The sequence below is a fragment of the Ceratotherium simum genome, chromosome 28 (genome assembly GCF_057802395.1).
Source record: "Ceratotherium simum simum isolate JZ-2026a chromosome 28, ASM5780239v1, whole genome shotgun sequence".
Classification (NCBI taxonomy): domain Eukaryota; kingdom Metazoa; phylum Chordata; class Mammalia; order Perissodactyla; family Rhinocerotidae; genus Ceratotherium; species Ceratotherium simum.
The window spans coordinates 46,590-118,678 of NC_141927.1; the positions used below are offsets into that span (position 1 = coordinate 46,590).

Consider the following 72,089-nt stretch of genomic DNA (forward strand, 5'->3'; position numbering starts at 1 on the left):
GTGTGAGCTATTTTAAAAACTCCTACTATTACACATTTAGGTTTCTTCCAACTTTAAAAAGCAATATGGAATAAAACCCACCCCATGTGGATGGAATGCAACTTTAATTTTCACTGTTATTAGTTTCTGAATTCTCCATTTTATTCCAAATCATATTTTATTAATTCACACTGATTCCCTTTGTTAAGGTTGGAAAGCATTATAAAGTCAGGTAGATCAAGTTTTCCATTATCAATCTTCTTTTCCTGTATTTTCCAGCTATTCCTGCACATTAATAAATAACTTATCTGTGCTGTTTCTTTAATCCTTATCCATAGAGAATTAACAATGTATCCAGATGTGGTCCCTATGAAATCCCTCCTGCCTTACCTCATTGGAACCATAGTGTTCACTCCCCAACTTCAAGCCATGTCTGAACATGAAGTCCTTACCATGATTATTGCCCAAACAAAGCCACTTCACAAGTTTCATGTCAGTGGTTCATGGTGAGATGGAATCTATCTAGAGATGGAAGAGAGCTCAGGGAAGGCCATGAGTGACTGTGAGCAAATGTGTTAGGTAGGATACATGCGAGTTAGAGATTAGCAGGTCCTGAAATGCTTTCCTGAAAAAAAAAATTTCAGGAAAGAGGACATAACAATAGAGAATATGATTTTTCTTCCTAAGAGTTATTCTGGACTCCTACTCATCTTCCTTCTCATGTGAGCTTCTTTCTGAGGCAAGATCAGTCTTAAGAAGTCACTCCTGACTGTCAAGAATATGCCTTTGAGGACCTGGAATCAACTTACCCCTTTTCTGTGCCACAACCATGCACATAGGGAGGAATTCACCATGTGAATATAATAGTCCTCTGCTGTCCACTGAAACATTGGGAATTCAGGTTCAATAAACTTCGACAAGGAGACCCACAGTTTGGTTTCTCTGTTCCTTTCTTCTGAAAGTCCTCCTATCCTAGTGAAACCCACATGTTACTTGACAGCAGAGAGGGACTGACCTTCCTTTGAAGTCAGAGATACTGAAGACACTTCTAGTACCTGCTGAGCATAGGATCTTGAGGTGAGGATGGGCAGAGATTTTCATTTCTCCTATTTCTGAGCTTCCCAATCCCCCACCCATTCCTGGTTCCTTAATCCCCTACAGCATTCTTCTTTTCCTTCTCCAAGCTCACTGCACACAGCCAAGTGCCCCCTCTACATGGGAGAGACACTTATGTTCCATGCTTAGTTTAAAAAGTCCTGGTCCTCCCCTACCCAGCTGCCTTGGAACTCTGTTCATGTGTATTGGGACAGGCAAGGTCAGGAGGAGAAGCCAGCAGAATGCACCCACCACTAGCCTCACAGGAATAACATAGCCTGAATGGGAGAGGGGCAGGGTTCCCCTTTCACTCCTATGTCTAAAGATTACAGACCATATTTCATACCCGTGAGCAAGAGCAACTTCTCTTTCATGGATTTCATAATGATCTCTAGTATTTAATTTCTCTTTTCTGGAACATCACATTAAACTATCAGAAAATACGAAATTAAGAACTAATTACTAGAACTGGAAATCATGAGAAAGCCAGCTATGTAAATAGCTCTGTGCAGCGTATTCATCCTGAACGGATGGACTTGAACAAAATACAGGTACAATTCAGCCCATCCTTGAACATTTGGAAAGAAAGGATAATGGGAGCATATGCTTAGTTGGAAACTTTAGTTCTCAGCCCACTAAGTTAAAAGATCCCATAAGGGAATAAGGGGAATTCTTTATTATTAGACAAACTGGTTAAACAAGATTTTGACTGTTAATATATTAAAAAATTGTCAATATCCTTACCAAGTGCACACTGAAATAATGTAAAATCATTTACTAACCTCCAAAGAATATGAAATACATTTAAAAGAGAAAAAAACTAATGAATTTGAAATTTATCCTTGTTTCACTCTTCCTATCGTTAGTCAAAACCCCCCCTTCCTATTCTGTCATACTGCATCTCTCTCCTGATACGCTTTCTGTCCTTCATTTAACCCACTGCTTCCTGCCCAAGTCACTCTTTCACTTTTCTTGTGTCTTTCCAAGTTCAGCAGACCAGCCTGCTCCTCCATCTTCTATGCTACCCTGTCGTTTTCTCCCTCACTCTGTCGGCCTGGCTCTCGCTCTCCTTCTTTCCTACTCATCTCCCCTCCCCACCTCCACATTCACAGGATGGAATAAAGATGCCCTTGTGGAGGAAGAGTTCATCGGGACCGTGGACGCCCGGCAGGACAGCGGCAGGCGGGATCTGGGGCAGAGAACGGGGCGTCGCAGGGCGGGGCGGGCACCCCCAGCCCAGCCCGGGGCTCAGACCCTCCCTGAGGCGGTGACCGCGAGGGGAGCCCCGGGAGCCGCAGGGGGACGTGGACCGGGAGGGTCTCCGGAGAGGGCCGGGTCTGCAGAGTCCAGGGCCGGGGGAGGGCGCGGCGTCCCGGGCTGCCCCGAGGCCGAGGGGGCGACGGGGCGAGAACGCACGTCCCGGGGGGACGGGACACGGCGCGGGGCGGGACGCGGCCGAGAGAGCGGCGCAGACAGGCGGGCGGGGCGGCCGCGGAGCGACTTCAACCGGAAACGGCCGCGGCAGCGGCGCGACCGGCCCCGGGCGTCTCCGGGCGACGCGGTGACCCCGCGGGCGGGGCCTGGGACGTCCGCTGGGGCCCGGGCCGGGCGTGGAGGACGGGGCGGGAGGGGACGCGACGAGCGCGCTTGAGCCACGACGACCGCAGCACGTTCACCGAGCAAGAGTTGCGCCACAGTATTTCCGCTTCCGGGTCGGCAGGCAGCTGCGTGGGCGGGGCCGACGTCCGGGCAGTTCCCGGACTTCCTTCCGCCAGCCCCGGGGCGTTTCCGAGGCTTTTTTCCTCCCACGGAACTTGGGTCTACGCTTTGCATCCACGTAGATGTGTGTCCAGTGGAGCCTGGCTGCTTCCGTTCTACTTCACGTTGAATGTTGCAGACACTTGAAGGTAAAAGCTGAGCGTTTTGAGAACACACAATGAATGCTGAGATGTTTCCTTCTCAACCACTTGAAAATGGTGTATGTCAAAATACCTTTCCTGTGAACATTTTCTGAGTGTCCATCCGGGGACCTGGGTTGTGGCAGCCCGGACCTCGGTGCGGGTCGATGTGGGCCGCGGTTGGATCTGGAACTTGTGAGGCTCCGGCAATTAGAACGGGTGCTTTACGATGAAAGCTAGAATGTGAACCGCCAAACTGCCTGTGCAATTTCACACCAGGGCCGAAGAATGTCATTTCCATTTCTACTCCACGTTCACGTAGGAGGCGGTGACAAGCCCTGGGCTCAGTTCCCGATACTTCACGTGTCCAGAACCTGGACTATGATGAAGGGCTGAGAAGTTGCATTAAAAAGGATGAAATTATATACATATTTATTCCTTTCTCCTTTGCATTTAATTTGTTCTATTTCAAACTTCTTGAGATGATTTATAAATTCAGATACCTTTGAGATAGAAAAGAATGGTATTCCATAATTGTCATTTTCTGAATAAATTTTAATTTCACTTTTTTCATTATTTTTGTTCCCGTTGTGTAGGGCATGGGCCCTTGGTTGCTCAGGAAGAGCCTACAAGCCCATTGCAACTATGTGTCCTTCTGGCTCCCTTGTAGGCAGGATGCCCAGCTGCTGGGATTTGTAGCACTCCAGGGCCTGGCCAGCCTGATCTTACCTTATCTCACTGAGGAACATCACGTCTTAAAGGGACACAGAGCCCCTCCCCGTGGGCTCCTGTTCCTGGGAATGCGGGTGGTACCAGGGCCAGCCCCTCTTGGCCAGCATATAGCCTTTGTATCCCCTGCCTATATAAGCAACCCTGTCCCTGCCCACGGTAGCAGGTGCACATTGCTGTCCAGCTGGACGCCACTGGACATCCCTGTAAGTAACTCCCAATAAACCCATATGTCTTGTTCGCTGTGTCCGGGTCTTTTCTTAGGTCTCGCTGAAACCTATCCTGCATTTCTCACCCAACTTTGCGTGTGGCCAGACACACTGCAATCTGAAAGAGCATTTTTAATTTGAAAAATATAAGATCGTTTAATCTATGTTTTTGTTTTCTGTTTCTGAATATTTTGAGTCTAGTATGGATAATGAAACTTTTAAAATGTGTATTTTTCGGGAACTACATCTTTTTGTGTGTGTGTGAGGAAGATGAGCCCTGAGCTAACATCTGTTGCCAATCTTCCTCTTTTTGCTGAGGAAGATTGGCCCTGGGCTAAAATCCTGTGCCCATCTTCCTCTACTTTATATGTGGGACAGCTGCCACAGCATGGCTTGATAAGCAGTGCATATCTCTGCGCCTGGGATCCAAACTTGCAAACCTTGGGCCACCACCTAAGCGCAGCATGGAACTTAACCACTCATTTTTATTTATTTGTTTGTTTTTAAGAATTTATTTATTTTTTATTTTATTATTTTGTGTGTGTGTGAGGAAGATCAGCCCTGAGCTAACATCCATGCTAATCCTCCTCTTTTTGCTGAGGAAGACCGGCTCTGAGCTAACATCTATTGCCATTCCTCCTTTTTTTTCCCCAAGGCCCCAGTAGATAGTTGCATGTCATAGTTGCACATCCTTCTAGTTGCTGTATGTGGGATGCGGCCTCAGCATGGCTGGAGAAGCGGTGCGTCGGTGCGTGCCCGGGATCTGAACCCAGGCCACCAGTAGCGGAGCGTGAGCACTTAACCGCTAAGCCACAGAGCCGGCCCCATTAACCACTCATTTTTAAATGAGTATTGCCATGTTTACATTTTCTCATGACCAAATAATGACCTTAATTTTTGTCTTTAATTAGGTTCAGCTTACTAACGTGATTGGCAGGACCTCACTCTGAATGGAGCAGTTAAAAAAAATAAATGAACCAAGGCCATTTTCATGTGTTTTGTAAGATCGCTAAATAAAATTCATGAATCAGTTTTAGGATATGAAAACACAATGGTGACTCTGTTTTTAAGAACTATTGCGTGCTCTCTGAAATCATTTAAGATGAGATATCTACAGGACTGCAATCCCCAGAGTGTCTATGAGCCACGACATATGTTAAGGGCCTCTTATCTGTCAGGAAGAGGTCTTTGTGACACCCGAGACCATGGGATGTCATTGGTGTCCACTCGGCCAGATCAGGCCTGTGCCTAGATCATCTGTGATGGGGACCTGGTCAGTTTAATGACTGGGCCCTCTGAATAAATCCTGACTTTCTACTCAATTTTAACATTATAGAAAAAAATGTATGTGTAGTAGAGGCCCTGTCTAGAGGCCACCATTCCAGGTTATCTACCTCTAGCCTTACTTTGCCTGTGACCTCTTCTACAACCCTTGAAAGTTTCAGGTCACTGATAAAATACATAATGTCTTGTCTAGTAGAGGTTCAGTTGTCTCTCCTCTCACACTAATATAACCAGTGTTCCTTCCATTTACATATTCATTTCAATATTTTTGGTCAATATTCCTATGTCTACTCTTTATTTTTTGAACTGGCTATAGTATCTGCTGACTTAAGTAAAATATTTTAATGTGTTCATATATGTAAGACTGTCATGATTTCACCCTTTTTTGAAAATTATCTTTTAATTATTGAAAAGTTCAAACCAATAGGCCCACTTGGTCATCTACTGGTGCCAGGTAAATTTTTATGACACAGAAGTGCACAACATGAATGGTTAAAGCCAGGGCATCTTTTCTTGGCTCTCCCAAGTGAATCCAAAGCACCAAAGAACTTTTTAACTCTGCATCATTTCTAAGTTCAATTTTTCTCTTTACTAATTGAGTATTTCTGTACTTTGTGTGTGTGTGTGTGCATTTACAGCCAGTAAGTTATTCCTCATTATTGGCAACAGTGGTTTGTAATTTTTTTAAATTTATTTTATTGAGATAAAATTCATATTAGTCACCATTTTTACCATTTTAAAGTGTACAATTCATTGGTTTTTGGTATATTTACAATGTTGTAAATTGTAAATTGAATTTGATTTGATTGCCACTAATCAAATTCCAGACAACTTCATCACCCCAAAAAGAAACTTGACACTCATTAAGCAGTCACTTCCCATTCCTCTACCTCACAGTCCTTGGCAACCACTAATGTACTTTCTGTATCTATGAATTTGTCTGTTCTGGACTTTTAAACAGATGGAATCATACAATATATGACCTTTTTTTCTGGCTTTTTGCACTGAGCATTATATTTTCAGTGTTTATTTTGTAGCACATATGAGTACTTAATATTTTCTATGTCTGAATAATATTCCATTGTATGGATAAACTAAATTTCCTTTAGTCATTCATCCACTGATAGGCATTCGAGTTGTTTACACTTTTGGCTATTATGAATAATGCTATGAACATTTGTGTACAAGTTTTTGGGTGGACAGAGGTTTCATTTCTCTTGGGTGTATACCTAGGTAGGGAATAATAGGTCACATGGTAACTCTACATTTAACCTTTTGAGGAACTGCCAAAGTGTTTTCCAAAGTTGCTGCAACATTTTATATTCTCACCAGCACAGTATGAGTGTTCCAATCTCTCCAAATCGTCAACAACACGTGTTATTATCTTCTTTTTGAATATAGCTATCCTAGTTGCCATGAAGTGATTGGATTTGCATTTGCCTAATGAGTAAGGATAGTGAGCATTTTCATGTGCTCATTGACCATTTGTATCATTTATTCCTATATCTTGATATGTTGTGATCACTAATAATTGAAATGTTCTTTGACAGTGTTTTTCCTAAGATAAGTCACTTATAAAAATTAACAAAGCTATAAAATAATGTACTCAGTGAATATGGTTGTCTTCTTTAGTTTTAAAGTTTGATGATATGTGTTGATTCTCCTATTGGGATGCCCTGCATTCCTGAAATAAACTCTTTTTGATCATTTTTAATATTTCATATACTGATTTTATATCAAATTTCATAGCTTATATTATTTTACTTTCAAGGTTATGGTATAACATATAGATGGTCCCTGACTTAACGATGGTTCAACTTAGGATTTTTCAACTTTACGATGCAAAAGTGATATGCGTTCAGTAGAAACCATACTTCAAATTTTGAATTTTGATCTTTTCTGGGTTACTGATATACAGTATGATACTCTTTCCTGATGCTAGGCAGCAGCACCAAGCCACAGCTCCCAGTCAGTCACATGATCACAAGGGTAAACAACAGATACACTTAACAACCATTCTGTATCCATACAACTATTTTGTTTTTCATTTTCAGTACAGTATTCAATAAATTACATGAGCTATTCAACACTTTATTATAAAATAGGCTTTGTGTTAAATGACTTTGCCCAACTGTAGGCTAATGTAAGTGTTCTGAGTACGTTTAAGGTAAGCTACATGAAGCTATGATGTTTCACAGGTTAGGTGTATTAAATGCAGCTTTGACTTACAATATTTTCAATTTATGATGGGTTTATCAGGCTGTAACCCCATTGTAAGTTGAGAAAGATCTGTATGTAACAGTCACAAAATCTTTCCACAGCTTTCTTTTCCTGCTTTTTAAATAGATTTAAAAGAAAGAGGGATCCCCAAACCTTAAAAGTATGGGGAAATGGTCCTTAAGACAATCAAAACTATTGATTAATGTTTCCAAGTATTTAACTTATGTTTTTCTGAGTTTTTAACTCTTCCTAATTCTGCCTTGGTATTCTGTGTTGTTTTACAGAAATCATTTTTCCTCTCAGTTTTTAAATTTATTAGAATAAGGTTGTTTGTATTAGTGTGTAGAGATTTAAAAAATATATTATCCATAGTTTTATCTACTATTTATTCTTACTATTAAGTATGTCTTTTAACATTTTTTCTCAACACTGCAGTAGCTCTATTTTATCATTTTATTCAGTTTTTATTATAACCAATGTAATACTCTAAATATTATTACATATGTTACACAATGTTACTTACATTCATCCTATGTTTCCTTCTTATAAATTACAGAATTTGACATGTATCAGACGTATTGCCAGACATCGTCTATTCTAGTATAAGAATTATAGCTATCTCATTTCTTCTACATACCCTTTTTTTTTTTTTTTTGAGGAAGATCGGCCCTGAGCTAACATCTGCCAATCCTCCTCTTTTTGCTGAGGAAGACTGGCCCTGGGCTAACATCCATGCCCATCTTCCTCCACTTTATATGGGACGCCGCCACAGCAGCATGGCTTGACAAGCGGTGCATCAGTGCACACCCGGGATCCGAACTGGCGAAGCCCGGGCTGCCGCAGCGGAGCACGCACACTTAACCACTTGCACCACCGGGCCAGCCCCTTCTACATAATCTTAAACAAGTGTACAACTTTGATATGAAGAATTTTCATTGTCTTTGAGTGTAATAAACTTTATTCATTAGAAATAAAATTTCTAGTTTTTAATTTAAAATATGTATAAAATTAGTTTTACTCAGTTTTTTAAAGTTTTTAAATATTTTTAAGTCCCTTAATGTACTATTTCACAAATATTATTACTTAATGGATAGCAAAGTTAATCTGATTAAATATTTTATATGTGTTAAAACTTTCCTTTAGATCAAATTATCAAACTATTCCATATATACTGAAAATATGTGATTTAAAACAGGGTGAATCCATGCATCTATGATCAACTGGTCTTTGATAAGGGTGCAAAGAACATACAATGGGGAAAGGATAGTCTCTTCAATAAATGATGTTGGGAAAACTGAATATCCCCTTGCAAAGAATGAAACTGGTTCTCACACCATATACAAAAATCAACTCAAAATGGATTAAAGACTTAAATGTAACACCTGAAACCATAAAGCCACTAGAAGAAAACATAGGGGAATAGCTCCTAGACATTGGTCTAGGCAATGAATTTTTTTGGATATGATACCAAAAGCACAGGCAGCAAAACCAAAAACAGACAAATGGGATTGTATTAAACTAAAAAGCTTCCACACAACAAAGAAAACAATCAGTAGAGTGAAAAGGCAACCTAAGAAATGGGAGAAAATATTTGCAAACCATATATCTCATAAGGGGTTAATATCCAAGATATTTAAAACCTGTGCAACTCAATAGCAAAAAAATAACCCAATTTAGAAAATGGACAAAGGATCTAAATAGACATTTTTCCAAAAAAGACATACAAATGGCCAACAGGTATATGAAAAAAATGTTCAGCTTCACTAATTTTCAGGGAAATGCAAATCAAAATAGCAATGAGACATCGTTTCACACCTTTTTGGTTATAATCAGCAGAATGAAAGATAAGTGTTGGAGGGGCTTTGGGGAAAAAGAGAACCCTTGTACACTGGTGGTGGGATGTAAATTGGTACACCCATTATGGAAAACAGTATGGAGTTTCCTTAAAAAATTAAAAATAGAACTACTTTATGAATCAGCAATCCCACTTCTGAGTACATAGCCACAGAAAATGAAATCAGTATCTCAATGAGATATCTGCATGCCCATGGTCATTGCAGCATTATTCACAATAGCCAAAATATGGAAACAATCTAAATGTCCATTGATGAATGAATGGATAAAGAAAATGTGAGAGAGAGATATATCTACACATACACAATGGAACATTATTCAGCCTTAAAAAAGAAGGAAATCTTGCCATTTGGGACAACATGGATGAAGCTGGAGGACGTTATGCTAACTGAAATAAGCCAGATGCACAAAGATAAATACTGCACATTCTCACTTAGGTGTGGAATCTAAAAATGTCAAACTCATAGAAATAGAGAATAGAATGGTGGTTACCAAGGGCTGAGGGGAGGGGCATATAGGGAGATGTTGGTCAAGCAGTACCAAGTTTCAATTATGCAAGATAAATAAGTTCTGGAGATCTAATGTACAATGATGTGATTATAGTTAACAACATTGTGTTGATACTAGAAATTCACTAAAAGGGTAGATCTTGTGTTCTTAGCACCAAAGGAAAAAAAAAAGTAACTGTGTGAGGTGATGGGTATGCTAATTAGCTAAATTTTAGTAAATATCTCAGACTATCTTAGTATATGTATATCTAATTATCAAGTTGTACAGCTTTTATATAATTTTTAATTGTCAACTATAATTCAATAAAGTTGGAAAAAATATAGGATCAATATATACCCATTAGGTCACGTTTGTTCATTTCATTGTTCAAATTTTTGAATCCTTAATAAATTTTATTTGCTTTATTTAACAATTATCACAAAAGATCTGTTGATATTTTTTCACTATGATCAAGGAATTACCCAGTTTATATTATTTTGTCAAGTTTGCTCCCTGAGATATTTCAAAGAAGCAGTAACCCCCCTATAAAATGGAATCATGAATGTCATCCCTGCATGCCTTATCCTCAGCTCCTCTATGATGAATGATTGCACCATAGAGTCATTTCCAAAGTTCAGAATACAGGGTCCACATTAATGCATCTTTCTATCCAACAGGCCAATTACAATTATTGCTCAATACAGAATAATCTACCTTCTAAGGGCTCCAAAAACCAGTTGGTTTAATTTACAACACTCATATTTATAGGTCCAAACTGAATTCAAATTAAAACCTAATTTGCTTCTTATGCTCACTTTGCCCCACTCAGGTCATTCTGTCCATTTCTACAAGAAAATATTAAAATATGCAACTCTACTCCCCCAAAGCATTATATATTTCAAGTGATGAACTTTCTTCTTAGCTTTTAAAGTAAAATGGAAAATATGTGTCTGTTACATTATTTCCTCCACGCTTCATCCCAGGACACCTGCTGCGGAGTCACTATTTTTTACTTATCACTTTTTTGATTGATCATCACTCAGGTTTTTCTATTAAATATTTCTCACACTTCTTTGCGTGGTTAATTCTTGGGAAATTTAAATTTATTGATATAAAGTTAGATACATAAATTTCCATTTTCTCCAAATTATCAGAGGCCCTATTTTTATGAATTCTTAAAAGAGTTTAAACTCTAAATTTCTAAATGTTCTCCATTGCAACATTTAATAAAACAGAAATTAAAATATTTTGAAAAAGATTAATTCTGTAGCTGCCATTCCTACTACATTATAAATCCTATAAAGACTCAGTTGTTCATGATCTCTCTGTTATATGACCATTAAAGAACAAAATTCAACTGAGTAAATTTTAAAGATTTTATTGATTTTATTCAGCAATTCATGAATCAGGCAGCATCCAACCTAGCAGATAAAAACGAACTCTGAAGAGCTATACAAAGCAAGAGATTTTATAGGCAGAAGGGAGCAATAAGGAAGTTATACTAGGCAAAAAAGCTGATTGGGTTGGTTTTTGCAGTTACTTTCCTTACAGGGGATGGCAGGGGTTTATCAGGCAGATTACCTAACTAATGCTGATCAGGCAGTTTCTGATTGCCTGGTTTAAGATTTTGGCTCTCTGGGAGAGCCAAAAATATAACTAGTTAAGTTTTGGTTTGGTGATATGAGGCTTAGCATAAGCAACTCCATTTTGGGCCGGTTATCTTTAACATGACTGATCATTGTGGTGCTTAAACGACTGCACTGTAAAAAAAAAAAAAAAAAAAAAAAAAAACACAAAATTTAGAGCTGTCTGACCACTTTTGGGAATTATCCCTCCATAATAGGCAGAGCCCAGTCTGGACATACTGGGTTTGCAGTTAAAGAGAACAAAGGGGATGACTGTAGGAAAATAAACAGTGCTTACTGCAGAGGTGCTCATCTCCCAGCCACCAACTAGGATTATTAAAAAGAGCCCAATAAAATGACAACATGGAAGAATCAAAACCAAAACAAAGGAAATACTTAGGGATTACTTTAACCAGAGAGATTAAGGACTTGTACAATGAAAACTACAAAACATTGCTGAAAGAAATTAAAGACACAAATAAATGGAAGCACATCACATGTTCATGAATTAGAAAGCTTAGTATTATTAAGATGACAGCACTACCCAAAGCAATCTACAGATTCAATACAATCCATATAAAAATCACAATGATTTTCTTTTTGCAAAAACAGAATAATATTTCCTAAAATTCATATAGAATCTCATGGGACCCTGGATAGCCAAAACAATCTTGAAAAAGAAGAACAAAGCTGGAGGACTGACACTTCCTGATTTACTACAAAGCTATAGTAATCAAAACAGTGTGGTACTGGCATAAAGAAAGACATATAGACTAATGGAAGAGAATACAGAGCCCAGATACAAACCCTCACATATATGGTGAATTGATTTATGAGAAAAGTAACAAAACTATTCAATGGGGAAAGGACAGTCTTTTCGACAATGGTGCTGGGAAAACTGGATAGCCATATGCAAAAGAATGAAGTGGGATCTTACCTAAGAGCATATACAAAAATTAACTCAAAATGGATCAAAGACTTAAATGTAAGACCTAAAGCTATAAAACTTAGAAAAAAGCTTAGGGCAAAAGCTTCACAATATTGGATTTGGCAATCATTTCTTTGGTATGACATGAAAGGCACAGGCAACAAAACAAAAAATAGACAAAATGAACTTCATGAACGTTTTTAAAAAGTATACATCAAAAGACACTATCAACTGAGAAAAAGGCAAGCCACAGAATGGGAAAACTATCTGCAAATTATATATTGGATGAGGGATCAATATCCAGAATATATAGAGAACCCCTAAAACTCAACAACAGAAAAACAAACAACCCAATTCAAAAATGGGCAAAGGACTTCAATAGATAGTTCTCCAAAGATATACAAATGAACAATAAGCATATGAAAAGATGCTCAATATCACTAATCATTAGGGAAATGCAAATCAAAATTACAATGAGATACTACCTCACACCCATTAGGATGGCTATTACTGTGAAGAAAAAAAAAAGAACAGAAACTAGCAAGTGTTGTGAGGATGGGGAGAAATTGGAACACTTGTGCACTTTTGGTGGGAATGTAAAATGATACAGCCACTGTGGAAAACAGTATGGTGCTGCCTCAAAAAATTAAAAATATATTTACCATATGATCCAGCAATTCACTTTTGGGTATATACCCAAAAGAATTGAAGGCAGGGCCTTGAAGAGAGATTTGTATACCCATGTTCATAGCAGCATTATTCACAATAACCAAAAAGTGGAAGCAACTCAAGTGTGCATCAACAGATGACTGAAGGAGCAAAATATGGTATATACATACAATGGAATATTACTTAAAAAGGAAATTCTGACACGTTACAACCTGGATGAATCTTGATGACAATATACTAAGTGAAATTAGCCAGTCAGACAAAAAAGCAAATATAGTGTGGTTCCACTTATGAAGTACTTAGAGTAGTCAAAATCATAGAAAGTAGAATGGTGTTTGCCAGGGGATGAGGGAATAGGGAGTTATTGTTTAATGGGTATAAAGTTTCAGTTCTAAAAATGAAAAGAGTTATGGAGATGGATGGTAGTGATTGCTGCACAACATTATGAATGTATTTAATACCACTGAACTGTACACTTAAAAATGGTTAAGATGGTAAATTTTATATTATGTGTATTTTAAGACAATAAAAAAATGAAAATACATTGAGAAGATGTAGGAGAGAGTGTGAAAAGATGCAAAGGTACTCAACAATGCAAAGATGCTTTGGGTGGCTCTGGACTCAGTGGAGGATCTAGGGGAGAGGTTGGTCCTATGAATGTGTTGTATCCACTGCTTGTGTCTGTACAGGATGAAAACCATGGAGTCACTGGCCCACGCCATAAGTCCTAAACACAAAACATCATAGGAGGATAACAATCCTGCAGATAGTAATCATGTAGTTTTGTTATTAACTCCTCCAGAACAGTATCCCCAATCTTTTTTCTTTGTGATGTTTTTGGTGTTCCACTCGCCAGATACATACATAAGAAAAACGGTATTTACCAGCATGTTAAGGATCCAGCACAGGTTGTGGCATGGCCCAATGTATTGGGGGACTTATAGTTTAAGCTCTGCACACCTGGTGTTGCTGGGGCTGATTTTGACGGACTGGAAGGCACTTAAAGGGCAGATGGTGCCAATGCACACACTCATGGCCACTCTGTGAACATAGAAAAGAAGTTTGTGGAGAAAACAGTTTGTTTATCATTTCAAAGAAACAGCTCTTAGTTTCATTGGTCTTTTCAGGCTCTATTTCATTTATTTCTGCTGTGATACTTGTTACTTCCTTTCTTCTAGTAACTTAGGGCTTTGTTTGTTCTTCTTTTTCTGGTTCCTTGAGATATAAAATTAGATTGTCTATTTGAGATTTTTATGGTTTCTTGATGTAGGCATTTATTGCTGTGAACTTCTTAGAACTGCTTTTGCTGCATTCCATGAGTTTTGGTATGCTGTATTTCCATTTTCATTTGTCTCAAGGGTTTTTTTGGGTGAAGAAGATTGGCCCTGAGCTAAGATCTGTTGCCAATCTTCCTCTTTATGCTTGAGGAAAATTGTCTCCGAGCTAACACTTGTGCCAGTCTTTCTCTATTTTGTATGTGGGATGCCGCTACAGCATGGTTTGATGAGAGGTGTGTAGGTCCATGCCTGGGATCCAAAACCAAAAGCCCTGGGCTGCCAAAGCAGAGTGCATTAACCACTATGTGACTGGGCTGGCCCCTGTCTCAAGGTACTTTTTGATCTCTCTTTGGATTTCTGCTTTGATACATTAGTTGTTCAGTTCCATTTGTTTAATCTCCACATTTGTGAAATTTCCAGTTCTTATAATTGATTGCTAGTTTCTCATACCATTGTGATCAGAAAAAAAAACTGCTTGATATGACTTCAATCTTTTTTAATTTATTAAGACTTGTTTTGTGGCCTAACATATGATCTCTCCTGGAGAATGTTCCATGTGTGCTTGAGAAGAATGTGTATCCTGTTGCTTTTGCATGGAATGTTCTGTATATATCTGTTAAATCCATCTGGTCTAACATGTTATTTAAGGCTGATGTTTACTGATTGATTTTTTGTCTGGATGATGTATCCATTGATGAAAGTGGAGTATTAAAGTCTCCTACTATCATTGTGTTTCTGTCTATTTCTCCCTTTAGGTCTGTTAATATTTGCTTTATTTATTTAGGTGCTCCTATGTTGGGTATATTTTATAGATATTATATCATCTTGTTGAATTGACCCTTTATCATTATATACCTGCTTTGTCTCAATCATGGTATTTTTTTTTTAATTTATTTTTCCCCCCAAAGCCCCAGTAGATAGTTGTATGTCATAGCTGCACATCCTTCTAGTTGCTGTATGTGTGACGCAGCCTCAGCATGGCCAGAGAAGCGGTGTGTTGGTGCACGCCCGGGATCCGAACCCGGGCTGCCAGCAGCGGAGCGTGCGCACTTAACCTCTAAGCCACGGGGCCGGTCCATCAATCATGGCATTTTAAAAGAAAAATTTATGCACCAGCAGACTTCACTCACAAATTATCTACTTATCAACCTTTAATTCATCTTTGTAATATACATACATGTTAACAGTATATATAGTAATGACACATCATCTTGTGTTCTACATTTTTCAGTTAATATTCAAAGTTACTTTCTGGTTGAACCCAATCATCATAATTATGATTATTGATGCATGAAAAATTGATGCTGACCAACACATCAGCAACAACTTTGCTTCATATATATTTCTAAGCACTACTTCATCAAAAAGAAATCATTGCTTCTTACAAAATTCTGCATTCAGAATTTCCAGATGATGCCTCAATCCTACATTTTTATCCTACATTTTTGTAATAATAGGCCATTAGACAGAATTATAAATTAATGTCTAAATTGTGTGGTAAAACATTCTGGATAGGTATTTTTCCCAGCCAGCGATTTCTGATGCAAACTCCAACTTTTTGTTTGATTTTAGCATTCATATATACACAGTGTGAGAAATTGAATGTTGACTAAGGAACTAAAAATCACTGAAGACTTCCCTTTGTTCATTACACTTCAAGTATTTTATACATAGTGTGAAACCTCATGTCTACAATAGTTTCTCTATGAGTAAAAGTTTTTTCCATGCATATTACACTGAATAAATTCTCCAATTTTCTGTTATTTCCCTAGAGTAACCTCCTCCTGATAAAGACCTTCCTGTCTAATTTCCCATTTCAGTGAAATTAGATTATTATTCATACTGAGTTTTCTTGTGCACTCCATGACTAGAGATCAGCTAAAGTCTCTTCCACCTTGGGGGCCGGCCCGGTGGCACAAGCGGTTAAGTGCACATGCCCTGCTGCAGTGGCCCGGGGTTCACCAGTTCGGATCCGGGGTATGTACCAACGCACTGCTTGGCAAGCCATGCTGTGGCGGCATCCCATATAAAGTGGAGGAAGATGGGCATGGATGTTAGCCCAGGGCCAGTCTTCCTCAGCAAAAAAAAAAAAAAAAAAAAAAGAGGAGGATTGGCAGATGTTAGCACAGGGCTGATCTCCTCACAAAAATAAATAAATAAATAAATAATCAAAAATAAAGTCTCTTCCACTTTGATTATAAGTACAGGGTTCACCCAAGTGGAGTTCACTCATGTTGTTAAAAGATAAATTACAAATGAAGGTATTTCCATAATGAATATAGTCATGGAATTTCTCCCCTGAATAAGTTCTCTGATTTGTTTCAGATTAAACCTGTGGCTGACAACTCTTCCATGTTCATTACATTTATAGAGTGAGTTCTCTCATGTCTTGTAAGGCAAGAGCTTTGAACAAAGGCTTTCCCACATAGATGACATTCATATGGCTTCTCTCCAGTGTGAATTTGCTTATGTCTAGCCAAGGATGAAGAATGACTGAAGGCCCTTCCACGTTGATTACAGACATATAGATTCTATCCTATGTGAGTTATTTTGTGGAAATTAAAGTGAGCTTTCTGGCTGAAGTGTTTTCCACATACATCACATTTATAGGGTTTCTCTCCCATGTGAGTTCTCTGGTATCTATAAAGTTTCCTTCTACAATTGAAGTATTTCCCACATTCATTACACCTATAGGGTTTCTCTCCCATGTGAATTCTCTGGTGTCTGTAAAGGTTCCTTCTACAACTGAAGTGTTTCTCACATCCATTAAATTTATAGGGTTTCTCTCTGGTGTGAATTAAGACATGTTGAGTCAACGTGTAAGTGAGAGTGAAAATATCATCACAGCCAGTATGTTCAAAGGGGTCCTCTCCAGAGTAATATCTCTGGTGTTGGGAGAGAGACAAGAGACTGTTAAAGGACTGCTCACATACATTCACTCGTTCATTTTCTACATATGAATTCTAGGCTGATCATTCAGTGATAATCTCCAATTAAAATCTTCTCCATGTTACTTACGTACACATGGTGTGTTAATCTTCTGTATGCAACAAAGTTTTTTACCTTTTGTAGCATCTTTACTGGAAGGCTGAGTAATTTTGAAGATTTCATTATGTTTCATGCAAATAAACCATGCTTATGCAATTATCCTTTTATCAGAAGTTACAGTTTAGATCCAGGTTACTTTCTTCTCCAAATTGAAATTTTCAATCATGTTCTGTGAAATGTACTTATGCCACATTTGAACTATTGTTATGTGATTCTTCCAAATTGATAACTTGTCCCATTCCCAGGTCTTTAATATTGATGATCAAGGTTTATCCCTAAGAAACTTACTTTTGTCTTGCAGTTAGATAGATCTTTCCTGCAAATATCTTACATGGGTCTTATTTCTTGTTTTTTATGGCTGTTTTCCATGCCTGATATAATTGAAGAAAATAAGAAATAAACCTAAGAAATATCTTGAGTGGAATTAGGGGAATTAAATTGTTGAGAAGCACGCAAGGCCCATGTAAGTATGTTTCAAACACTGAGCACTGCATGACGAAATAATGTAAAATTGAAGAATATACCAGCACGTTTTAGAGTAACATCACTTAAAAAAAAACTTCAATGTTTAAGTTAAAGAAAAATAAAATAATGATGGGCTGTTGCAGAGGATATGAGAGTGGAAATCATTAAAAGGAAGAATCCAGAGACCGTGACAAAGACCACAATGCGAAATTTTACCTACAGTGAGGACAGGAGCATTGCTTCTCTGAGGTCAAATATAAGTATAGGAGGATACATGAGAAATTGATAACTGTGACAAATATTGACACAATCTGAAGAATATTGTCTCAATGGCCACTCATACTTTTCTGAAGCTATCATTCACTCAAGGAAATCTGCAGCCGACCTCAGTGAGGTGCTATTCACCCATTGACTAGCCATCTCCTCACACTGAGCACACGTGCCTGGAGCTCATCTGGCCTCAGGCCTCGGGGAAGTACTCTTTCTTCCCTCCACCACTCCTCTCCTAGCTCCAACTGGGAAACCACATGGAATATGAAGAACTGATACCCTATATTTGGGAGAATGGTACATGGATTTACAATTCTGTGCTGAGAACAGTGGATGATATTCAAGTCCAGTACAGGCTACTGAGGAAGAACAATGTGAGCACTGAAGGGTTGCCCAGAGAACAACACCTTGACCATTGAAAACATTCAAGGTTCTCACCCTAACGCTGCACCCAAAGACAGCAAAGACTTCTGGTTGCTGATGCTTCTGCCCAAGTGGAAAGACAGTGCAGAATGCTCAGTGTTTGCATCCAGAAAGTAATTACATGTTTACACAGTGGGTTGACATTATTTTCAAAGGGATACCATAAAGATAAACTCCACCAGAATATTCTGTGGAGTTTTATGTGGAAAGTAATACAAGATGTTAAATTTACTAGTGTGCTCAAGCCTCATCATGGTGCCCAGAGCGGAAAATATGTTAGATATTTATTTATTCATTCAAAAATAATCATTGAAGGGCTGGCCTGGTGGCGTAGCAGTTAAGTTTGCATGCTCTGCTTCAGTGGCTCAGGGTTTGCCGGTTTGGATCCTGGACACAGACCTACGCACCACTTATCAAGCCATGCTGAGGCAGCATCCCACATAGAAGAACTAGAAAGACCTACAACTAGAATATATAGCTATGTTCTGGGGCTTTGGGGAGAAAAAAAGGAAAAAAAAAAAAAGAGGAAGTTTGGCAACAGAAGTTAGCTTAGGGCCAACCTTCCTAAAAAAAATAATAATAATAATCATTGTATTCCCAGCCTTGTTCTGAGTTTTGGAGACAACATGGTAGAAAGATATAAAATTGTGGCCAGAAAGAGTATATTCAAATTGTGTAGTACATTTGATGAAAGTAAAGAGAGTAACAGATTTCATTCAGGTAGTTGTAAGTGCTACAAAAGAATATGAGTCAGGGCAGACAGCAGAGTGGCATATGTGGAAGCTGCTCTGGGTAGATGTTTTATAAATGAATGAACAAATAAATGTTGACAGACTCACCCACGGAGGCCAGATGACTGAGGTTCTCCAGCATCGCATCTCTGAACAGCTTTCTCTGGGGCATGTCCAGCAGGCCCCTCTTCTCGCGTCACGTCGACAGCCACATCTTTGAAGGTCACAAGTTCCTAAAATATCATAGATATTCTGGCTCAATCAGGGCCATCCCTAGCAATCTCCAGGGAAGGATGGTCAACACAATAGTGCTGGCAAAGGGGGTGCTGTATGTACAGAAAGCTAAAACTCCATTTGTAGTTCAAATCAAGTGTTACTCTGTGATCCTTCACACATACTCAAGAAGAAATACACACACACAGTGAGCACATAATTACTTCATTATAAAGGAATTTCAAATGTGGGATTAACCTGGCAATTTTCCAATAAACTGGTAATTTTACAGCAAACACAATACAAACAAGTGATGTCTATTAATATTAAAAGGTAGAGAATCATAAAGAAATGCCCAGCATTCTGCAGGAGGAACAGATTTCATGGAGAACTTGGGTCAGCAAGTGGATCCTTTCATCTCACAAAACTCACTTGTTCTTTACAAGATATGAGGGCGGACAGGTCCCAAAGTACAGTTAAGGGCTCCTGAGATTGTTGTCTGGAGGACGGTCCTAAAGTGATCCCTCCTGTGGTGAGCCCTCCATTCGTATCATCAATTATCACTTATCATTGTGTCAGTCTCCTGTACATTAATCTTGTTTTTCTGTTCAAAGGCAATAGAAGCCTCTTGATTAGTTCTGGCCTCTCCTAGTCCTTCAAAACTTGCAACCGGATTCTAAATTTTACTCTAACTTCTACACACATTCTGCTAAAATGCACAGCCAATTAAAAAATTACTCCCTATACATTGTTTTCAGATTTTCAATTTTAACAAATTTTAATTACAAAAAAGGAAAGTGGGTGATTAGGGATTAAGTGTTGTAAAGGAGATTTTAGTCATCTTTGGAAGTTTCCAAATTATTCAAATATCTCCTATAAAAACTTTAGTAAGTTTAAAATTGAGGAAAAAAATCAGATTTCTCATTGCATTCTCTTACATAAACGTGTCTTGTGTTCTCTTGAAAATTGAACAGCCCTCGGTCCTCTATCTGTCCCCATGTCAACACCGGGTTGACTAAACTCACCTGCTGAAACAACTACCTCCTTAGTGGACTGTAAACTTCTGCTCTTACTCATCTCCATCACCTACCACCACATGGCTAAGCCCGTTGCAATCACTACTACGGTTAATGAGTACATTATTTCCCAACTAAGACCATGGGATGGGTGAGAAAAAGCTGCAAAGACATCCTTAATGGAAAATGAGATAAATTAGCATAAATGTTGGAAAGGAAATTATTTCTTGATCAGTCCCCAACCAACCAAAAGCACCCCTGAGTCCTGGGAAAACTTAACTAGAGCTCAGATCCTTGAATACTACCTGGATGCTCTTAGAAGATTCAGGCCAAGAGAAGCCTTCCCATCCATTGGCAACAGAGGTGTCATTCAGGAGAAAGAACAAATCTCTGCTCCCCTATGGTTGCATTCTCAAGAATTCAGCCACCACCTCTCTTCCTCTGGATTTGCACTCACAGATAGTGCAAGCAGTAAGCAGGAAAAGCTGAGCAAGGGGAAAGAAGCCATGAGACTCCAATCTTATCCACAATTCCCAGACACACTGGTCATGAATCCCTGATACATCACCTGAGTGCAACCCCCCACCTCAGTCTACGAGAACATGCAGCGTGCCCTGATACAAGTGGAGGGGCTCTCACGTCTACTTGGATCAGAAGTGAGAAGACTTTGGCTACTGTTGCTAATAAATAAATACTCTTTTCTATTTTCAGACAAGGAAATGAAAAGCATTGAGTTTATAAGTTAATGAGCCCAAGTTTTTCATAGGGTTATTCAATTCCCTCCCTGAATCCCAAACCTAGGAGTCCCTGACTTAGAAAATGTAGAATGCAGGGGTTTTATGAGGAAATATATTTGTCCTATCTGATATTTTAGTAAAGTTGTAGCTAGAATACTGTCCTATATTAATCATCACCACTGACAACACCCCAGCATTTCATAAACTATACATTTGAAAGTATTGGTAAACTTTAAATTCTCACCAAAATTTTGTTGGTAATTTGATGTATTTCACGGAAAAACAATGACATTATATCACAAACAAAAGTAGATTTAACTCACCTCCTTGTACCTAAAGTCCAGAAAATAAGGAAAACAAAATAAAAGTTTTATTAACTATAACTCTCTGCTTGGAGATTTAAATATATTTGTTTAATTAATCCTCACAAAAACTCTGCTGATTTTGGTCTATTTACTGTTATGGACTGAATGCCTGTGTGCTGCCCACACCCCAAATTCATATGTTGAATCCCTAATCCCCAAGGTGAGGCCTTTGGGAGGTGGTTAGGTATAAATGAGGTCATGAGAATGGGTTCCCCATGAAGGTATTATTGTCATTATAAGAGGAAGAGACCAGAGCTCTCTCTTTCTACCTTGTTGGGACAGTGAGAAGGCAGCTTTCTGCAAGCCAGGAAGTGGCCCATCACCAGGAATCAAATTGGCTGACACCTTGATCTTGGACTTTCCAGCCTCCAAAACTGTGAGAAATAGATGTGTGTTGTGTAAGCCACCAGGTCTGTGACATTTTATCGTAGCCCACAATGACTAAGACGTTTACCTGTTTAACAAATGACATGAACATGGTTTCAGAAAGCTTTAGTAATATGACAAAATTACATGGCCAGAGAATGACACAGCTAGTATTTTAATTTTGCTGTAATTTTTTGCCAAACTCAGGTTGCTAAACATAGTCCTCTTGAAGGGTGCAAACCATACCTGGGTTTTACCAGGAATATCTCAAGATCAATAATCAGAGACCACAGCCAGTGATCACAGCCTTCTCTCCTTTCAGCTTGTTCACAGAATCACTCCCCGAGCTCAGTTCTCCTACCTCCTGGGAACCTGTAGCCCATTGATCCTACTTTGAGTCTATCTGCCCCCAACTTCATCATTTTTACTGACCAGTTCAATCTCCATTTACTCGTTTCTACATGCATCCAGGACAAAAAGTGTTGTTTTGTTCCAACTGCATATGCAGCACCTAGTTACACGGCTCATGCTCAGTAATATCTGAGAAAAAATAATCCCATTTTGTTAGTTCTGCCTTCTTATCTCCCTTATTCATTCATTTTCTCCACCCATTTCACTACCAACACCACATAACAGACAACAGTCATGTTTTCTCAAAACTCAACAATGCGTGTATGTAGTTTTTTCCACACCAGCAACCAATTATCTGACACCAACTGGGTGTCCAAAGATTCAGTTCAGTTCTGATACTATCCACTTGGAGTTAGTGTCAGATCCCACAAGTTAAAGGGCTCACCCCACAAGACTTCCCCCACTTCAGATGCCAGCCACAAATGGAGCACCCAGGCTACCCACACTTCTGCCCAGCCAATTACAAATTCGGGGGTTCCCATAACCTCTCAAATTAGGTTTGGTAATTTTCTAGAAAGACTCATAGAACTCAGGAAAACACATTACTTAGGTTTATTGGTTTATTATACAGGATAGGAATGAACAGTCAAATGAAGAGGTATATAGGGTGGGGTCCAGAAGCGTCCCTAGGGCAGGACCCTCTGTCCCCATGGAGGTGGGGCATGCTACCCTCTAGAACATGGAAGCTTTCACCAACCTGTAACATCTCCCAAACTGGTTCCTCCAGAGTGTTTACAGAGCTCAACCTCCTGCAAACTCTCCCCTCCCCAGAGGCTGCTGGGTGGGGCTGAAAGTTCCAACTCTCTAATCTGGGTCTTTCTGATGACAAGCCCCATCCTGAGGCTATCTAGGGGCCCCACCCTAAGTCACCTCATTAGCATAAACTCAGGTGTGAACCACAGAAGCTCCTTATGAATAATTAAAGCCACACCTATCACTCAGGAAATTCCAAGGGTTTTAGGAGCTCTGTGCCAAGAACTGGGGACAGAGACCAAATATATTGCTTATTATACCATGATGCCCTTCTTAATTACTTTATTTCACTCCATTTTGAAGCAAAAGGCTCATTTACAAACACAAACCTATTCATATCACTCTCAGCTTTAATTTCCTCTGGCTTTCCCACTAGCCTGAGAAGAAGGACTTTTAGACCTTCCATGACCTTCAGGCCCTGAAATCCACTAGGCTACTGCCCTGGCCAGTCCAGACCACCCCACTCGCCTGCCTCCAATCTGCAGTCTCAGCCCCTAGGACACAGAAGTTTCTGTTTGCCTCAGCTATTTTACACAAGTTCTGTCACCATGAAAAAGAAATCTCTAAAATTATTCCCATCTTGACAAGTATTTCTAAGACTGCTCAAATAAACTTTTAAGAAATTAACTATCTTCTGAGAAATTTTTCCTCAAGGATGTAATATCCTTTAGGATAATCCTTTAGGATTATGTACACAATGTATTTTTCCTTAATTTCTTTAAATTTTCTCTTTTAAACTAGCCTTTAAACTCCACAGGATCTGACAGTTTGTCCTTTTTATTTTCCAGTGTAACACTACTCCCCGTCTGGCACAGGCTTAGTTCAGAGTCTCCTACCACATGATACCGGCTCAATACAAAGTTGACATAAGGGAAGGCATACTGTAGAGGGGAAACCATATTGTGACTTGGAATGACCTCTGACTAACTCTGGACCTTATGGCCCCTCCCAGCTGCTATAAGTTGATAACTTTGTTCTTTTGAGTTCCTTAGGAATGTGACTGACCCCTGGGCAGAGAGTCTATGCTGATAGCCATCATCAATGACAATAGAAAGATCAGGGTAGAGGGCGGTGCTCCAGTCTCTGATGCATATCAAGGAAAACAAAGGACTGCCAGGAACTAAGACCAGATGCCTCCACCCAGTGATCAGATGGATGCCCCCACCCTGAGACCAGATGCCTCCCCCACTCAGAGACCAGCCCTCTATATATCTGGCCTGTAGTCTTTGTTCTGTAAGAAGGCTCTTTGAGTCAGCCATCTTCCCCCTTGCTAGCAAGCTGTAATAAATTGCCCTTTCTTTTCCACCATCTTGCCTCTTGACGATTTGCTTTTGTCTGGTGGCCAGCAGATCATGCCCTTTGTGCAGTGATACACATGCACACATCGCCTCAAGAACGCTGCACTGTAACCAGGCTGGAAAGACAGGAACACAAGAAATTGAGTACTTGATTTCCTAAATGCTTGCTATAAAAATAATACAGACTCACTTCAGTATTGATATCGTTCACTAAAAGACAAAATATTCTTTATGGAATCAAATGCCTGTGCCTAAAATGAATATAAACTGTCTGATTTTTCTTCAAAAACAATAAGATATGCCCTTAGATTTACAAACTTTTTAATATCATTCAAAAAGAAAAAAGTTGAAACGCATCCTATGTACAGGAAAATCAATATTAAAACTACATAATTTAATCTTGGAATCTGTAATATTTTGAAGTTTGTAGAGTATTACAGTCATTAGGATTTCAACTAAATCTGACTTAAAGAGATCTACATTGGATGGTTTTTCTCTTGCTTGGTAATAAAATATGGACACTCCAGAACCCTAAAAAATATTTTCCCTGAATATATATTTTCAACACCAGTATTTCTACTTACATGGTCACGCTGATGCCCACAGCCTGAGATTACATGTCCTCTTAAAACTAAAAAGCAGTAGGAATTCTCTTGCTGTAGATTCTCTAAGGTACTGACCATAACAACAAAAATCCATAAAACAGGCCTCTGGGAAAAGACAGGAAGTTTCCTTTTAAGACTTCTAGAAGAAGTACAGAATTAAAGGACATAATCAGTGTCCCTTAATTTTACCTACATGATTTACCTAATTAGAGGAAAAATGTTTTCTTCAAGAAGCATGCTTGATTAGATTTATCTTGACTGGCATCCAAATTACTCAGGATGTGTCCTTTGGATTATAAAGCTGATGAGGTTATATGATTGATGAGGTTATCAACTGTATAAAAAGAGAGCTCATCATCAAAATGGCACTCTGTCTGGAGAGAGAAATAACCTCTGAGCTCTGGAGTGTGATGGCAGTGACCTCATTGAAGACTTGCTTCATTGTGTTTTCCGTCTATTGGATTTCTGGTTAGTGCTGGAGAGAATTTTCACCAGGATAGACAGACTTCATTAATTTTGTAAATGAATTTAATTGGAAAATGATTGTTTAGTCTGACTGCAGGCATTTCCTGGCAGGCTCTCTGAAGGTAGGTAGTTATTGTGGACATAGATTTTCTATGGATTTATAATTCAAACATAAAAGTTAAAGGGAACCTTGCCTAATCTTAGCATTCAGGGAATAATTTTCTGCAGTTAGATCAGCAGAGGTTACAGTACACAGACAGATAAATGTATAATGACAAATGAAGTGAATGGTCTGAAGGAATAGTAGAGTTTTAATTAAGGAAGCAGGGAGGGCAAGAAGAAAGCTAACAGAGGTTGGGATTCAGTGAAGGGATTTCTGAGGAGTTGACATTTAAAGTAAGACTGAAAGAGAATGATCATGGGGTGAGAATGTGTGTGCGTGTGGACGGGGGTTTGTGTTTGTGTGGATGAAGGATGGTAGAGCTCAGTGCAGAAATAAGAGCAGTGCTTAATTGTGTTCATGTGGTTCTCAGAGGGCACGTAAAAGATCAATCCTCAATGCCTGGTAGAGCCATTACCTGACATTGGACTGGACTAGTAAAGGTGTATTTTTATATTGTGGGGAAATTAATTTCCTGAGACACATTTCATTTTAGGTGCATGTAACCATGCAAGTAGAGATGATAGCTCAGAAATAGAATCAAGACAAGTGTTCTGTCCCTGTCAACCGACAGGTAGAAGACATTTACTTAATAGAATAAATGTGTAAGAATGCCAGGACAGGGTGAAAAAGAGGAGAGAAGACGGGTTGGGATGGAATCTTTACACATACTGCCAGTGTTGAGTGTTCTTTGCTGAGGACATGGGGAAGAAATGACCACAGAGCAGTTTGAAAACAATTGGAGCCTGAGGCATCACAGAAAAACAAAATTCCCAAAGGGAGATCACAGTCCAGTTTTCTTTTGTTCCAAATAAAAGATTGAGACACACCCATTATATATTTTATAGGAAGAATATTGGTTGTGCGAGCAACATAAATGTGTGGGAAGATCATTGGTGATCTTAGTTAGTCAAAGGGTGAGGAAATGTAAAGAAATAGTAACTACATTTTCAACTTTCAGTTTGATTGAGACGGAACAGGAGCAGAAACCAGAGAGAAAATAGGTTCAGACAAAGATTTTGACTCAAAACGGAAGAGTCATGATAGTTTAATATTGAGTAGACAGATCAAAAAGAGTAGGACATGTATCTGGTCAATTAGATTTAATAGAAGCAATAATACAAAGTTCCTAAGATAGCAGGAGAGAAAGGGATTTAATTGGAGAAACTGGACGTGTGCAAGGTTAGAGAGGACTCTTCAGTTAACAGGAGAGACGTGGCTCTGGAGGGATGTGAATGCGGAGATAACTGTAGACTTCACGGAAGTCCTCTGAGGTTTGACAAACAATTTCTCCAACAATCTAGTTCATCAGTGTCATACAAGGCAATCCCTTCTGTGGAAACTGATGATAAAGGTGAGTATGTGTGTGATGCAACAGGCATGGAGAAGGTCTGAAGTATTTATGGAGGTAGAAGGATAATTTTGTAAGCAGGATTTCCAGTCATATTTGGAAGTTACTAGGAGTTGGCTATATTTTAACCAGGACCAATATTCTAGTCATAGGCCTTGTCAGATGCAAGCCACTGAGTAGTAAGAAATATGGAGTCACCAGGCAACAGAGGTGGTAAAAGCTCAAATGGACATAAGAATTGTCTGTTTTGGAAAATTATATTTAAAACCTAAATAAATTACTATTAAATTACAAACTGTGTTAGTATATAAAGTTGAAGTATAAGGTATTAGAAGAGAACTTTATATTTTGTTGAAGACAGCATAGAAAAAGCTTGCCTGAGGAAGCATTATCTAAAAATTACTAGATTGATGACCAGTAGGAATTAGCCTGTAAAGCAGTGCTGAGTCATAAAGGAGTAGAGGGAGAAGGAGAAGAACGTTTTAGGTAGACGGAACAGCCCTCATTGATAAAGTGATTAGACTGACGATTATCAGGAGGTGCTAACCATGGGAAGAGGGAGAGGTCTGCGCCATGCATTGCTCCAAGGTTGCTTTTCTGATGCCTGGGTCCTTCCCCCATAGGTACAAATTTACTGTGCTTTTGGGAGGTTAGCATAGGGATTGTTTAACACTCTCTAGATAATTCTAACGTGCAGCAAAGTTTGAGAACCATTGCAGGTGGGCAAAAATAGCATACCACTCATGCAATCTACATTCTCTAACTTTGGAGATAATTCCAACTAGGATCAAGAAAAGGAGGATGGCTCGGTAGGAGGAAGGATTTTCTTAGAAAGAGCACATGTATTCACCTTCCCCCTGCTGAGCACCTGTCTTGGTAGAGCTTCCTTATTTCTCCAGGACTCTGTCCTTTCAGTGCAGGCTGCCTCCTGGTTGAGTGTTCAAGGTCCAGGGAGAGGTAAGGGAACTTAAAGGAGCTGCAGGTTGGACCACCCACCATAAGAGTCCACCACAGCATCAGAAATGATCCAGTCTCCATGTGACCTGGGTCAGACGCTGTTCCTTTTGCTCCTAGGCCCTCATCTCATGGCCTAAATCCAGCTCAATTACTGTCACATAGATTCTAACAAAAATGAGGTAGGCTGACAAAAACCCTTCATTTCTGGCAAACCAAAGGATCAGGAGAAGCACAGAAACAATTTCTCTTGCCTGGAATCTCTAAAGGATCATAGGAATCAATGACTATAAGGGTCTAACATACATGGTGACCTTAGATTTGAATTATGTGGGTCGGGCTAAATCTTTTTTGAGCTGCAAATACAGGGATCGAGGGATCAGGATGCATGAAGTTTCCCCATGGATCCATCTCTCCCTGTCCCACTTGGCTGACCAGAGTGTAGGTCTGTCTCGGGCTCTCAGGGATCTGGGCATGGGTGTATCTCTGATGGTCAGTCAGTGATGGGGGTCTGGGCCTCTTGTTTCTGGGGCTAACGGAGGAAAAGGAAGGGTCTGCTCAAAGTAAAGACTGCATTTGCCTGCCTGGAGATGAGGAGGAGGGGTATTGAGGGCAATGGCCTTGGCTTAGAAGGATACAGAACTTGTTCCCCTCCTGGTCTTAACTATTCTTTATTTTTCCTTTTTTCATTTGCTAAAATCTGGGGGCTTGTGGAAGAAATAGTCTGAATAAAATTGCTCAGTGTTATGTTTAAAGTTTAGGAATACTGATCATCCAAATTCTATAAAAGTAACTTCTAAACCTCGGTATCTATTCTGCAGGTTGGGGGCAATGACATTGAGCTTGTTTATCTTTTGTGAGGGTTTAGTAAAGTAATTCCCAGAAGCTTAGCGTAGAGCACATGAGATAATTAATCAATCCAAAAAATATCAATACCCAATCTGTGGAAAGATGTCAAAAGGAAATTTGGGATGTGAAATAGTTACACTGCTCACAATGTGGCCCTCAAATCACAGAGAATGCCAGGGGTCATGGGGTCACAGACATATGGACTCAAGCCCCCGTACTTTGATAAATTATAGAGGAATAAAAGCTTACAAGACTCTATAGGAAGAAAATCCAAAGATAGATATAGGAGTTTCCCCTTTAAATTGCAGGCGCAGTTCTAAATACAAAATAATTGACTAAATCTTCAAAATATTTGTTGCTAGGAAAGAAGAGGTGTTTTAAAAACATATGTTCAGGAAGTGTGGCTCTGAAAAAATGAAATTTGTGTAGAGATTGAAAAGAAATGATAGCGGCAGTCATTCATGATGAGACCTGGGCAAAGTCCAATGTGGAGCCAGACAGAGCAAGTGCAGACGCCCTGACGTGCAAGAAGCCTGGTGGGATGGAGAGTCAGCAAGTGGGTCTGTGCACTGGAACAGGGAATCACAACACCCCCGCTGTCAGTTAATAACCTGCACTTCAATATTTATCTCAGTTCTGTTTTTATTGCTTGCAAATGATGCCCTATTAAAACCAGTTTGTACATTTCTCAGGCAAACAAAAAAGTCCATATGGAAGCTTCTTCATCAAAGGAAAATGGATAGCAGCATTAAGATATAATTACTGAGGCACAGTTCCTTACATTTATCCCAACTCAGTTATATCTGAGAGGCAGAGAGAGGTGAAAAGGGAGATAATGATCTTAAAGTAAAAAAGTTAAAGATATTTAAATTGAGTCTGAGATAGCTGGCTTCCTACTGCTGGTCCCTTATATCCTTTAAGGTAGCAATCCAGGAAAATTAGTGTTTATCAGACATGGGATTTCCTCAATCAACATAGTTTAATTATTAAGTAGTGTTCATTTCAAATAAAACAAGAAAATATCAACTCTCTATGCTCTCCCCTGTTGGCATACAATTCCCAAAGACTTCCCAGGGTATCCTCGTCCTTACATTGTGATTTTCTGTGCATCTTCGATTTCTACAGGGCTTCTAACTGGAAAAAGGGAGTGAAAAACCCCTATGATGGAAGCTCAACTAGACGGCTGAGATACAGCTAGTGTGCCTGGGTGCCTGGAGGAGGGAGAGCGACTCAAGGTTCGGGGTGGGGTGGGTAGTATTCGAAGTTCTGGCATTCTGACATTTGTCTCAGTTATCTCTTCTCAGTGCCAACATTCACTGAGATGATGGCCCACAGGACAATGACCATTCACATAAGAGAGGAAACACCATTTTCAACCCATTAGGTTCAGTCATTCCTTAGTCTGCCCAGAGCACCAGTGTGTTCTGTCATTAGTTGAGTCTGCTCACATCATTCATCACTATTCTCCTTGCCATGAAATCAATAATCCCCAGTCCTGACCAGCTGTTATATTTTAACAAATTCTGCTGGGGTTCCGCATGTTTTGTAGACATTTGTCCACAGAGCTCTTTCTTCAGACTTTTAGATAATGTTCAAAGATTCACCTACAAAAATGGCCCATGTGTAAGTCAAAATCCACATGATTACGTGGAAATAATTTATTAACTCAGCGAAGAGTGGTTTAGGAAGAATGATCATTAAAATAAACACTGCTTATGTAGCGTTGTATTTTCTCCTGAAAATGGGACCAGTTATTTAGTGAGGAAGTTTTTCTAAGGAGTGCCTGGAAACTCTTTTTAAAATAGTAATAATGATAATGAAAACATAAAGTGAAAAAACTATATTTCAATGCACTGTCACTTCTTTTTACTTCTCAGCTTTCCTCAGATCTAATCCCCAGCCAAGGAAACAGACTCAGAGACACAGTATACAGACTTGGGTTCACTCAGACAACCACCTTACGGGCTCAGCTTCTCATAGGGAGATGTGCATCCCACATGGACCCAAGAGGAATCACCCCAGGCTATGTGGAGTCTCCCAAGCACATATTATGTATAAACCTAAACGTAGAAGATTTGATGGAGGAGGTAGTTTGGGGCTGGGTGGGTTACACAGGCAGAATTATATCACTTGACTCCTATGTAAGCAGAGAGGGCCTGAAGAAAAACTAAATGGAGAGTAAAAATGGCAAGACCACTTGACCCCAAATGGTATAAAGTCCTGGCTCCTTAATCAGAGTCCACTTCCCAGCAGGCCTGAGCCAAGTTAGCTCAGCTCAGGGGAGGTGAACTCAGCCTTGGAGAGCTGGAGGAGCAGTGGGCAGGGCTGCTGCTCCTTCTCTACATGACCTCCAGGGTGGTTTCTGTTTTATTGCCCAAAAGAAAGATAGCTTCCAAATTTTAAATTGATTTGAGTTCAAATATTAATATTAAATGCACTTAAAAGTTTTGAGAAAATCAGATGGGTGTCCTCTGGTAAATAATCTTTGAGAAATTTCTGCAGCATGAATAGCTGGTATCTGGTATTGCCAAATTCCAGCCAGCGTGAACTTCAGAATTTCCAAAAGAAATTTAAAAAAAAGAGATATTAACTTACATTTTACACACTAAAATTTATTAAAGCGGGCCTGCCCGGTGGCGTAATGGTTAAGTGCGCGCGCTCCGCGGCGGCGGCCCAGGGTTCGATGTGGGCGCACCCGATGCGCGGCTTGTCAAGCCATGCTGTGGTGGCATGCCATATAAAGTGGAGGAAGATGGGCACAGATGTTAGCCCAGGGCCAGTCTCCTCAGCAAAAAGAGGAGGATTGGCGACAGATGTTAGCTCAGGGCTAATCTTCCTCAAAAAAAAAAAAAAATTATTAAAGGTATAAATGATGCTACCAAAATGCGAAAGTCCAATTTTACTATTGTATTTTAATGTTCATGAGACTAAACATCCCTATCAAATGTCCCCGGACACTGAAAAATTAATTTTTCATTAGTTAAAAGAAAAATCCCCGTATTTCCTAAACAGTATCCATTTTACAAGCCTGATTATCCTAATTTGACAAAACATTCAGAAATAGAAAACAAAAGCAGATTAAAATATCTTATATTTTTCAATTAAATAAATATCTTCAGATAGCTCTGTGAATAAACAAAAAGAAAAATGTGAAATTACAATATACTTAGAAATTAATGACTTGAGGTCTTGAATTTACAAATCATCTCAAGAAGTGTGAAACAGAAGTTCAATGTAAAGCAGAAAAGAATTTATGTCTACAGCAGCAGTCAATGTTGTTCTTTCTCTTTTTTTTTGCTTAGAAAGATTAGCCCTGAGCTAACACCTGTGCCAATCTTGCTCTATTTTGTATGTGGGTCCCTGCCACAGCCTGGCCGCTTACTCCACCCCAGGGAACACAACCCCAGCTGCCAAAGCGGAGCACACCCAACTTAACCACTAGGCCACCGGCTGGCCCCAATGTTGCTCTTCCCAAGAAAGCATCAGCCCTGCACCCTCACCTCTGTTTTGGCCCCTGGTGTCCCTGCCTCTCCCGGGAACGGGGACCAGATGAGGACAGCGAGGTCGGGGCACAGTCCTGCCCGTCGCGTCCCGGTTCCATCACCCGCACACACAACACAGTCCTGGCTCGGTGAAATCACCCACTCTCCGTGCACAGGCCGTCGGGGCCCACCGGCGCCCATCTGGACCGCGGGGTCCCGCCAAGGCTGAGTCCCGCCGGGCGCTCGCAGGACACGTGTCTCAGACCACGGACAGGGACTTGACTTCACCCGTTTCCATTTGCTAACAGGGAAACATCTCAGTGCTCACTACAGTGGCCTCAACTTCCAGCTCTTACACTGGGCTGTCTGAAACATGACCCTGAAGCACGGAGGACGCAGCCGGGATCCCGGAACCCCAAAGCCACGCAAACGAAGCCAGAAGTGTAAGCTTGACGCGTGTTGAGCGCAAGGCGGGTCAGATCTGCAAAGGGTCTGCGGGCGTGGCGGAGGCTCAAGCCCCGCCCACGCCGGGCCCGCCCACACCGGTCCAGCCTTCTCGAGGACACGCCCCCACTCTGGCCCCGCCCTCTCGGGAAACACGCCCCACGTTGGCCCTGCCTTCTGGGGGGACACGCCCCACATCGCCCCCTGAAGACACGCCCCACGCTGGCCCCGCCCTCTGAGGGGACACGCCCCCACGCCGGGCCCGCCTTCCAGAGGACACGCCCCACGCCAGCGCTCCCTCCCGCTCTGACCCTACCTCTAGAGGCCCCGCCCCAACCCTCGCCAACCGCGCATCTCTAGCCCCGCCCTCTCCTGGCCGAGGCCGCGCCTCATCCTCCGTAACGTCTTGTCGACGCAGACGCGGGGCTCCCGGAGCGGAAGTCCCACTCCTGCAACTGACTCGCGGGCTTCGTGGTTCAAGCGCGCTCGTCGCGTCCCCTCCCGCCCCGTCCTCCACGCCCGGCCCGGGCCCCAGCGGACGTCCCAGGCCCCGCCCGCGGGGTCACCGCGTCGCCCGGAGATGCCCGGGGCCGGTCGCGCCGCGGCCGCCGCCGTTTCCGGTTGAAGTCGCTCCGCGGCCGCCGCGGCCGCCCCGCCCGCCTGTCTGCGCCGCTCTCTCGGCCGCGTCCCGCCCCGCACCGTGTCCCGTCCCCCCGGGACGTGCGTTCTCGCCCCGTCGCCCCCTCGGCCTCGGGGCAGCCCGGGACGCCGCGCCCTCCCCCGGCCCTGGACTCTGCAGACCCGGCCCTCTCCGGAGACCCTCCCGGTCCACGTCCCCCTGCGGCTCCCGGGGCTCCCCTCGCGGTCACCGCCTCAGGGAGGGTCTGAGCCCCGGGCTGGGCTGGGGGTGCCCGCCCCGCCCTGCGACGCCCCCTGTTCTCTGCCCCAGATCCCGCCTGCCGCTGTCCTGCCGAGCGTCCACGGTCCCGATGTCCCGTTGCCAAGTGCGCTCTTGTGATCGGAGGGCGCTGTCTTCCGTCCCTGTGGGCGTCGGGGTGTGGCGGGGGGATGAGGAGAACAGAGACAGAGCGAGGAGACCGAAGAAGTGAGGGAGAGTGAGGGCTTAAAAAAGGGTTAGGTGGACAGTGGGAGGTGGGTGGGTGCAGTGGACTTGGTAAGACGCAGTAATAGTTAGAAAGAAAGTGACCAGGGCAGGAAGCAGTGGGATTACGTGAAAACAGACAGAAAGGAGGTGAACAAGGATAGAACAGGTGAGGGGACTTGACCAAGAGTAGCAGTGGGGCAATAGAAGGGTAGGTTCCAAATTCATTAGATGGCTTTCTAGTTTCCACATTGCTTTCCGTTTCAAATTTATTGGGTCAGGTTCAGATTAGAGGCCTCAAGCTTTTCCAGTCTTCATTACGTGTTGAAAATATTATGTGATACTTAGTAATTTTACACTTTTAATGTGCGCTTAAGGATACTGATAATTTTATATATTAACACTCAAGCCTAACTTAATCAGTCTAGTATTTAACAGCTTCCTTTCTTCACTTACATCATCTTCTTTTGAATTAGCTGGCTGTGAGCTAAGATTTCCAACTAAGTGTATGTTCTCTTCAGGTTCCTTTTGTCCTTTCTTTACAGACATTCAAGGATGGGCTGGATTATCGAGTTGTCCTTGTTGCCGCCAGCCCTCAGGGGGACGTGTACAAGTCATTCCCTGGGTCCCCTGATGATGTAGGAAGTTTGTCGTTTCTCAGTGTGTGCCTCACCTTCCCACTACCTTCCAGTCCAGCACCAGCCTTCCCTGGGCATCCCAGGGGACTTAGAACATTTCTAGGAAGGCCTAGAGAGCTTTCCATGGGGCTCCATTTTGGGCAGTGGCATCTCCTAGGCTCCTGAACTGACCTAGGAAATTCTGCAGAGGGATTAACTGGCATAGATGCTCTCTCCAACCTTTGCAGAAACTAGTGGCTGTTGAGTCCCCAGGGCCACTTAGAAAATTTTGAAGGCTGTCAGGCAGGGCATAGTTGAAGTTCACTGGTGTTCCATGTTAAGAAAAGCGGTTCCTGGCTTGACTTAAACTTTTTCATGTTTCTTTTTGTGGCTCTCATGTGTCAAAATACCCTGACTGGTGTTTTTACTTTTCCCATGTTCCACTGGAAAGAGAGGTTAAAATAGAGGAAGAGGGTGGTCTGATGAACTTGGAAAGACAAAATAAGAGTGAAAGAGAGTGAATGAATATCATATTTTGGTATTTAATTTTTGCTAGAGATCGGCAATATCCACTTTTCCTCTTCAAATTTTTTTCATATGGTACAATTTCACTGAGCTTGTTTTAGTGTTTTTAGGATAGAAATAAAAACATGAAATTTATAAGGCTTCTCTTCAAGAAATGACATCTGAGAATTCCATAATATTTTATCTGAGATTGTGCAAGACCAACAGGACGAAGACTTAAGTTCATACTGTGTAATGAGTCATGGAAACCTTATTAGACAATATTCATATCTTGTTTAGCAGCATGCATGAGAAATGGGTGCATTTAGTAGCAGCAGGAACTCACTTTCATAGAGCTCCTGGTTTCTGTCTACTACGCCAAGTGATGCATGGAAACTATCAAATTTATTGTTGAAAACTAGTCGTATGGATTTTGTTTAATTGAGATATAGTTTCCAAATGGTACATTATACGTTCATTGTAAGTTTTGCTTATATCAAGAAGGATGTCCTTAGAATAGGTGGTCATATTGATTTCTTGTGTAATCCAACTCATGTCACAGGAGTAATATTACTTTTTCTTCTTTCTTTTAAAAAAATTAGAGTGCTAGTTATATGTGTTCATTGTTCCAAAATAGAAATTAGCAAAAAATGATAGGGCATGAAAAGTCATCTGGAAAACAGTCTGTTGTTCAGGGACAGCTCTTATTGTGGTTCCTTTAAATGTGTTTGTGTGCTCCAGGGAAGCCGAACTCAGGATCTCTCCTTGCCTCCCTCCAAAACTCCACCCACACCAAGCGTTAGGACACAGCCCTCGCTCAGCCATGACCCCCTTGCTGCGCATTCTCCTGGCCTCCTTCGGGTCTGGATGTTTGGGTTTGTGCTCTCTGTCTGGGGCTGTTGATGGGCCATGAGATTGGTCCCTGGGCATTCTCCTCAGAGTTCCCCAGCTGCTAGGGAGTGACCTGGGCAGCATCAATGGTTCCCAGGTCCTGGAGTGTACTGACAAAATTCTGCACAGGCTCCAGCAGGTGGGGACTTCTCTCAAGACTTCTTGACTTGTGCTGGTGGGTTATGGGCTGTGAGGGGTCTTAGGAAATTTGAAGTGACTCTGGTGGTGCGAGGATGCCTTCCCAGTCCCTTCAGGCAGCCATGAGCCCTTGCTGGACCCCAGGTAACTTAGAATATTTTCCAGGGGCTAGGGCAGGACAAGACGCCCTCCTCAAGCCTTCCCTGTAGAAATGGCAGGTCTGGGCGTCTGGAGGGGGACTTGAAAATTTGCAGGCACTTATCAGGGGAAATGTCATCGGGAGGTACCCTGGTGGCGCGGGAGCACCTGTGTGTGTGTACATGTTGGGAATACTCAGTCATCCTCTCAGGTAAATCAGACCTTGATTGGATGAAAAATGTTATTTAATGTTTTATAACAACAACAGCAATGATAAATAATAATAGTGGTAATAATTACAACAATGGCGATGAACATCAACAATGATGATTATGTTCTTTATGATGACAGTGATAACCATAAGAAGAATCCTAAGGTGATGGGAAAATAGAGTACACACCTCCCTGAGTGACAGAGTACTCAGATCAGGAGTTATGGAGTGGTTTGAGTCAGAGTCCTAGTTCTGTACCTTGACACACCTTCCATGAAGGTTAAGGACAAGAAGCAGAAGGGAAAAGCAAACTACCAGAAGTACAGCAGAGGTGTGGTCAGGGGATTCCTGGGTGGACGCTGGGGGGATGACAAGAGCCCACCCATCGTACCACAAGGCTCCCTGCTGGGAAGGCAGGACTCCTGATGCACGCCCACATCCCTGCAATGCGGCAGCTGTCTGCCGTGAATATTGAGCCCCCAGCAGTATGTCATCCCTCACCACCCTGCTGCCTTCTGTTCTTCCCAGGCCAGAAGGTCCAGACGTCTCTGTTTGCATATTCCCACTGAGAGCCATTGGAGGGCATTGACCTCAGAGATATAAAGCCAGGAGATGGGACACAGGCTGGTCTTTGTCCATCAGCAACCTCTGGACTTCACATCTTCCCTCACCATCACTTAGCCACCATCATATATACCCCATTCACCTTTCATCGGTTACCCCTGGAGAAATCTTTATTTTCTGTCTCTTTGAGATCTGCTTTCTGGTAAGTGACAGAGCTATTGGATAAAATAACACCAAATTTTATATTGTGATACCATACACTTGAAACTAATAAACTTATCTTCAACTAATGGTCATCCCAGAAACTGCATGGAGATCGTTCACTAATTCCTCATCAATGTGGTGTCTTCTTTTATAGTTAGAATACGTAAGTGTGAAAAATAGGCTAATTCCCTGCTTTTTGGTGCTCACATCCAGATCTTTTCTGTAGCCAAACTTTTTCCATAAGTGGTGAGATATTAAATATTTTATGCTTTGCAGGTCTTCAGTCTCTGTGACAACTGCTCACTTTTTCCATTATTGTGCAAAATTAGCCATCAACCGTATATAAATGAGTGTGGTTATATTCCAGTGGACAAGGACCTTGGCAAAGGACAGAGATTCATATTTTTATGCACCATGAAATGTGCTTCTTTTGATATTTTTCAAAATTGAAAAATGTGAACACGCCTCTTAACTAGCACACTGTTAAAAACAGGCAGCAGGCCGGATTCGGCACATGGTCTGTAGTTTAGGACCCCTGACTTGCACCGTTGTTTCCATAGCCAACTCTTTCATCATTAACAACATTATTTCAAATATTCTCCACTTCACCCAACTTCTACCCCAACTCACTCAACAGTTGTTCTAGACCCCACTTCATAAAGAAAGTAAACCATCTCTTTGGAACTTCCCTTCACCAAATCTTAAAAAAAAAAAAATCCGTTGTGTCGCTGACTTCCTTTCCTCCTTCCATCCTATTATAATAAAGAATGTGTCCTTCTAAGAGTCTTCCTTGACCTTTCCAAGCTGAGAAAGTTGCTTTTACTTCCTCAGACTTTGCACTCTGTTGTATGTTTGGGTTTAATACTCCGTCTAAGGACATGTCTATCTCACTTGGAATCTCCCTTTCTTCCCCTTCTACTTCAATCCAGAGAAAGCTGCTTTTAATGGCTGTTTTGATTAGATCAGGTCTAGGTGCATGATCTCACAAGTTCAATTGATAGTGGCCTTCATTACATCTGCCGAATTTCTTTTGCCACGTAACATGCCATAATCGTGAGGGTAACATGAAGGGTCAGATTTCCTGGGGGCACTTTTGGCCTAAAGTAACTACTTGAAAATGAGCAGTCTGCTGGCATCCACCCCAGACCAGAGGAATGACTGGTGAGTGATCTTTCGCATTTCTGCATTCCCCAAGGGATTCCTGGCCTAGGAGGATTGTGGTTGGTGTGAGACAGGAGCCCTGAAGGTCTGGGACTGCTGCTGGGCTCATCTTGTTTCCTTTCTGTTGTGTTCTGGCTGCTTTAATTGTGCCCAACAGATTGTATCAGGGGATTTTCAGCACATTTTCTGTAGACTATAAGGCAACCTTTGATTTGCATTGCTTCCTCTATCCTAACAGTTTGTTGTTATTCTCTGGCACAAGTTCTGTGGATGATCCATCTAGTCAAGAGACTAAGCCAGATTCAAATAGAGAGATTCCCCCAGAAGACACAGATGTAAAGAAATGGTCTAAGGTAGCTGTGGGAGATTGGCTCACAGTGTATCCACCGCGCCTTGAATTCGTGCCCTTCTGCTCACGTACCAGCTGCAAACTGCCATGATTTCCCCAGATGTAAATAAGAACAGCTATGACTCATAGTTTTTCAGGTTTTAGCACTTTACACTCACAAAACCATTTCCACCCCTCAACAACCCTGTGAAGACGAAGGGCCATCCCTCCATCTGTGCATCACCCAGTACATGAGGGAGCCTGGCTGGAATCCAGGCAGGCTGAGTCCAGACTTTGGGCCCTTGACCCCTGAGCCGTCTGGCCCTAGGAGGAGCTAGTTCAGTATTCTTCTGGCCATGGGGCCACTCTCACGCCATGATGATGATGCTGTGGATGGTGAAGATGCCAGTGCAGGTTATGTGGATGATGGTAGTAAGGACAGCTACCGACATTGATTGAGACAGCGTGGGCATGTTTTAGATGAATGAAATCATTAATCTCCACACAGCATCCTCTAAGTCAAGGACTACCAGTATCTTCATTTTCTTGTCCGTTGTCAGAGCACTCACAAGGGACACTGACTTAGTGCAGCAGCTGAGAGCTTAGACCCTGGAGTCAGCTCCCAGCTCTACATCTGAGAACTCTCATTAGCTGTGGAAGCTCACACAAGTATTTGGCCTCTTTGTGCCTCTGTGGCCACATCTGTGATACATGAAAATATTGGCCCCTCCCTGGGAGGGATGTAGTGGGGAATTACATGAGTCAGTATAGTACCTGGTAACTATAAAAAAATGAGAAACAGGCCAGCCCTGTGGCTTAGCGGTTAAGTGTGCACGCTCCGCTACTGGTGGCCCAGGTTCGGATCCCGGGCACACACCAGTTCACCGCTTGTCTGGCCATGCTGAGGCGGTGTCCCACATACAGCAACTGGAAGAATGTGCAACTATGACATACAACTATCTACCCGGGCTTTGGGGAGAAAAAGGGAAAAAAAGGAGGAGGATTGGCAATAGATATTAGCTCAGGGCCGGTCTTCCTCAGCAAAAAGAGGAGGATTGGCATGGATGTTAGCTCAGGGCTGATCTTCCTCAAAAAAAAAAAAAAGAGAGAGAGAGAAACCTTCCCTTACCTCTGGATAACCCATGCATCTGCTTCCTCATCTGCCACATTTTTGTTAATCAAGGCTGAACTGCTAAAGCATGTTTGGAAGCAAGGTCCTCTGACCTGAAACCCATTCTTCTTTCCAGAGCGGTGGGGAAGTGGTTGCCTTGACTGGCGGGTATGATGCTGACGAAGGGTGGAGAAAGCAACATATAATTTGTTGTTGGTGCCGTCAAGTGGATTCCAACTCCTAGTGACCCTGTGTACAGCTGAGTGGAACCCTGCTCAGTTTTTCTGCACCATCTCTCACCTTCCCATGCTGTATCAGCCAGTGCTCCACTGCTGTTCACAGGGTTTTCATGGACAATTTTTTTCAGAAGTTGGGGGCGATGTCCTTCCCTTAGCATGTCTTAGTCTGGGAGCTCTGCTGAAACTTGTCTGCCATGGGTGACCCAGCTGGTATTTGAAATACTGGTGGCATAGCTTTTAACATCACAGCAACACGCAGCCACCACAGTATGACAGATGGGTGGTGTGGTTCCCTGACTGGGAAGTGAACCCCGGACCAGAGTGGTGAGAGCAGCTATTCTTAACCTCTAGACCACCAGGGCCAGCTAATATATGATTGCTATGGGCTAAATGTTTGCATCCTCCCCAATTAGCATGTTTAGGCCTAACCCCCTAATGTGATGGTATTAAGAAGTGGGGCCAGTGGGAGGTGATTAGGTCATGAGGATGGAGTCTTCATGAATGGGATTAGTGCCTTTATAAAAGGGACCCCAGAGAGCTCCCTCACTCCTTCCACCATATGAGGACACAGAGAGAAGATATCGTCTATGAACCAGGAAGAGGGCCTCACCAGACACCGAATCTGCTGGCACCTTGATCTTGGACTTCCAGACTCTAGAACTATGAAAAATAAATATCTGTTGTTTATGCCCCCCAGTATGTGATATTCTGTTATAGCAGCCCAAACTGACTAAGACAATTGTGATTAGTCCTTGCCTTAAATTAACACTTTACCAAGGAACCACCCTTCCAGATTAAGTGATCTATTCATTTATTTATCCTTTTACTATTTCTCAGAAACCTCAAATCCAACATGATACCAAGCAGTGGGCTCACTCTGCTGGCTGTAATCTGAGCCAATTAATCACAACAAGTTAAGGATCAAGAAGGGAGGTTTTAATTCAATTAGCTAGCATAATGGAGAAGATGGCAGACCAGTGTCTCAAAAAAAAATCTTCAAAGATTATAGAATCTTGAGACAGTCATGTAGGGAAAATGGGCAGTGAGAAGGGGGACCAGGGATGTTGGTCTCCAGGGGTGACAGGCTCCAGGCATCACATTGTTGCCTTCTTCTGTTAGCTGTGATGGATTCCTTGTAGGTGTGTTTCCCACCTGCGGTTAGCCTATTCCTGGAGAGAAACTCATAGAACAAAGTTTTAATTTATCAAGCTATTGGGGGGGGGGTGGTACATACGTAAGCAGAGGACATAAGTCAAGAGAGCATGTGAATTTTTTAGAGTAAGTGCAGAGCAGCGAGTGGTCACACAGAGGAGGGGCTGGGGCCATTTAGCACAGCAAGATGGCCTCACTTTTGCTCACTTACAAACCTATACACTACCCCCTTATTATAAATTATATAGTCAACAAACGTGAATTTATTATTTTAGGCCACTCTGATAAAGGTAAATTTACTAAATCATAAATTAATTTGAAACAGCTTGGGTTAGAATACCTTTAAAAGATTTTGGTGCCAATTTTTTCCCCATTACTACTCTCATATACTCTTTGAGATAATTTTTCTTTCAGTGTATAGGCTGCAACTCAATTTCATTTCCAAAGGAGTTAATGGAAAAAGTACTAAAATTTTTCAGGGCATTGAATTATTTTAAAAAATAAAAAGGACACCAAGGAGATGGATTTGATTTTAGAGAAGTAAGTACTCAAAAATATTTAAGTGACCTTTTGGTCGTCCATATGCTTGCAGACATCCAGGCAGGTCTTTCTGTGGTTTTATTAACCTTTGCACGGGGCTGTGGGAGCGCTCTAGTAAACACAGGTCACCGTGCTTCTCAGACGTCACCTTCAAAGGAAAGAGGCCAGAGAGAGGGGCGAAAAGCAAAAGTGTTACAAGCTTTGGTATCAACAGCCATGCAAGGTGGCTTCAGGGTTGGTTCTGCTGCTGCTGGTGGGAGCCGCTGCACGTCCCCCACCCCGCCCCACCCCCCGCCCCCGCCCGCTCGCTCTAGTCGACAATGTAGAACAACTCTTTTCTAAGCCTGGGGGGATATTCTTTCTTAATGCTCTTTTCCTCGGGTCATCCTTTCTTGCCTCTTGTAGTCATCAACAAGTCGAGGACCAGGTTCAGGAGAGAGGCCACTCTGACTTGATTCTAGACCAAAAGATAAGAGGAGTATGTGAACCTGCAGGGTCCCCACTGAGTGCAGCGGGATGAAAGAGGAGCTGCATGGGCCAGGACACTTCACTCTGCAGATCTTGTCTCCATCCCACAAATGCAGTGGGCTCCACGCAGGTTTCCAGGGTTAGGATCTAAAACAAAAGTGTCTCTACCCTGAAGATGTAAATGACAGAGTGATCACAGAAGTGCTCTAAAAGACGACCAATGGAGGCCAGAGCATATGACCCAAAAAGCTAGTGCAGGAATTTTGGGCGTTTTGTAGTCATGGACACCGTGGGAAATCTGATGAAAATTGTGGGTGTTTTTTCTGAGGAAAAAAAAGAACAATTAGATGTGCACACAAAACTGTAACATTTCAGAGTAGCCCTGAGTTCCCTCTGCGACTGCTCTAGGGAGCTACGTATCTTGAAGTTTCCCCGATCTACTGGGAGCCCAGGTAGGGGAGGCGTTCAGCTAACATTCACAAAATGCTGACTGTCAGGCACTGAGCTCAACTATCCATCTGCCCTAAAAACCAGGTCCCAGCTAACTGCCGGTTCCCTTCCTGTTCTTGAACCATCTTGGAGGGAGGGCTTACCTAGGACCCTAAGAGATACCAGCCCGCTGCTCAGGCCCTCCTCCCACAAAGTCCATCCCCCAGGCCTACCTCCCAGATGGAGAGCCGCTTGTCCTGCTGACACTTCCGCCAGCTAGGCAGGGTGTGCTTGCACTCCAGCTACACGTAACAGCGTTTTTCTGCCTGGCGGAGCCATTCCCTGCTGGCCAGTCTCCTCTCCGGGAAGGGCTGGAAAGCTGCAGTTCCGGAGCTGCGGGGTGTCCTGTTCACTGGTTGGCAGTTTCTTCCTCAACAGGCCTGAGGGAGGGGCCAATCTGGGAAAGAATAAACTTAAGAGATGCTTCTGCATCCAGCCAAGCCCGCTGTGAAGAAAACATGCTTCCCACAACATTATGCTACTTGTTTCTTCAAGAAAGCTGGAATTTGAGAGAAATAGGGTCAACCATCTCACAGCCTCTGCCGCAGAGCAAATACAAGGCTGGGAAGAGGGAATCCTCACAGTCACTACTCAGAAAGCGTTCTTTTCACAACGTTGGGCTGAACTTACTGGAAAAGGCCATCTTATGCATCTTCCCTGAAAAATAGAAATGCAATTAATGCATTCTGAAAGACCGGTCCACACTACCCCTTGTCAAATAAAATCAGGTTATGCAAAGGGAAAGACACATTTTTTCACATGCAGAGTTACTTGAAAATAAGCACCTTTGGAAACCTGATAAGCTCTGGGGAGCTTACAGAGTCTTTCTGGGTGACTTACCCCTACACAGTGCTAACTGGTGCTGTCCACTTGAGTTCCAAAGTTTTTTCACACATGCACGCAAAGGTTGTGCCTCAAGACTTGCATTAATGAATAAAAAGTCTTTAACTCACATTTTATTTTTTACTATCGACTTGTAAAATATACAGTGGCTGCCCAATGGACCAATGTCAATATAATAGAAAACTTGCCAGGTAATGTTAGAAAGAGTTATTATTTATTGAATTATCTATATCACATTTGTAAAAAAAAGAATTTAAGGCAGTTAATGATCATAATTTACATGGGAGATCTCCAAGGTTGCCTAATTTCCTTTCTCCCCGGAACTCCCCACACTCAATATTCCCAGCTTCTCAAGATCTCATTCTGCCGGCTGGTGTTCCAGATCTGTTCCGTGAAGATTTACCATGCAGCAGCTACAGGAGGAGGCTGCAGAAATGACCAGAGGGTCTGATTTCACTGGAGAGACAAAGCAGCAAGTACCCCAGGGAGTGCCATGCAAGTGATGATTCTCGTACAGATGACTAACAGGGTCTTCAATCACAAAAGCTCAGACAGCACTCCACAGTTTGCTCGGCATTGCTTTGGTTCTGAAACCAGTTTCCCTCGACCCCAGGATTGGGTTGTTTGGGACATTTTGTTGTGCCATTGATTTCTCTCTCTGCCCTTTTAGTTTTTATGCTGTGAAAGCATCAATACTTCATGCCAGCAGTGCACACGAAGGAGAAAAATACTGTTGTATGCACTTTTTTTTATTAATAAAATTTTGTTATATATACTTTATTTTTGTGTGTGTGTGTGTGAGGAAGATCAGCCTTGAGCTAATATCCATGCCAATCCTCCTCTTTTTGCTGAGGAAGACTGGCCCTGAGCTAACATCTGTGCCCATCTTCCTCCACTTTATATGGGGCGCTGCCACAGCATGGCCTGACAAGCCGTGCGTCGGCGCGTTCCCGGGATCCGAACCTGGGCCGCCAGCAGCAGAGCGTGCACACTTAACTGCTATGCCACGGGGCCGGCCCCACGTTGTATTCACTTTCAAATAACATCCAGCGAAGAGATTTTTAAATCTAAGAAAGTTGTTCTTCTGAGGGAAAAGTCCCCCCCCACCCCAATTCCTGAGGCACAGCCACACGTGGCAGAGAGAACCGGCAGTGAGAACTCGACAGGCCGCTTCATCTCGGATCCCAAGGGAAACGTCAGCATCTCACCAGTGTTACCCTGTCCACGAGTCCTGCCAAAAGCCTGGCCTCTCAGTTCTTTGACCAACAACCTTTGACCTTGCCCTCCACTACACCGGCACACCTCTGACCCCACCTCTTGCTTCCCCACCCTTTCTAGCACCCCATTTCCTTTAACTCTTTGATCCTAACAGGATCATAAGTGATCCTGTAAGTGATCGTATTCACTTTCACCCTTCCCCTCACCTCTCACATCCTCTCTTCCCTCCTTATAAAGCTTAGATTTCATGGCCAAGAAATTTACCCATTTGTTTGCATTTGTCTGCAACTCCCTTGTCCATCTCTCCTTCCATCACGTTTGGTAGGCCAACCCCGACCTTGTTTAAGCTCTGGCCATGCCGCCTGCCTGCTCCTGAATAGCTGAATGTGGCCTGGAAAACCCTTCATCCCTTGCTGATGGGACTTGTTTTAAATACCCACCTGCTTCCAAAGCCCTTTGTGGTGATCCTGCGGCATTTCTGCCGCTCTTTTCTCTCTCACACGCACCTCGGTGACAATATTACACCTTCTCCTCTCCTCTTTTTAGTTCATTGACTGAATAGAGGCCATCAGAAGAGAACTCCCGCAGGCTCTCACAGCCTCCTTGAGCAACCTCTGGGCTTCTCTCCTTGTGCACAGCTCCCCTCCTGTTACCTGGATGAGCTGCTGGGCTCTGGTCCAGAGCCCATTCATGCATCTCATTCTTTCTGACCACTCTCAGAGCTCCAAACGTGGAGCCCTTTCTCGGCAGGAAGCACCATTCACACTGTACTGTACTTTTCTCTCCTTGTTAGGTCATTCCACTCAACGTACACATATGTCACATCACCCAGTAAAAAACAAACACAGCAGAAGCCCTCCATTGATCCCATGTCCCCTGCCTGCCTGTTCCATTTGCATTTTCAGCTGGATCCCATGGAAGAGTTGTTTGTACTTGGTGTCTCTGCTTCCTCTTTCCTCCTTCTCTTCTGAATCCACTTGAATCAGGACTACCACTTCCACAGAAAAGTCTTCTCAGGGCCACCAGTGATCTCCACAACCGATGGGCACAGAGTCTCATGGTCAGTCCTCAGTCCTTCCTTCCTATTGGACCTATCGCCTGCACTTGACACAGGCAGTCTCTTCATCATTTGTTGAAATGTCTTCTTTGCTTGGTCTTAAGAACATCACCTTTTTTGGGTTCTCTGCTTCAGCAACTGTCTGTTCTCAGCCTTCTTTGCTGCTTCCTCCTCATCTCCCTGACCCCAAATTGTTGAGCTTCCCTTATTCTCATCTCCACTCACTTCCTAGGTGATCCCGTCCAGTTCCGTGGATTTAGGAACCATCTCTATGCCAGTGTCTCCAAAGTTACTCCCACATAGTCCCTGAACTCTGGATCTGCGTGTCAACTGCCTACTCGGTACCTCAACCTGGAGGTCTGGTGGACAGCAAATTAACGTGAATCCAAACTCCTCATTTTTAATCCCAAATTTGCTTTTCCCACTGCTTTCCCTGTCTCAGTAAGTGGAAACTCCAGCTTTCGATAGTGCCGACCAAAAACCTTGGAGTTCTCCTGGGCTTCTTTCTTCCTCTTCAAACTCCTCTTCAGTCTATAAGCAAAATTTATCAGCTCTGTCAATATATATCCAGAATCTGAGCACTGCTCGCCACGTCCTCCACCCCCACCACGGATTAAGCACCATCTGCTCTCACCTAGATTTTCAGAATATCCTCCTAACTGTTTCCTCGATCCCACCCTTTGCCCTCCGTGATCTCGTATCGACATGGCAACCAGACAACCACTATGTCTCTCCTTTACTCAGCAGTCTCCAGTGGCTCCCATCTCACTCAGAATAAAAGCCTCCAGGAAGCGAACGGGCCCAGGATTTGCACCCCTGCTATCTTTCTGATTTGACTTGTGACCACCCGCACTCACTCTGCTTCAGCCCCACCCGTCCTCTTGCCAGTTTTCAAGCAGGTGAAGCATACTCAGTACATTTTCACATGCTGTCTCCTGGGATGCTCTTCCCACAAAGATCCTCAGGGCTCACACCTGCTTCCTCCAGGTCTGCTGACCACCAAATAGGAGCCTTTTCCCACTCCAGCCCACGCGAACGCTCTTTATTGCTTTCCTTTTCTCTCCAGCTCTTATAATCATATGACACATTATATATTTATTTGTAATAGTCTGTCTCCTTGTCCTCAGCCTGGGCCCCATGGAGCTCTTCTCGAGACAAAGCAGACCCTGAGACGAAGGCTTGTGTGAAGACAGTTTGATACGTGATCCCAGAAAGCAAAAGTGAGGGATGCGAGGAGAAAGATAGGAGGGAAAAACCAGCACACAGATGAAGGGTCTGGTTGGCCTCTGCCGTGACTGGCTGGTGCTCAGTCTCACTGGGACCTTTGAGGAGCCAACAAAAGGTGCCTCAAAGCTGCGTACTCAGGGAGAAAGGAGAAGGATGGGTGCCCATGCCCGTTAGTCAGGAAGATGCCCACCCAGTTAATGGCCCCATACTTCTGGGTTGCCCGTGAGTGAGTTGGAGAGGATGTCGCAGTGTGGGCTTGGGCAGTGACACCCCCAATAAGCTGACTGAAACCTGCTTGGGCGGGTTGCTGTGTCAGTGTTGCGTGAGTCAGGCTGTTCCAAAGAAACAGAACCAGTAGGCTATATAGAGATATGGAGAAAGATCTACTATGAGGGATTAGCTCACGTGATTATGGAGGCTGAGAATCTGCCATCTGCAAGCTGGAGACCCAGGAAAGTGGGTGGTGTAGTTCAGTCCAAGCCCAGAGGCCTGAGAACTGGGAGCCAATGTCTGAGGGCAGGAGAAGATGGATGTCCCAACTCATGCGGTGAGCAAAGTCTCCCTTCTTCTGCCTTTTTGCTCTATTCAGGCCTTCAACAGATCGGATGAGGCCAGATCCTGTTCTAGTCATTGAAACATATTAACGCATTTAACCCTCACCACACCCCAAGGCTGGTACTGTCCTGGTCTCCAATCTGCAGGAGAGAACACAGGCATGTTAAGTGACTTGCTCAAAATCATTCAGCTCATCAGTGTTGGAAACAAAATTTGAACTCTCTCAGTCTGGTTCTAAAATCTGTACTTTCACCATAGGACACTGTTGATGCCAAATAAATATTAGTCAAATGAATGAACGTCATGGGCGCTCTCGCCTCTAACATTCTTTGCTTTGGGTTCTAAATTGGGCCTGACCCAAAATGGATGAATATTCTTTGAACAATATAAAGTCTTTCTGTCCTTGAGCAGAACTCACCACCATAGAATGTGTTCCTGGGCTCACTAATTCCACAGGTGTTCTGAGCACACGCAACTTTCCAAGCGTTACACAGACGTTAGAAACTTGTGATGGTAACTTCATGCAGCTGAGAGTCTCCTCAGAGAAACAGACTGTTTGTGGAATCCCTAATGCCACTGGGGACAAGGACCCACGGGAGCCCAGAGCAGGGAGTGGTGGTCTCTGCTGGACCAGGGTGCCAGAAAGTTCCCAGAGGAAGTGGCAGCTGAAGAATCTCTGTATCCCCAGTGACTCATGGGGGTGGACGGTCTGACGGGAAAGAGAAAATTCCAAGCAAAGCAGCCAGTAACCAGTTTGTGAGAGGACAGCAAGTAGGCGGTCACTTCTGAACCTGCAGCATGAAGGGGCAGTCACGAGAACGGAGAAGAGAGAGGTTCCCGGGCAGATCGTGGAGAAGTTTGTGTGCTGAAGAGAGTGGTGCTCGTTGTGTAGGTGAGCCACAAAGTATCTTTATCAGGAGGGTGACATGGTGACGCATTTAAAAAATATCTCTTGGGTGGCTGGGGAGTGTCTGTGTGAAGGCAGGGACAGGTCGGAAAGGGATGACAGTAACCTTCAGGGCCAGTACCCTGAGGTCCTTGGAGGAAGGAAAGCCTATCATCGGAGGAAGGACATTTGGAAAATAAGTGTAGGACTTTAGAGGATGGTCTGGCATAGCTTTTGGTTTAAGGTTTCAGAGTGCTTCCATCTGGAAGTTGATGAATATGGCCGTCAGAGAGAGTGCCACGCCCAGACCTGGAGTCGCCCAACGGCACATCACCACCAACAGCAGGAGCCCATAACCTCTGTCTCCAAGGCTGCTGGAGAGCTTGGCTGGGAGTGCCTGGCAGATGATCACTGAGCAGGATGTCTCCTCGTCCCAGCTCAGGTGCGATGCCTGGACACAAAGTGCTGCTCATGGGCGGGGCTGTCTTCCCAGGATCAGGCGGGAGGACAGCCCTCATCATCCTCTGTCTCCCACATCCACCACTCATAGTCAGGGCAGTCTGATGAACTAGAATGAGAACAATGATCCCAGCACGCCCAGAAGATGATAAAATAGCCATGTGATTTCCCCGAATCGATAGGGTTCCCCTAAGTGGTCCTTGCTGAACTGTATTCCATGAGATGGAGGTACCAGGTAATTTTGCCACTAATAGGAATTTATTATTGGGTAGTCTTACCCGTCTGCTCCATTAACAAGGAAAAACAATCTGTTCTCTGCGTGTACCTTATCTAGTGTTGGTTAAGGCTGCAACAACAAATGAAAATAAAGCAACTGGTAGCCCTGGTGATGGTGCGCTCTGGCACGACTGGGCTGGAGACTGTAAAGGAAGAGAAGGAGGTCAAATAAATTTTTAGAAATGTTTGCTACAAAACATTTAGTGTAAAACAAACATTTTTCCACAAACGTGTTAACGTGAAACAAGAGTGTGCTGATGCCACGTCGAGTAATTTGTAGGCAAGCGGAAAGCAGAACAGAAGGCAACTGGCTGGGTTTCCATAACCCTCAGGACCCTCTGCCCAGGTACAGACGACTGGAGGTGTGTTGTCTGCAGACAACTCACAAACAATAATGAAGTGGACTAAAAGTGTAAGTGAGCATAAGTGGGGCCATCTTGTTACGCTGAATACCCCAGCTCCTCCTCCGTGTGACTACTCGCTGCTCTGCACATACTCTAAAGTAACTCACGTGCTGTCCTGATTTATGGCCTCCACTTACGTATGTACTCCCCTATTGCTTGATAAATTAAAACTTTGTTCTATGAGTTTCTCTCCAGGAACAGGATGACCACAAGCGGGAAACACACCTTCAAGATATTCATCATCACTGACAGAAGAAAAGAACAATAAAAGATCCTGGAGTCCATCATGCCCAAAGGCTGACATTTTTAAACCCCCTCCTTACTGCCCATTTTCCCTATGTAACTACCTCAAGATTCTGTACTTCTTGAAGGTGGGTTTTTTGAGACATTAGTCACCCATCTTCTGGTTATGCCGGCTAATCGAATTAAAACTTCCTTTCTTGATCCCTAACTCATTATGATTAATTGGCTCAGATCGTGGTGAGCAGAGCAGGCCCATTGCTCAGTATCAAAAGTAGGTCTGATTTTTATTTTCACCATGCACCGGCAATTCCAGCAATGTCCTTAATAAATACTACTTCTCCCAGAATACCTTTATGGGTCTGAATTCTGAATAATTGCTACAGTCACTGGTAAATTTTAATAACACATGTGTAAGCTTCCAATTAGCACATTTTTATTACTTCTCCTCTAATAAACACTGTTCAACATGGAAGTTAATTCAGAGAATTCCCAGTAACACAGTGACCCCTGACACAGTCTCACTCATTGCGAGTAACAGCTCAGAATCTTTCAAAGCCCAGCTTTGAGAGCAGCTTGTGTGTGCAGCCCTGATCGTGCTGCACATCCTGTATTTACATGGAGATTCGAAATAAACAACAGCACAGAGGTTTTGAAGACGAAGAAACAAGTTGAATTAAGTCAGTTCTGTCATTCTACAAAACAACTTGGAGTTTTCATTTGTCTAAATTTTAAAATAGTGAAGCACAGGTATGAAGTGTGAAATGTAATGGTTTTGTCTTAGAAGAGCAAATTTTAGTTCCTACACGAAATGTTTTACTGAATTTGGTTAATTTCAAAATTGACATTTTTTGATGAATTGTTAACTATTTTAAAATTAGAGAATGATCCAAAAAATTAATGATTATTACTGATTATTCTCTAATGGTTACCAAAAACAGTTTTGGAGTGTGGAGAAGAGGGACGTTGCTGTGGTCTGAATGTCCACCCCTCCAAATTCATGTGTTGATCCTGACCCCCAACATGATGGTGTTGGGAGGGGGGCCTTGGGGAGGTGGTTAGGTCTTGAGGGTGGGGCCCCCATGATAGGATCAATGCCCTGATAAAATGACAGGAGAGAGCTCCCTCATCCCTCTTCCATGGGAGGACACAGCAAGAAGATGCCGTCTGTGAACCAGGAAGCTCTCACCAAACGCTGAATCTGCTGGCGCCTGGGCTTGGACTTCCAGCCTTTGCGAGAAATAAATTTCTGTTGTTCACAGAATTTTACCACAGCCACCCCATCTGTGGTATTCTGTTAGAGCAGCCCAAACTAAGACAGATGTTAAGAACTGATCCATTCCAGGTACCAAGCACACTGGGAAGGCCAGTGCTCCAGCCCTCCCTCATTGTCCTTTCTGAGCCTCCTTTCTTTGTCTAAAGGGATGGGACTCATGACACCTCACTCACAGGACCGCTGCAAGTATAAACAGTGCATTTGGCGTTCCCTGAGCGTGCACGACGTGCGAGACCCTCCCCACACAGGGCTGGGTGGCTCGGTTTGCTCTTCCCAATGCTCTCTCCACCCTCATGCCCCCACCTGTGCCGGGATGTTGAGTGTAGGAACCATGTCAGCCACACTCTCTGGCTCAGGCCAGTCCAGGTGCTGAGGGGCACTGGCAAGGGGCAGAAGGAGGGGAGGATGGAGTAGGTCTGGTGTTCCCCTCCTCCCCTCTTCCCTGCCAGCGTCCCCACAACCTGCCCTGTCCTTGCCCCACAGGATCGGCCTCCTGCCTCTTGTTCTCCACCCAGCCCTCCTCCTGCCCTCAGGGATGGTGATGCACATCCCAACCTTGTCCCACCAACACCACCTCTTTTACCAGTCCCAGGACAGCACTGCCCCTTAGGGTTTCCAAACACCCAGTCCACACCTCTGAAACTGCCTCTGTATTGTTCACCTCCAATTACCCGATTGGAGGAAGCTCCATTTACTGCTGGGTCCTTGTCCCGGACAAACACATTTGAGTACTGTGTCCTCACAGCAGCTGTACGGAGATCATCTCAATAAACCCATGTACAGACGAGGAAATCAGAGCCCTGATGGGTTTATCAAAGCTGCACAGCTTCTAAGCCGCTGAGTCAAAATATGAACCCAAGTCTGTCAGACTCCAGACGGATTTGAGTCCGGGTACTTTAACCACTAAACGAAACCAACATTCATCGGCTGCCTTGTGTTTGCACAGCATTTTATGCAAATTATCTCTTTATAGCCTCGCCACAGCCTGCAATGTGGGTATTTCCCACTTTTATAAAGAAGGAAAGGAGGTGAGAAGAGTACAGATTTGTTGATGTGCCACTTTGTCCCACAAAAGATTTGAAATAGCTTATAATGAGATGTGTAATAACACAAAACCAAATGACGATAGAAAGCATTATAAAGCAAAAACAGAGTATCAAGACAAGGGACAAGTAAGTAATTTGGCATTGTCATGTATCCTATTAGAAGCTGATCTGATGTAAAGCTCCACGAATATATGGACCTGCACTCTATACAAGCTACCTGATAAATTTTAGATACTCCAAAGAAATGTTAGCAAGCAATTGATATTAGTCGAATCTGAGCCTAAATATATATTGTATAAAGACTGTGCTGTAAGGAGTTACCTGGTTCTTTGTGCACATAACACCACCACCAAAATAAAAAAGAGAGAGAAAGGAAAGAAGGTGAAGTATTTATCCTATACACTGACAATAAAATTGAGTTCACATGCCAGTATAAAGAATTTTAATATGATATTTATAGATTGCCTTGAGTTCATTCTCAATCTTAACAACAATGTAATTTTTGCAATTAGGTTTTTCTTTTTTAATTAAGGGGGATAACTGTATTCAAAAGAGAAGGCTCTATCACTTGGTTTTCTGCTTCGAGAGAGGCCCTGGTAATTGAGACAATCTTTGCTGAGGCGACCCAAGACTCAAGCTTGAAGGTATTTTCTGTCAACTGAAATGAGCACTATCATTTTGTCCTTTCATAATTTTAGGAACTCTTACCTGGTTTTCACCAAGCTAGGGATGACTTTCAGCTCTCGGTCGAGATGACATTCTCAAGGAGGTGGATGTGCACGATGGCAGGTGTTTTGGAAGTAGACACTTGTGTAAACCATAATGCTTTGTTGAAGTGGGGGAAATCGCACTTATATAGACTCGAAAATATCTAAATGAGTTTTGCTCAAATTTGAATAAATTTGAATTGTCATTCAAAATCAGAGCCCCTATGTCAAAGCTATTTTTGCTCAGGACTAATCAAGCAAAATGTGAACAGAGAGATATTTCATTTTTCAGATAACAGAATTCCAGACAAAGGTAGGATATTATCAAGCAAACAACCTAAGATTTTCAAATGGCAAAAGTGAGGTCCAGAGAGCTGAAGGGACTTACCCAAATTCACAGCAAGTGGCCCCAAAGCTGGGCCAGAATTGTCGTATCTCCTGAGCCAGCCCAGGGTCTCGACATTGCCCAAGTCACACAGTATCTCAAGAGACCAGTGTGTGCAAGGAAGTCCTAAGACCTCGTTTTTAGTCTCCTTCCTGAAGATTGGAGAATCAAGTCAATCCAGAGATGAGCAATCTGGCACAATGCCGGAAATGAAAGAGGATCCTTAAGTAAATGCTTGAGAAATTTACAATTTATTGTGTAGGATTTGTTTCAGGAAAAAAAAAAAAAAGGAGGACAAATGAAGTATATAACTTAATACTGTGAACTCTAAGTGCTTGAGAAGATCGGGGAAGATTAGAGGTGGTAACCAGGGGAGAAGTCAGAGCCAGTTCCTTGACAGGATTTGAGGAAAGAAGCAAAGAGGATGGGGGTGGGGGGCACCCCAGGGAGCCCAGCAAAGACACCACTGGGGATGTGGATGGGAGCCGCGGCCTGGAGGAATTAGTGATGGACTAATTCCCTTTAGGGTATGTGTGTGAATGAGTCAAACATTAAAATATATATACGTGTGTACACATATATAGGATATGTATATGACGGTACATCTACTTGAGTTTAAGCACTAGAGGTATAAGTATTAATAAGGCACTGTCCCAGCCCTCAAAAAGCTCATAACATAGAGTGGAAAGACAAAATCTAAACTGATCACCATATCACAGTGTAATAAATGTCACAACCAGGGATTTCTACAGGGAACTGAAGAGCTGTATAAACGGTTATGAAGAAGCAATGAATTCCTCCCAGGAGAGGTGATGGGGTGAAGAGTTAACAACAAGAACGCTGCCAAACAGAAACGCCGTTTACACGGCTTCGAGAGTCGAGGGGGTTGGGAGCTTGGTACCTTCAGCTTCAGTACTTCCGCAGCATTTAGGTCACCGCGAGGTAGGGCGGGAGGGGGACGTTGGGAGGCGGCCGACGGTGAGCAGGCCCAGTCCTCTCCCATGGGCCAGCTCCATCAGCGTCTCCTGCCTCAAGACGCCTCCACACCCCGTGATCATCACGTCTACCCAGTCAATTTCCCTGCTTTCACATCAAAACCCCACTACCCCGTGCCTGCGCTTCAGAGAGCATGCTAATAAATTCTCACTAGGGAAGCAATGATTTATATTTTGTCCTTTCCAAAGATTCTGCAATTCCAAAGAAAGAAATCCAAAAGAATATCTAATGATGAAATTCTGTATTAAAATATCTTTTTGGTGTTATTTGCCTTACAGCAAGCATAATACCTAGTCATTTTTAGACAACCAGAAAGGAACATAGAAAGAAATATAGAGCATCCATAATCTCACAATTCTAGAGATAACTGCTATTAATCTTTTGGTGCATAACCTTCCAATTTTTTCCCTCCTAAAATAGGATTATGCAGCACCTATTATTTTGTTATGCGATTTTTCCCATTAAAAGTATAAATAAAATATCTCCATATAATAAAATATTCCTGTTTAAATTTTAATGTCTTCATAACCTATATTTGGAGATGTATGTTGATTGCCATTTTTGCTATTAAAAATTCCATTTCGGGGCCGGCCCGGTGGCGCAAGCGGTTAACTGCGCGCGCTCCGCTGCGGCGGCCCGGGGTTTGCTGGTTCGGATCCCGGGCGCGCACCGACGCACTGCTTGGCAAGCCATGCTGTGGCGGCGTCTCATATAAAGTGGAGGAAGATGGGCACAGATGTTAGCCCAGGGCCGTCTTCCTCAGCAAAAAAAGAGGAGGATTGGCGGATGTTAGCACAGGGCTGATCTCCTCACAAAAAAAAAAAAAAAAAAATACCATTTCATTGCATCTCTGTAGTTATGTGAAATTATGGTTAGTTCCTTAGGGTAAATTCCTAGAATGAAAGGGCAGGCAAATTTATGTGGCTTTAAGAAAGATAATGCTAAATTGTCACCTAGAAAAGTTACAGCGCTGTCCGCGTGTGTGACAGCCCATTTCTCCAGTCCTCCTTAACTCGGGGCGCTACGGCTTACTTGAATCTTTTCCCGTTTGAGAGACAATAAATCTCATTATTGTCTTAACTTTTGTTTGAGAGGTTAAAATATTTCATATGCCCCTTTGGAATTGATATTTCATGTTTGGTGAATTGTCCATTCATTTTCTTTGCCATTTTTCCATTCAGTTGCATATTTCTTCCAGAAAGAGCTTCTGGTATGTTAATAATAGTAACCATTTCCACCATGGATATTGAAAATATTTTTTCAGGGTTTTATTTCGGTCTTCTAATTTTCTTTCTGGTATTTGGGATCCATACAGACATTTGAAGTTTTATATGGTCAAATCTTTACATGTTCCCAAATATATTTCTTTTTTTATAGAGATGTTGACCTCTCTTATATTTTGAAGGAGCAATATAATCAAAACAGCTCTAATTATTCTAACAGTGAAACCACCTTTCTTGCCTGTGCCGACCTGACCCGGCTGTGGTGCCCTTTCCTTCGCGGTGTTTTATTTAGGAGTGTTGCCACCAAGAGTGCTTTTGCTGTTTCCTTTTCTTTATAAATTTTAACCAGAGTTTGGTGTCTGACTACGCTAACAGTATGAAATAAATTGGAAAACATTGCATCTTTCTTTTATATTTTAAAACAATTTAGACAAATTGGGAATTGTCAGGGGTCTAAAGGTCTAAACTGTTGGTCGCAGATCGCTACCCAGGCAGGTGTGGTAGGAGTGGGGATGGTGGTAATTTTCAAACAGTTTCTCTTCAGTATCTTCTGTGGCTGATGGTCTATGGTGTCTTTTACACTTTTTCTTGAGTTAACGTAGATAATTTACGTCTATATCGATATTTTCCAATGTTTACAGACAAGCTAATTCACAGTGTTCTTTTGTAAGCTTACTCTTCTCCCTGTTCTTGGTTATACTTGTGTTTTCTTTCTCTTTGTTGTCCTTTATTATTCTTGACCAGAGTTTGTCTATTTCATCCCTCTTGAGTTATCAATTCCACTGCTTTTCTGTCTTCTAATTAATATCTGCTTCTATCTTTATTCTTTCATCTTGCTTTTCTTAAATGAAGTTTGTTGTCTTTTCCCATCTAAAGTTGAAAGTCTGTCTAGCTTGTTAATTCAAATCCTTTCAAAATCTTCATTTATTTCTGGTCCGTTTAAGTTGTTCAAGACTGAGAAAGGGCTTTTGATATCCACTGCCTTTTTTTTTTCATGAATGTTATGTCACTCAGTGAATGGAAGTTTGTCTCTCATACTTTATTTACACAAAATAACTATCTTTATCACACTCACTGAGTTTCTCTAACATTTGGGTTTTACTATTTAAAAATTTGTGTTGTTTTAAGTGTATCTTTTATAAGCAGCATATATTTAAATTTTTTTCAATCAATCTGAGAGCTGTTCTTCTATCTTTCAAAAGAAGAGTTTGGTGCATTAGCATTTATTTTGATATATTTGGTTATATTTTCAGCATACAGTTCTCTGTTTTTGTTTTCGTTTTTTTTCCTGGAGATCCTAGATCCTCCCTACTCTCAGATTTGTTGAAATAATCTCACATTTTGGTGTCAAATTATTATTCAAAATCTTTTAACATGAAACTTTTCTTTCAGAAGAATGTTGTTATTCATTGAATTAGGTTTTATAACCATATAGAAAGCAACTATTTCAACATTAACTCTCAATGGTGTTGGTTGCACCAGCCACCACTATTCCTTTATACTCTGTGTCCTTCATCCTCACACATTTCCTCGACCCTGATCCCCCAAGGGTTAAGTGCAGCCCGGCCCACCTCCCTCGGTGCCCCTCTTCCGTCCGTAGGGCTTCTTCCATGTGCTGGACCAGCAGCAATTCCTCTTCCTCCAGGCTGGCTTGTCTTCACCACATCTCTAAAAGTTCCTCCAATTTTATGGCAAGTTGATAGTTCTCATTTAAGATTTCTACCATCATCAAAAAAGATTTCCCCCACTTTTGGTCATTTTCTTGGCATTGTGGGAAGGAAAGGAAGTTAAATACATTGGCCCAGATCAGGATCTTGAATTTGAAAACCTTCTGAATGGTGGGATTTAAAAAATAAATATGCTTGATCAAGAAACATTTGGGGCCAGCCTGGTGGCATAGTGGTAAGTTTGGCACACTCCGCTTCCATGGCCCAGGTTCACGGGTTCAGATCCCGGGCATGGACCTACACCACTTATCAAGCCATGCTGTGGCAGTGACCCACATACAAAATAGAGGAAGATTGGCACAGATGTTAGCTCAGGGACAACTTCCTCACCAAAAAAAAAAAAAGAGAGAGAGAGAGAAATGGTTACTATGCACTGATGGGAATAGGACGCTGGAGTGAACAGTTCGCCGCGTACCATTGTGTCCACTGTTTGGGCAAAGATCTTGTCTCTCGTGGAAACCATGCACACCTCTAGAACAGGGACCAGTCTGATGCTCCTTTGTGCTCTTGGCTCCAGCACGTCTTCTGGTGCATTATAAAAATGCTTTGATTAACCAATTGTGGATCTTATGTAATTATGAGCATATTATTTAGCCTACAATAAACCACTCAGAACATTTCTCTGACTTCAAATTTTAAAAATTCAATTTTTAAATTTATAAAAATATTATACTTTACCAATTGGTCCAATGGGTTAAACACACAAATGTACAGAGAGAGAAGGGGGCGGGGGAAGCAATACCTAAGGTTTATATTCAATAATTATCTGAAATAGAAACTAAAATATTGTTACTTCTTTTTGCCCTATCTTATCTTCTTAAAACAAGTGTTGATGGGCCAGCCCTGTGGCTTAGGGGTTAGGTGCGTGCGTGCGCTCCACTACTGGCGGCCCGGGTTCGGATCCCGGGCGCACACCAACGCACCACTTCTCCGGCCATGCTGAGGCCACGTCCCACGTACAGCAACTAGAAGGACGTGCAGCTATGACATACAACTGTCTACTGGGGCTTTGGGGGAAAAAATAAATAAATAAATAAAAATTAAAAAAAAAAGTGTTAGAACAAGTGACTCCAATAAATCAGAAGTACTGTGACTTCTTTGAAAGTGCTGAATTCCTACTAAGATTTGATTTTTTTTTCTCATTCATCTTCTCTTTCGTCAAAGCCATGACATTATAGAACCACAGATTTGGAAAGGGCCTTATTGCACAAAGGGGGAAACACGCTCACAATAATGAAGGATGTGACCTAAGAACACACAGAGCCAGAACAACAGACCGTGAATCTAACGCTTAACATGAGTCTTCAGCTCCCGGCACTCAACTGTAGGCACCAGGGATACGGCTTTATCACATCCATACTCTGCTTCCACCTTAATCCCAGCCAAGTTGGCAGAATCACCTCCTGGTTTCGGAAAACAGCCATGCGAGTCTCATCTCAGCCACTTCACATGTGCGGATCTGCATAACCTGCAGCCTGCTTCAGAGACCAGGCTACTGATTATGGGGATGTTTTCCAGAAGGGCGTTTCAGAAACCTTTTCACGTCCAGCGGCCGGCATCAGCACCATCACTTCCCCCTCAAGCGCAACTCACAGCCGAGCACGTTGGAGCATTTATATCTGTGTTATCGCCCACGGGAGATGAATGGCATGCCAGAATAGCAGTGTTAAAATTGGTACAGCAAGAATAGACAGTGAATTTATGTCCTGCCGTCTAGATAAAATATCATGGTCTCTGCCACAATCAATTATGTCACAGCACAAGGACAAAGGAAGTCTCATTATCATGCATTTGTTCCCTCTGCACCGGGACATGCAGCTCCTTCAATGAAATGACAAGCAGGACAGTCTGAGTTACCTGTTTGGGAAAGCTGCTGCCTCTCTTTGCCAGGGGGTCTCCATTAAGTAGCTCTTACACGGACTGAGAACTATAGAACCACAGGATGTCGAAGCCACGTGAGATTTTAGAGGTTAAGTGGGTCAAAAACTTCACCGGAAACTTGTTTTTCCCTTCTCTGCCCCCATCCCACCTGCGCACGTCTCCACTATAGGATCTATCACATTCTCTGCCACTGTTTCTCTGCCTTGACACTCTTCCTCACTCCCACCAGACTGTGAGCGCCTTAGGGCAAGGGTTTCGTATTATTTATTATGGTAAAATATAAATAACACAAAATTTACCATTTTAACCATTTCCAAGTGTACAATTCATATACCTTATGTATTTTCATAATCTCATCACTTATGATCATGGGTAGCACATGGTCACATCGTGGACACCGATTCAATGTGCAATTGACTAACTTTATACGTGAAAAAGAAAATCGAGGGCCCACATGAGTTGTGACCAAGGCAAAAGTCACAAATTTAGGTTGAGGATAGAACACAAACTTTATCTTGCAAGTTTCCTTGGGCGGCACCCTAATTGACCAGGCTCCATTGTGCTTCAGAGTGGACAATCAGCTTCTATTATTGCTGGTCAGAAAACAGACCAACGAGGTCCATAACTGGGCCCTGTCATAAGTGTACCACCAGGCACCCAGTTCCACAATGAACCGTGACTTCTATACCATCTTCCAAGAGAAATCCCTTTCCACTGACTTCAGTACCAGGGAGAGCAGCAAATTCCCTGAGTAATGGTTAGTTTTACCTCCTGGACGTTGATGGAAGAATGGCTGATAATGACTCCCTTTTCACAGATACTTCTAGAAGGGCTGGAACCAAGTTTGCAGCAAACTCATACATGTCCTACAGTCCCCGATGTAACCTTTATTCCTTTCCTTGCTCAATTGTTGCCTGCTTCTTTTCTTCCTTCATCTTAATTACAATTCAGTCTGCTTTATTCTGTTTTTTGGACAACTACCCAAATCCTTTATGGTAGGTAGGTTGAGAGGCAGAGAGAGGGAGCCCCATGCCAACTCTCCCCACCACTCCAGCATACTAAAGACGAGGATCTGTCGATGATGCACCATGTCCATTCTTTAAATGTCTTGGCCAGGGTCAACTCAAGTCAAGGTTAAGAGGGTAAACTTGGCCTTCCTGCCCACGCCCATTTCTCTCTTGCCTTCTCCAGCCTCCCTCTCCTGTTCTCTCTTGTGGTAGCCCAGGGCATGTGATTACAGCATCCTCAAAGCTTCAAACAGCCCCCACCTCAACCTTGGGGCCCAAAATTCAAGTTTCTCATTGCTTCTACTCCTGGCAGTGAGTAGTAATGCATGAGACTGAGCTACTGAGACCACCGGATCCTGCCTTAATGTCTGTGTAACTGCAGGATGACTTGCTCTATGTTCAGGATCAGCCAAGTTCTGCTCCAGTGAAAACCCCCAAGTCACAGAGTCCCATTGGCAACAAAGGGTCACCTGTCACTGGCACCATGAGCTGGCGAGGGCTGGAGTCAAGCCATGCTCACAGCAGGACTAGAAGGAGGGGCAGCCCCTGCGGCCAGCACAGAGGGGAGAGGAGGTGATGACTCCTGCTTGGGCTCTTGAGGTGTGGCCCAGGGTCACTCACGGCACTTGTGCTCACCTGTCATGTCATTGGCCAAAGCAAATTACCTGGAAACACCTAAACCCCAGACGTTGCTAAGGAGGCGATCTGACCAGGTACCGAGGAGGAGGGGAGACACTTCTGGTGAAAGCCGTGCCATCCATCTTGCAGACTCAGATCCTCCTCAGAAAGGAGGTGCCCTGCGGGCCTCCCTCCCATGTGGACTGTTCAGTCCAGTGGAAATTTCAGAAATCATCACAGAGGGCTTGGAAGGGAGATGTTTTGGTTCTGTTAGGGCCCCATTAATCAAACTACATACTGTTTTTTGTAACATCTCTGATTCAAGTTGTTTTTAGAAGTACAGCATAAAATGCTACAAACCTTAGATTTGCCACAAGGAGCCCCATTTTCAGTGCTGGGTCTTGGGTGGTTTATTTGTGAAAGAGGCAGCACAACGCAGTAGCAAGTGTAGGAGCCGCTGGAAGACCTGGGTCCCGGTCCCTGCTCTCCACAGCCCCCAGCAAGTGGGCAAACGTCTCCGAGTGAAGTTTCCTGTAACAAAGGGGGCTGTTTGGGGAACTGAGACGACGTGTGAAGAGGATCTCAGGCTCTCTTTCTCTGTCCTCACGGTGTCCCGTTGCTCTTCGCTGGTCGTCCCGAGTGAGTGAGCGTTCACTCTACCCTGGGCCCGGCTCCAGGCACCACGGGGGCAGAGTTAGGTCAAAACACATTGTTGGGTGTGTGGTCTGAATGTCCGTGTCCCCCAAATTCATGTGGTGAACCCAAACCCCCAAGGGATGGTGTTAGGAGGCGGGGCCTCTGGGAGGTGGCAGGTCACGAGGGTGGAGCCCCTGTGATGGGATTAGTGCCCGTAGAAGAAGAAGCAGGAGAGACCTTGCCTCTCTCTCTCTGTTCTCTGCCGGGTGAGGACGCAGAGAAGACGCCGTTTGCAAACCCAGAAGCAGGTTCTCACCAGACACCAGGTCTGCCGGCACCTTGATCATGGACTCTAGCCTCCAGACCTGTGAGAAATCCATGTCTGTTGTGTAAGCCACTTCTGTGCTACTTTGTCACAGCAGCCTGAACGGACTAAGACATTGAGCACCTAGGCTGCCTCTTTGGCCTAGGAGCTTTGGGGTACGAATACAGTGTAAAACCCTTTCTTAGCACATCTTTGAGCCAGGTGGGAACCAACCAGCCAATATATAATGAAGGTTAATTTAGAGTGTAGTCAATGTCCTTCCACTGTCTAGAAAAGGGGACACAGAGCTGTCTGGGCTGGCGCTGTCCAAAATGACAGAAGCTACTGAGCCCTGGAAACACGGCTGGTCTGAACTGAGAAGTGCCGTCAGTGTGAAACACACGCTGAAATCCAAGGACTTGCTACAAAAAAAAAGAATGTAAAATATCTCACAAATAAGGTTTAGATTGAGTACTTACCGAGAGAACAATCTTTTGGGTCTATTGCATTAAATAAAGTATCTTATGAAAATTAATTGACCTTTCTTTTTACTGTTTTTCTGCAGCCACCAGCACATGTTCTATGGGACAGTGTTGGTGTAGTGGGGAGTGCCAGGCTGACACTTGTGACCTTTTGGGCAGGTCGTCCTGGGCCGTCCTGTGTTGTAGGTCGTGGAGCAGCAATTCCAGCGTCCGTCCACTAGATGCCAGCAGCACCTCTCTCTCCAACGTGACAACCAAAATACCTCCAGGCATTATTGCCCAAGCCCCCAAGAGGCACAGCTGCCTTGTTGAGAATGTGGCTTAGTCACCAGGTCTGCTGCCTGCGGGTGTGACCGCAGCTGACGATTGCTGCGCTGGAGGGCAGTCGGCCATCGTGCCCACCAGGAAATGTAACATGAGACTTTGGCAGCAAGTAGGACCAGGCCCACAGGTGTCTCATTTGGAGAACAGAGTGTGGAGGGGAGAGAGCGGAGCGTGTGGGTGGGAGCGTGGATTCTGGTGGGACTCCTCACTCCTTGCTGTGTGTTTGTGATCGCTGAGCCTTTGTGAGCCCGATGCCCCATCTGCGAATGGGGACCACAGCGATTCCTGCAGACAGGGAGGCACAGATAATGCAGAGGGGTGGAGGGGACCACGTGGGATGAGCGCCTGCCACAGCAGGCTGCGTGCTGAAGACGCTCTATGCACCCTCCCCACGCATCAGCGTGAGAAATCCAACATCACCCCGTGTACCTATGCGGACACTTAGTTTCAGAAAGGTAGAGTGTGTCTTCCCAGAAGCCCTTAGTGACAGAGCCAGGATACAAACCCAGGTCTAATTTCTGCCAAAGCCCGTGTTCCTTCCATGACCCTGAAATCTCTTTGCCTCTGCCCCTTGGAGCCCAGGGACTTGATCCTGAAGATGGAGTCGGGATGTCCCTTGATCAGACACATCTCCTGACCCTCCGGAGAGCCAATTGTGCTCTGGCTAGGCCTGCAGTACGGAAGCCGGGCTGTGCCTGGCCTTCCCCAAAGGGTGCTCAGAGGTTTCTTATGCTCATCACTCACTAACATCCCTCCCCACGTCCAGGCCTGTCATCAGGGACGGAGGGCAGGTCCCTGCTGGTGCCGAGAGGGAGGAGACAATGGACCAGGACAGAGAGCCCACACAGGGGCCCAGCTAGGCACACACATCCCTGGGGCCCTCCCTCGAACGGATGTAATCCAAACAGGTGAGACAGATTCTCAGAAAGGATTAGAGGGTTTAAGTGTGCAGACTAGTCGAGAGTTTAAATTAATTCAGGCGCTGGAGAAGGTAGATGTCTGTGTTCAGTTCCTTTTCAAAGCCAGGTGCTTCTTATCTATCAGCTGGGGCTCCCGAGAGGTGAGTTCAACTGGTTAAATGAGGACTGAATTCATTTTTTATGCACACTTGAGGCTTTCCCCAACATCTGAATCTTTCAGGCCCTCAGATAATCAGGTGGCAGCTCACAGGAGTGGCTGGAAGACGCCTTTGAAAAGATGCTCAGCCCAGAGAGAGATGTCGAGCCAGCAAAGGAGGCTGATTGCTTCTTGTTTACACAGCAAATTACATTTTCAAATAACATTTCATAACAGATTAAGCCTAAAAAAAATAGTTCTTTCCAGGCCAGTGAGCGATTTATAGGATTATTCAGTCCAAAGGAGCTCCCGACCGTCCTGCTCTCAAGGTCAGGAGGACAAAGCTTCCGGCCAGCGGCCTCCATGTCCCAGTGAACTGAAAGGCAGCTGGCGCTCAGCACCCCACAGGGCTCCCAGGCCGTCGCTACCCTGAGATTTACGGCTGTGCCAGGGGAGCTGGTCAATAGCTACCTTTTCTCAGGACAGGCAGCAAGCTTTTATTTAAAGCAAATGGCATGCATTTAAACCAATGAGTACTCTTTTTTATTAACTTGGACTGACTAGGGGGTTAATTGAGGCCCCTTTTTGGGTTTAGTTTCTCTATAGGAGGATGCTCGATTGTGTCAGCTGCTGAGCCAGGTGAACAAATGTACCTGTAGATGAAAAATAAACACGTTCCCAAATGAGGTTCCCTCTCTGCAGGTCAGGAAGAAGCCCAGGGAGGCTGAAGCCACGTGGTGGAGGGGAGCACAGGACCTGAGTCTGGAGAGGAAAGGCCGACTGGACAAGCAGAGCCTCGAAGGCTGGAGTGTGGAGTTTGGAGTCTTTTGAGGGAGGAGTGACCCACCCTGATTCACCTCCTTAGAGTGCCCCCTTGTCTGTCCTGTGGAGAACACGCTGGAGGCAGACAGACTGGAGACAATAGGGAAGCCCTGGCAGGGGTTCCGCTCACAGTGGCACCAGTATGGACCAGTCAACAGGACCTGCTTTGCACTGGAGATGTGGGATGAGGAAAGGAGGAAAAGGAAGTTGCAGAGAGGCAGATAGGACTAACTTTGTAGGAGGAACACCACCCACCAGAGCTACCGGCACCACGGAGACTGCCCGTCAGCAGAGGCGACGCTGCGCACGCACCAGGAGCAGGCCTGGCTTCCAGCAGAGGCAGTGAGGAGGGCGGGTGCCTTGTCTGCTTTGCTCTCCACCTGTGCCTTGTCTGCAAGACCCCTAGCGATCTTGCCCTTTCTTGGAGTAAATGTGTCCAGCCGTCTCTGATCCGAGTGAGAGTGGAGCGAGGAGGGGCCTGGTGGGTGTGCGAAGGCGCAGGAGGAGATGAAGGCCAAGAACTGAGGGAGGAGGGAGGCCTGGCTCAGAAACGTTAGCACTGCTCACTGGGCCACGTCTGCTCCCAAGTCAGCGTGACTCCAGCATTTCAATTCCAGGTACAGTTATCACACCACCTTCGTCAGACACGCAGGGGAGCTAGGAATGCAGCCGTGAGTGAGGAACAGTCACCGCCTTCAGGGGACCCAGAGCTGCTCTCTCACCAGAAGCAACCACGAGGTGGCTTTTAGCTGGGATGGGCTTTCACAGCTCTTTAGTATTTAAGTTAAAAAAAAAAAAACTGTGTATATTTAAAGTGTACGATGTCTTGATACTCATATACAGAGTGAAATGATTACTACAGCCAAGCTAATGAACATTTCAACCCCAGCATGTTACCGTTGTGTGGGGTGAGAGCCCCTGAGATCCACCCTCTTGGCCAATTGCTGCCCTCAGCACAGGATTATTAAGCAGTCACCAGGCTGCCCTGCAATCTCTGGACTGACTCATCCTCCACAACTGCACCTCCATGCCCGTTCACCAGCATCTCTCCATTTCCCCACCTCCCCACCCCTGGGTACCACTGTTCTGCTCTCTGCTGAAAATTTAAATAGATAAAGCTCCTTGTGTAAGGATGAACCAGGGAGACCTCTCTCTGGTGAGAGTTTGGGTAGAACTTAAAATGCCTAATGCTGCAGCACGGCCTGCATGGCAGATGCCACAGGAAACGGGCCCAGGATCTAGTCCACACCTGCAGGTACTCCACACTCTTCAGCACTCAAGCCCTGTAGCATCAAGTCCATTCATGTTCTCATCTAAACATGTGTGTATGGCTTTGTGCTTCTTTGTTCTATTTTTTCTTTCTATTACGGGAATTTACCAATACATACAAAAGGAGAGAGAATGAGATGTACCCATCAGCAGCTTCGACAGTTACGTGGCATGGCGAATCCGGTTCCATCCTTGCCCTCCCTACCCTTCTCCCTCAGGAGTACTGGAGCAATTCCCGACATGGCGTCACGTCGTCTACCCTAAGTATCTCTAAAAGATGAGAATGCTTATAAATGGAATTGCGTTACTATCATCAAGCAAAAAGTTTTAATTGCAGACAAAACACACAGCTGTAGTAATCTGTTACACTGGGACCTCCTGTTTAGCCAATAGAATGCGCAGAAGTGACAAGTGCTCATTTGGGGGCTAAGTCTGCGAAAGGACTGACACCCTCCCGTTTGCCCTCTCGTCAGCCTGCAGCTGCCCTGGTGGACAGAGCCTGGGGGAGACCATTTGGGAAAGGAGACAGGAACTGCCTGACAGCAAAACAGGCCTCAGTCACCCCCAGGGATGCGAACGCAGTGCCCAGCACCTGAGTGAAGGGGGCATCTCGGCCACCAGCAGATGCCACGTGCCACAGAACCTGCCATCCTGCTGTGCCTGGCCCACAAAAACGTAAGCAAATAAAGTGGGTGTTATGTTAGGCCACCAAGACTGGAGTAGTATTGTTTCACAGCAACAGAGAAGCAAAAACCAATGTTCTCGTTTCCTCAAATGTCTCATAATTATGTCAGTTTTGTGGTTTGAATTGGAGGGTCCCAGCTGTGATTAGTTGATACGGCTCTTGAGTCTCATAATCTAAAAGTTGACCTTCCCTCTCCTTTTCCTGTCTTTACAGTTTTTTTTTTTTTTTTTTTTAAGATTTTATTTATTTTATTTTTCCCCCCCAAAGCCCCAGTGGATAGTTGTATGTCGCAGCTGCACATCCTTCCAGCTGCCGCATGTGGGACTCGGCCCCAGGACGAACGGAGAAGCGGTGCCTCGGTGCGCGCCCGGGACCCGAACCCCGGCCGCCAGCATCGGAGCGCGCGCACTTAACCACCAAGCCACGGGGCCGGCCCTGTCTTTACAGTTTTTATTGGATATATCTATATAATTTCCCATGGTGTAGACTATCCTGAGAGCATTCCTGGGGGGTCGTCACATATTTCACCAGCTCCTGTAGTTAGATCTAGAGGTTTGGTCAGATTCTGGCTCACTTTTTACTTTTATTTCTTGCCAAATGATGAGAGACAAATGTGGGTCTCTGCAGACTCCTTCTTTCCCCATTTGGGAACTCAGGAGACAGCAGGCTCCACTGGACGGGACCGTCCTCAGGAGCCAGGGGAGTCCTTGGGTGGTGTTAGCATCCCAGGCAGACGGGCAGACAGAGCTGTCCCCAGGCCCTGCTATGGTCTGAATGGCTGTGTCCCCAGATTCACGTGTTGAATCCTGACTCCCAGTGTGGTGGTGTTAGGAGGGGGGGCCACTGGGAGGTGATTAGGTCCCGAGGGTGGAGCCCCCATGATGGGATTAGTGCCCTTATAAGAAGATGCTGGAGAACTAGCTTGTTCTGTCTCCACCACGTGAGGACACAACTAGAAGACGGCTGTCTGTGACCCGGAAGAGGTTCCTCATCAGACACAGAATCTGCTGGCACCTTGATCTGACTTCCAGCCTCCAGAACTGGGAGAAATATATGTTTGTAACTTAAGCCGCCCAGGCTGTGGTATTTTTGTTACGGCCCAAATGGACTCAGACAGGCCCTAACCTTGGGCCTCACGATGCACAGTCCCTGGTGATGTCCAAGGCCTAGAGTTCCTTTGATAGTCTCTCCTCGTGTAGAGACGTGAGGTGTGCCCCAGCTCCACTTGGGTTCGCCAACAAGATGCCCACAGTGCGTGCAGAGCTCATCGGCTTTCCCTGTTCTCCCAGCCTGCCGGCCGGGCCCTCTCCTGACCTAGCTGTACCTGGACTTCGCTGTCCGGCCAAGGCCGTGGAATGGCGAGCATTCTGAGACCACGTGTGCTCTGCTCCTTCTCCGTGGTTATACTTGCACCACAAGGCAATGGTGGTGTGTCATCGACCTCCAGGTACCGTGACAAACAACTTCCATCGAGAGTGCCTGGTTGTCTCTCTCTGTGTGTTAGCCGGGCATTGAAAATGGTTGCCCAGATTTCGTCATGTATTAGTTGTTGTGAAACAATGGCATTTTAATTGCAAACTTCTATTTAAAAAAACAAAATGCTCTCCCTCATCAGCTACCCGTTTACCCTGAGGTCCAATTCGTATTTTGGGCTTTCCGTTTTACTTTGTTTTAGTGTCTTTACTAACTCATGGACTTAAGCATCAGACATGTGTCAATACAGTAGTAGTTGTTTTCCTTATTGATGCTCAAATGCCCACATCTTTGGCAGTGGAGACCTTTTTGGTTGAGTCCTTTTACACGGACCTAGTGACCTTTGGTGGCTTCCCTGCTTTCTGGTAGACGTGAGGCTTTAGACTGTGCATTTCCCGACTCAGACCTGAAATCCACCATTTCTCCCAGAAGCCACAGATTATTTTAGTGAGAAATGGTCTTTAGCAACTACAATCTGCACACTGAGGGTGATTATTGATTCAGGCTGATCACTGTTTTCAGTCCTTTTCCGTAGCTAGAGCTAGGCATCTTGTGTTGGTAATTCCCCTTCACGCTCAAGAATACAGGGTTTTTGCTTGAGCTCATCCATTGTGCAACCATCCCCTTTCAATCACACAATTTCGAGGCTCAATGATATCAAAGTAATGACTCACGTAATCTACCCCACAGTGTATGGCCATGTGCCATATAACAACATCCCTGTCAACCACGGACCATGTATATGACTGTGGTACCACAAGATCAGTCCCATAGAGCCTCCATGTCTAGTAGGCTACACTATCTATGTTTGTGTAAGGACACTCTATGATGTTCGCACAATGACCACCTAACGATGCATTTCTCAGAACATGTCCCAGCGTTAAGCAACGTGTGACACAGGACTGTAAATACATCAGTCTCAGAATAACAATAACCACACGCTACCACCATTTTGTAACTCAGTGGTTTCCTCCCGTCATTGTTCTAGTTATTGTATCTAGTTATGCAAGGGATGCTTTAATATGCAGGAAAGGCTGTGTCTTCCTGGTATGCTTTTATTGTTGGCAGGGATTTGACAATGCTTGTACAGATTTACCTGTGATTGTTCACTTTAAAAAATAAAATTGAATTAAAAGAGTTTTCCTGAACCCCCAGGAAAGAGTGGGGTGGGAAGCCAAGACAACTTTTGAGCTTCACAGCCCTGGTGCTTCTTCTTTTGCTGTTATCACAAAGCGATACATGATTTGGCCTGGGGCCTTCAAAAATTAACTCACTTTGCTCCCCTCCCCAACTCCATGTGAGTTCTCCTCCCTCTGCCCCACTGTGTGTCCTGCTCTGTTTGGATGTGGATTCCTTTCCCAGGAGTGTCTCCTCAGGGGAGGAACATGGGCAAGTAGGAGCTTTGATGGTTTCGAGAGTTTATAGGGATCAGACGGCTCCGTAACTGTGAGATCCTAGTACATTCACGTTCCTTGCGCTCAGCCGCAGATCTAATCCTCAGGAATCCCTGGGTTCGGCTTCTGTCTCACGTGGACCTACCCCACTTTTCAGTGCGTTCTTGGTGGCCATCTTGAGAGGCTTCTATTTGTGGGGCCATCAAGGGCCCTTTCTTGTCCCTGCTTCCTTCTATGTGATGCTTTCAGCTGCGGATGGTTCGTCCTGCCCTGTCACATTTGGGATTCATGGGAACACTTGGTCTTCTAGTTTGACTGTAGGTATTGTCAATGGGATATTAGTTTTGCTATCAAATCTAGTATGTGTCTGTTTCTGGGAGAATTTGGGGGAAAAAACACCACCATATTACCACCATATTCCCAGAATCCATAAATGGGCTTTTAACTCTCTGATGAAACTCAAAACAGGGTTGATTGTAGAAAAGATCAAATGCATGTTATGTTTATCTCTCTACACAAACTCTACATAGAATATATCCGTATATATCAAATAGAAAAGATACATCCCTGTTACTGTGTAAAATACAGTCATTCACTAAAATTCAAATTCACTGTGACTTTCTGGTGCCCAGAATTCTCTAGAGATCTGATCTCCAAAGTTCTGGTCTGCACTCTGCTCTTGAGATTACGAAATAATTTTCCTGGCCACCAAGTAAACGTGGCCACTATCCCTCTGCCTCTCACAGAGTGTGCAGTGCTGATGGCCACACACCACGATCGAGATCAGAAAACTGGAAAATGATTCGTAAGGAAATGGGTGATGAGCTAGATTCCTATTGCTGCTGTAAAAAATCACCAAAAATTTACTGGCTTAAAACAACACATATTTATCATCTCATAGCTCTAGAGATCAGAAGCCTAAAATGAGAATCCGTTTCCTGGCCTTTTGCTGCCTCCAGAAGCCCTGCATTCCTGGCTCGGGGCCATCCTCCATTTTCAAGGCCGGCAGAGCAGCCTCTTCTCTTCTCTCTGGACTCTGGACCCACACATCTTCTTTCTCTGACTCTGACCCTCCTACCTCTCCCTTATATAGACCCTTGTGATTGCATTGGGCCCAGCAGATACCATGGCCTCAGCTACCAGCAGGGAGTTTATGGGCAAAATTCAGATCCTGAGAAAGGGACTCAGGCGGAGGAATGAAGCGAGGGGCTCCTGGCCAAGGCAGGGACTCGAGCGCGGGGGGAAGGCAGGAGAAAGGAGCGCAGCGCTCAGTGCGTGTCTCCCCCAGCTCCCACACCCGCATCGACGGCACGGCCGGCGCTCCTCCAGCGAATTCCGAGTCCAGGACCTGAGCATGACTTATCTGACAGTATCATCACTGAAGGGAAGAAAGACAGACATCCCTGTTTCGGGCAAACCACTCACAGCTGAGGAAACCAGAGGCTTCGACGTGGGATCACACTCGTGGTGGAGGCAGAACTCGGAGGGGCCTGGGGTGGGGACGGCAGGAGCAGCAGGGCGTGTGGTCTCGAAGGAGCCATGGGCACGGGGGCGCCGGTCCACGCAGGGGACACTCCCGCCGGGGGTGGGTGGGGAGGGAGCCCCGCGTGAACAAACTGCGTGGGCGCCGCGCACTCCGGACTTAGGGCCGGCTGTCCGCAACCGTCGCCCAGGGAGGCAGCTACCCAGCACCTGGGCCCTGGGGGTCCTCGGGGAGCTGGGTTCCCCCCCAGCCCCTCCTGCTGAGGGTTGATCGGAGCTGCCCATGGCCCTGCTGACTGGAATTTGCCTCTGGGGTCACTTCTGGTTAGTCCTGTTTGTTACTTTTCCACCACACTGTCTGCCACATGTCAAAAAGTTTTTACAGAATCTGTTGATTTATTATGTAAGCCCACTCCCTCATAGCCCCAAACCATCACTGCGAGGAGGCATTAACTTTAACTCTCCAGAATTGCCTGCTCCTGGAGACTCGCCACCTAGCCCTTGGCTGGCTCGGTTCCTCCACGTGGTACCAGGCAGCTGGCGAAAGAGCCGAGTAAAGGGCCGAGAGACTGCACTCGGCAGAAAGCTGTCAGCCGCTGCGCTGATTGGAAATTGGGCCTCATGTTGGCTTTGACCCCAAGAATTGAGACCCACGGGGGCAACTACGGACTTTTCCACTGTGAACTTTGGAGATGAGATGGAGATTACCGGGCAAAGAAAATTGGGAAATTCTTGATACTCTGCCCCATTTAGAAGGGGCAGAGTTCAGAGACTCCTAGAAACAGACCAATTGGAAAAGATTGTTCCTCAAGCAAAATGCTTCCTTCCAGTGCTGCCAAAGTTTCCTCCTAAGCCAGCCCTTTTGCCTCACCTCCCGAGGCTGCAATGATTGCACCCTCCCCTTCACGACGGTGTGGACCCAGCCAGGGCATCGTGGCCGGCCACCACTTGGTCAGACCAGGGCCAGGGGGCGGGGGGAGCGGTGTGTGCTCCCACTTGGAACTCAGATTCTGTGCAGGGGGTTTCCAAGGCCGCGTTTCCCAACACAAACAGCAGGCTTGATCTCCTATTCTTGTGCCGCCGCAGAGAACCTTCCGTCCGAGTGTTGGAGAAGGAACTCCAGCTCCGGGTGGGGAGCTGAAGGAGATGGTGGAAGTCTTCCTGCCGCTCAGAGTTCTGGGGACTCAAGGGGTGCTTGCTGCTAACCCTAGATTTCCGGTAGGATTAGAATTAGGGTTAGTCAGGGTTCTTCAGAGAAACAGAACCAGTAGAATAGATATGTCATATCTATGTGTGTCTATATCTTATATAAGTAGATATAATAAAAATATATAAATAAATATCATATATATATATATATATATATATATATATATATCTTCATTGGGATCTGAATTTTAACCATAAACTCCCTGGGGTAGCTGAGGCCACAGCACCTGCTGGCAGACTTCCCGAGAATCGGTGACCGGGGTGAAGCACTGTGCAATGAATAAGAGCCCCCGAGAGTCCAGAAGACCAACAAGAAAACCCCGGAAGTAAGGCGTCCAGTCTTGCTGATTAAGTGTGCTCTTCGCTGTGGGCGGAGTGTGACTTGGGTCCCAGAGTCTTTTCT

The 72,089-nt window shown here is 44.0% G+C and overlaps 1 protein-coding gene and 1 long non-coding RNA gene across 4 annotated transcripts; both read right to left on the reverse strand.

The window, feature by feature from the left end:
- Positions 1-2,662: 2,662 nt before the first annotated feature.
- On the reverse strand, positions 2,663-32,637 carry LOC147913282 (uncharacterized). 2 transcript variants are annotated; one of them, XM_087418260.1, is made up of 3 exons: positions 32,237-32,637; positions 19,302-19,426; positions 2,663-3,364 (listed from the first exon to the last, which is right to left on the reverse strand). In XM_087418260.1, exons 1-3 carry the CDS (start codon positions 32,417-32,419, stop codon positions 3,352-3,354), a joined length of 321 nt encoding a protein of 106 aa, XP_087274386.1. In that variant the 5' UTR covers positions 32,420-32,637; the 3' UTR covers positions 2,663-3,351. The 2 variants fall into 2 exon arrangements, 1 of the variants encoding a protein (XP_087274386.1); XR_015548773.1 differs by lacking the exons at positions 2,663-3,364; positions 32,237-32,637 and adding an exon at positions 20,728-20,830 and having other exon boundaries at positions 16,367-19,426.
- Positions 32,638-40,775: 8,138 nt separating this feature from the next.
- Positions 40,776-42,789, reverse strand: LOC147913283 (uncharacterized). 2 transcript variants are annotated; one of them, XR_015548774.1, is made up of 3 exons: positions 42,693-42,789; positions 42,051-42,353; positions 40,776-41,710 (listed from the first exon to the last, which is right to left on the reverse strand). It is a non-coding gene; the product is annotated as an uncharacterized LOC147913283 (long non-coding RNA). The 2 variants fall into 2 exon arrangements; XR_015548775.1 differs by having other exon boundaries at positions 40,776-41,039; positions 41,590-41,710; positions 42,051-42,789.
- Positions 42,790-72,089: the final 29,300 nt, after the last annotated feature.

Bases quoted from the DNA above. Each gene is read 5' to 3' on its own strand.
- LOC147913282 (XM_087418260.1), bottom strand. From the start codon at position 32,419: ATGGGCGCCGGTGGGCCCCGACGGCCTGTGCACGGAGAGTGGGTGATT. The intron at 19,427-32,236 runs GTGAGGGTGCAG...ATGATATTTTAG, and splicing joins CACCAGGGGCCAAAACAGAG to GAACTTGTGACCTTCAAAGA.